Genomic DNA, 53,179 nt, shown 5'->3' with positions numbered 1-53,179 from the left:
TGCTCTTCTTCTATTCAATTATTTTTGCAATAGGAATGTTGAAATCTAAAACTGATATTTCCTACTGATACACTACAAGCAGAATATATATAACCATTTTAAGACAAATGTTTTTTTGAAAAATATAATGCATCTTAGACTTTTGCAAAGTACTGTATTATATTATTTTCTAATTGTCTTGAAATTTTTTTGAAAATTTGACACCATCTGGGCATTTTGTAGATCCATTTGTGATAGATATACTGTAAGTGCCGGGTTTCTAAAGCCTAGAGGTTTGTTGCGAAACACCCATGCATTTAAGGGTTAACGTACCTTGGGGGATTTTTATCTCCTTTTTTCTTGCACAATGAAAAATGAATATTTTTGTTCTAATTGTTCTGTTTTTTGTCCAGTTTTAAATACTTTTGTGGAGGACTCACCAACACACTCCATCACTACATTTACTCAAGACACTACAGAGAAGCCAAGTGGAATAAGCCTAGGAAATAATGAGTATATCAAAGTGTCCATCCAAACTCAAAAACCAACAGTTGTGCCCATCAAACTTATAACTTTTTCCAATGTCAAAGAGACTTTTATACAGTATACACACCCACATATCCAACCAACAGTCCAGTCTACTAAACCTCCAGCAATTAATCCAAACACAAACAAATAATCACTAGCTGACTCCTATTCCTATACCCAGCTAAAAAAACATTCAGAGCTTTTCCCAGAAAAGCACTCAGTCTTTTTGTGCGCAAACTCAGACTTCGGGCTTTACTTTATTGGAAGTGGAAAATTTCACCACCTCAACCCCTGTGGAAAAAACAGAAAATCCCAAAAACAGTACAGAGCAGTTGGCGCAGCTGTAAATACTTACTCAGTAAAAACTGAGATCTAGGAATCCCAAAAAGTTGAACCAAATTTTGAAAGGATCTCAACACTCTGTTCTCATATAGGTCACAGAGTGTAGTAACCCCCCTCCCAATCCACTCTGACCAGAAAAAGGGGACTTGTTAATGCATAATTTTGGGTTCAGCCATATGCTCAAGGCAACATTTAAAAAAATGTCCGAATTAAACAGTCTGGACACTTTTGTCCAAACCGAGTGCAAATGCGAGATAATGGAAAGTAACTTAACCTCTCCGATTAATTTGATAGAAAGGCTCTGCAATGGCGAAATAGGGGCAAGAACTTCCTGTTCTATACAGAACCAGGGAGGGGCTCTATCAGGTGGAAGCGACCAATGAGCCAAATGTCTGAAAATGAATGCATAATAATAAAATAAAATCTTGGGTAGGCCTAGCCCACCTTTGTCAATCGGCCTATGTAACTTATTGAAATGTAATTTGGGACACTTACCATTCCAAATGAAGGACTTCGCTATGCTATCAAATTGCTTAAAATAAGAGAGGGGGACATCTACAGGGAGAGACTGCAGCTTAGAAATTTTGGAATACAATTCATTTTAATAACATTAACTTTCCCAATCAGAGATAAATGTAATGAAGCCCACCTATCCACATCACTTGAAAACCATTTTATTAAGGAGTCAAAATTAACTCTAACTAAATCACACAATTTTGCTGGAAATAAAATGCCCAAATACTTAATGCCCAGTTTGGGCCACTGGAAAGCACCCGGCTGGAAAGCCGTTACTGGGCAGTACGCTGTCAGAGCCAAAGCTTCGGATTTAGACCAATTGACTCTATATCCTGAAACTTAGAAAAGGAATTAATAATTCTGTGGAGGCAAGGTATAGATCTAGTGGGGTCAAAGGTGAATAATAAAATATCAGCGTGAAGCAAAAGCTTATGCGCCACGCCTCCCGCCACCGCCCCTGGAAAATCCTCCTCCTTTCTTATTGTGGCTGCTAATGGTTCCAGGGCAAGACAGAACAATAATGAGGAAAGAGGGCAATCCTGCTCTATTCAAAGTAAAATAATCTGAAATTAGTCCATTTGTTTGTACCGCCGCTACCAGTTGTCTATAAAGTAACTTAATCCAACCAATAAATGTACTCCCGAACCCGTATATTTTTTGAATTTATTATTTAAGAAATAGTTCAACACAAAATAAAAATTCTGTCATAATTTACTCCTCCTCATGTCGTTGGTAACATGTATGACTTTATTTCTTATTGTGCAATTCAAAGTGCAAAATGCAAAATGTGTGAATTCAAACTTCCCGAGTTATGGCATCGCTGCAAGCCACAGCAGGAACTTCACACAATGCAGTCTTCAAATTCCTTCTTAATATACTGCAATGGCTTGTTGAGAATGTGGTGATGGTTGTATAAAGTATTCCATTACTCTCTTTTCTTTAGGAAAAAGAAGAAATCTCAGACTTGGTTACCTATGACTGAAAAACATGACATTCCCATTGTGGTTGGAGTAGGTGTTTCCATGGCATTTATTTTCATTGTGATGGCCTTTTACACTTTGGTTCAGAAAAATGATCCTGTAGCTGTACCCACAGGGAGAACAGATGAGTCTTTGATACTTATTATACAGTACCTACATAAACCTGTGAGGTCTGTTAATGAGTTCTTGCAGAAGAGGGTTAGATTTGTTCAAATGAACCAATTTTCATATAGATGTCACGACACAACACAGACACAGATGATTGGTTGAACCTAGTAGTGGGAGCTTTATTGAAGAAGAAGACTTTTCAGGTAAATCAACAGTAATAGGAGGGATTGGTAACTTAGGTTACAATGACTGAGTTCGTGTTTCCAGGGAGATTGCGGAAGGAGCGCCACTCCAGGAAGTCAAAGGAAGAAGATGAGCCCTTGGGATATTTTAGACGAGGAATTGAAGCAGGCTGAATCATAGGAGGTGGAGTTTCTGGGGTTGAGGGCAGAGTTGTGGAAGGCTCAGAGGCCAGAGACGAGGGAGGTTTCATGAAGGCAGGTGGAGCAACAGGATTAGGGATGAGAGGTTTTGGAGGTGGAGACCGTGGTGGAGCAGGCTGAGCAGGAGTCCTTTTCCTTCTCCTCCTGTTCCGGACAGCTGGGAGCAATGTTGCAGGGATGGTCGAGGCTACAGGCGTTGGCTCTGGGACAGTCGAGGCTACAGGCATTGGCTCTGGCTCGTTAACCGTGGCAGGCATGGGTGCTGGCTCATTAACTATGGCAAGCATGGGCATTGTAGTGGCACAGGTTTCCCGCCATAATCCATAATGTAAGCGGAGAATGTGACCTCCGTGGTCGTTGCCGCTGACTGCGGCGGGGAATCAACCACCGGAATTTTTTTTTAGGAGGAATGTTGGGAGAGGAGTCACCTTATGGGTCGCGGTGATGGGAATGACCTCCTCTGTCCAGCGTGTTGGTAATGGTGAGAGGTGATGAGCCCGATAATGACTAACACCTGTTTCTAATCGCAGTAAGCATTGGGGAGAGCAATAAAGAGTGACCACGCCAGAGACCAAGAGGGAGAGCTGCCTGTCTGAAAGAGACTGTGTAGTGTGATCCTGAGTATTGTGCTGAAAAGCCTTTTTATTATTAAAAACCATACCTTTGAGTTGAAGAACCCAGTTCCTGTGTCCTCCTTTCCCACCCTATGTCAGTTGAGGGTGAATGCACGATGACAGAATTTTCATTTTGAACTTTTCAAAAGTCAAAAGTCGACATTAGGATTTTAATATAAAGGAAGAAGAAATAATTACCTTTGTGTTTTCTTTGCAACACTATTCTGTTTTTCTTCCTTCAATTATTTGGAGAATTGCATGGAGGACTGGAGGAGCAGTGAGTTTGAACCATCTCAGAACGTTCCCTCACCCCCTCCACCGAATCCAGGGCCTGCCCACGATGAGGACTTACAGTCCTCTATGACCCTCCAGACCAACGAACCCTGCTCCCCTCCAGTGCACCACAGAATTAATATCTCCCACAATTTCTCCTCCCTCCTGCTGTACCACTGCGTGTCCCTGGGCATGACCTCTGTAGCAGTGGATGTTCACTTCTACCCTTCTGCCGCCTCAGCGGCCAGCCATCCTCCATGCTCTGCCTTTGGACCTCCAGGTCAACAGGTCAACATCAGACTGGAGCATGAATTAACTGCACCCTCTTCTAGCATCAGTATATCATATGATGTCTGACAAAGGTTAAAGCCACGAGAATGCAGCTCACTTCATAGGGCTACCGTAAGTTAGTTTAAAGAAACAGTACACCCAAAAGTGCATACTTTGCTATTTACTATTTAATTTTGGCTTTTTCTATGCAATTACAGTGAATTAGGAATGGAGTGTTCAAGCTTATAAAGTATCTCTAAAAATATAATAAAAGTAGTTCATATGATTTATGTCCAATAATTCCAAGCCATTTGAAAGTTTTGTTGTTTGAGAAACAGACTGAAGTCTGACATCAGTCAAGTTGTCATTCACATTCAGCTAGGGTGGATGTCAAGATTTGGGTTAATTATTTTTTATACTTTTATGGTGTGTTTGCATCCTTTTTGAAACTTGAAAGCTCCAGTCCCTATTCTTTGTAATTGCATGGAAAAGAGCGATCAGTACATTCTTCAAAATTGCTCCTTTAGAGTTCCACAGAAGAAACAAAGTTTTGGGTTTGGAACAACATGACGCCAGGTTCACATGTCCTCCGTGAGCGGCGCGTTTTTGTTTCGCCGCCCATATTAACAGATTACACCATTCCCACTGCAAGTGTGAGTTGCGAGGTGACGAGTCCCAGAAGCATACCAGATGCAGCAGTGAGTGGATAGTTTCGCCATTGAGCCTATTTTTGCCATGCGGCTCACGCTGAGCTCAGCAGCTCTGGGTGCAGTACAACAATAAAATAATCAGGAGATTATAGAAAAGACACAAAAGCAGATCAAAATTATTCAAACTGAACCAATAGTACACTCCAATTTATATGTCTGCATGCAAGTAAACTCAATAAAATAACTTAATAAAGAAAATAATTAATAAACTTCTGGACTTTTTTTATTCTGTGTATATAGGTGTACAGTATAGACACAACACTAACCAATCACAACCAAGTGTGCTGATAAAGATGAAGTGCACGTGACTGCCCGCTGTTGTCCCTGAAGCAGCTATAACCTCAGTTTATTATGACCTTATTAAAGAAAAAGTCTGGCGTAGGAAAAGGTTATTAACTATTGCTTTAAAGAAGATGCTTGTGCTTTATCTTTTTCAATGGTTTTAATTTCTCTCGATACTGGTTTAATGAAAGGTCAGTGATGCATTGTAGTGTCAAATGGACAAAAGGGTGGGTGAGAATAATTGGCCACATCCATCAGGTTCATAGTCACTGATTTTCTTTTAAATACTAAGTCACTCTCTTTCTACTAATGCCAAGGAATTTATAATACTTTAAATACTTTAACAGTAGTTATGTATTTAAGAATTTAATTTAAGATTAGATTAAATTAGTATTATTAATTTTGTTTTCTTCAAAATTAGTATTTTTTTTAAGTTTTCTTTTTTTAAACAGTTAAAATAGTGAGAGCAGAATTGAAAAGGCTGATCTAATTCTAGGTAATGGCTGTTTCAAAACTAGCCAAGTAATTGTGTAAAATATCATTGGAAAAGACCTCCAGAGTAATGGAGAGTAATTGCAATTAGATCATGGAACCTACAGCTGAAAAATGGTTCTATTGTGCACAACTTGAATGTTACTTCTGCATGTGCCAAAGGTTAAGCTACCTTACCACTAGTCATTTCTGTGACCTATGTTAATGCTAAACATTATTCAGAAGATACTGGAAGTCATGCAGTATACTTTGTGGGAAGCCAACTGTTCCGAATAAAAAGTAAACAGTTAAGACAACTGTCTCTTGTTGGCTTTTTCTCTTACACACACACACACACACACACACACACACACACACACACACACACACACACACACACACACACACACACAGAGAGAGAGTAAATTATAGGAACCCAAGTACATATTATTTATGACACATTTTATACCATTTATATCCTTTTAAAACCCTAAACAATGCTGACACCTGTGCTATTACAGTATAACAGTGTATTGACACTTTATCTAGAGAACCCTATATATGTGTTTGAATTCAAATTGTATTGTTTTAGGGTTGATAATGATTGTTTAATTACCATCAGTTTTATTTCCATAAAAAACTCCATTACCATTATATTCCATATGTCCACATTTACTGTAAACCCTCCCTATTTTTCTATTTTATTTATTTATTTATTTTGTATTTCAGTAAACCTCTTGTAACAATGATCAGACACACTAGTAAATTTATGCCTTTAACAAACCTATTTATTATGCAAAAAATCTCATAGAAATGGTGCCACAATTGGTGCTAATATCATCCTTCACTCAGAAGGACATCACATAGGTTACATTCATTTATTCAAGGAACACAAATGTATACAAAAGTGACTAAAACAACAAAAACCTTAAGAAAAACTGGCCAATCATATATCAAAGGTTTCAACACAATGACTGCAATGATTTACTGTATTTCAAGAACAATGCATTCAATGCATTCAAAACTTGTTCATTCAAAGGCAATAAAACAGTAACTAAGCAATGAGGCAGCAAATACCAATACAAAACCGCAACCCATGAGTTAATGTTTTCACTATCATGAAATGGACAGAATAATTTTTGGGAGAACTATGAGTTAAAGCTAAATATATTTATTTGGCAACATGGGTTACTGTAAACAAAGTGTCCAAAAAGAGCCCAATGTAATTTGTTAATGTTTTGTTGTTAGCAAAATCAATATAGATCGCCAAATTTCCAAACTGAAGTCAATTTATCTTTTAACAAGTCCAATTAGAAATATACTGATTATATTAAAATATGTTCTGTGTTGATCTCTGATTAGGATCAAAAGTACATGACATTCATTCACAAAGCATCATTGTTGTTACTATTCATTATATTCGTATTATATTCATATATATTTTCATTCTTCAAACACCTTGTTACAAATAACTAATCATATTGCTAATTAATTTCTGATTCATAAGATATTTCATTCTATTCAATTATTGGAATAAAATTAAAGGGATTGTTCATCCAAAAATTGTAATTCTGCTGTCATTTAATCACCCTAATTTTGTTCCAAACCCCTATGACTTTCTTTTTTAAAGGAGAGCCATGGCAGATGTCAAGATTTTCACTGTAAATTGCTTATAGTTCAGTTTGTTTCTCACCAAAACCTATTATCTACCTTCAGAAGACTTGGCACATGATGCACAATCTGCATGGACAACTTTATGACACTTTTGGGTCCTTTTCTAAGCTTTAAAGGGGTCTTGACATGCCTTTTTTAATTTAATATGTTCCTTGAGGTTCACTTATAATATCAGTTAAGTTTTTTGCACAAAAAACAGTCAAATGTATGTAAACATGATCATATTCCACAATCATTCTCACCCTTGTCATGTGGGGACTTATGCGTCTTCGCCAAGGGACTCGTCCCCTTGAGGACTATGTTATGGACTTTAGTGAGCTATGTCATTTGGTGGACTTTGAGGAGGCCTCAATCAATTGACTTTTTTCATAGTGGTTTGAATGAGCCACTATATTCTTTGTTGCCTGGAGGCGTAATTAATTTAACTCTGATTCAGTACATTGATTTTGCTCTGTGACTGAGCGAATCACCATTTACTGTGGGAGAGGCTGATGAGGAACTCAGCACTCCTACAGTGACCGCCACATCAGAGTCCTCAGCCCCGGCCGCCTTGACCTCACTGCCTGAGTCCCCGGCCGCCTTGACCTTGCTGCCTGAATCCCTGGCCAGCTTGACCTCGCTGCCTGAATCCCCGGCCACCTTGACTTTGCTGCCTGAGTCCCAGGCCGCCTTGACTTCACTGCCTGAGTCCCTGGCCGCCTTGACCTACGAGCCCTCTGAGTCCCAGGCCGCCTTGACCTCTGAGCCCTCTGAGTCTCCACCTGCCTTGGCCTCTGAGCCCTCTGTGTCCCCGCCCGTCTTGACTTCTGAGCCCTCTGCGTACCCGGCAGCCTTGGCCGCTCTCTGTTCTTGACTGACCTGCTCTCTCCTTGCCATCTCATTGCTCACTGCTACTGGGCGGGGCTACAGAAGTGATAAGGTATTTTGTTATATTGTTGTGGAGGCGGTCAGATACAAATTTCTACCACAGTGTGACATCACAATGTGGAGGAAGTAGAGAACGAGTTGTTTTGGCAGCTTGGTTTCAACAAATGCTCTTTTTGCAGTGATCAAGTTTTGAGTTATGAAACTTACAGTATGCTTTTATAGACCAATAACCTCTTATATGTTAAAAGATCAAGAACATTTTTATTGCTTATGACATGACCTTTCAAGGAATCACTATCAACTGCCATTGTATGGAAATTAGGGATTGCAACCTTCTTTAAAATACCTCCTTTTGTGTTCTACTGTGGAAAAAAGAAAGTAGTACAGGTTTGGAATGACTTGAGGGAAGGAACATGATGACAGAATTTTCATTTTTGGGTGAACTATCCCTTCAAAGCATCTGTAATTGAAAGTCAAATTTGAAGACAGCGTATTAAAACAATAGTTCTTGACCTAGTTCTGATAAACAGTTGCTTTGCTAAAAGTGAATTCTGCTAGAGTTCACCATGAGATGTTCTCTGTTTTTTGTAATCTGATGGAGGAGTATGGAAAGATACATATGGACACCACTTTGTATTGAGGCAAACCAGTTTCTTTAAAGTGGCAGAATTAACTATATCAAAACCTGTCTGACCACCAAATGTACTGGGCTTCCAGTAATCTGGGGAGCAAATGGGATTTCCCAGAAGGCCTTTTAGGGAAAATGGGGCTCCCATTTCCACCATGCTTTCACCAAATATCGCATCAGGTCGTGTCTTCTCCAGCATCAGAGCTGGGTAGAACTCCATGGCATCAATGTCACCATAAAGTTCCTCCAGTTCTTTTGCCATCTCCTCCTCTCCTGTAGAAATACAACATCAGCCATTATCAACCAGCAAGGCACAGCCAACCCGGAAGAGTGCATAATAAACATTCATTGAAAATACATTATGGAGAAGGGGCCTGGAGGGTAGTGCACATGCTCTGACATGTTGTGTGGTGGGGCTTATGCGGGTGACACAAGTTCAAATCCAGGTAGTGTAATTTCCTGATATTCTATAATCAGGGTCCAAAATTAACACTCACCAAGCCCCAAATGTCAGTAAAAATCGGCGTTGGCAAGTATATGAAACGGTGTTACCTGTCAGTTGGCCGGTACATTTTTTATGAATTTTAAAAATGCATGGTTGTGAGAACAATAGTCAGTTTTTAGAGTTAGTCAGACCTTCGCTGTTTCTATTTATCTGACGTAAGAAAATCAAATGATTATATACAAGTCGTCTACTGAAGAAGAGATCAGTGATTGGTTTGCTGTTCTATCGTAAGCGATGGGAGTGAATCAGATACAAGCGATCAGTGCAGTGATTGGATAGATGTTCTTAATCACGGTTCTAATAACATTTACCTGTTTGCTTGGAAGTCAAAACTTTTCCCTTCTTTTATTATACATAACCCCAGAATGTAGCGACACATACCTGGTGTTACGCCGCCAAAACGCAAACATGATGCGCAAACATCACAAAATCACAAAAGTTCTCTGTGTTTTTGCAAGAGGAGGCGTTTCACTGATGATGGATCACAGAGAGACTGGCTTGTATTTGATACTGCGACTGACACAATGGCCTGCTCTGTATGCTATACATTTGTTTTAGGGTAAAAAAAAAAAGAAACTCGAAAGCGTTAAAGAACACGAAATGGGGCCTCATTTATAAACTGTACGTACGATCAAATTTGATCCTAAATTCCATGGATTTGTACCTACGTCAAAATTGTGGAACAAATCTGGATTTATAAAGGCAGAAACCGATGTGAAAATGTACTTGTGTATATGTTACTGACAAGGATGCATACAAAACATTTTTTTTTGCTTATGCTCCAGTGTGCCAGTGTGCACTGACTTGATTTTCTAATTTTTACTGATGCAAATCTGAATCAGTGACTGACTGAATTTATTAATAAATGAGTGAGCACGTTTACATGTACAAGAATATTCCGAAATGACTCAGAATGTGGTGTAATAGATTATGCGTAACAGAAATATTTTATTTTGGAAATCTGCTGTAACAGATTATTTATTTAGCCCAATCTGCACGTTTCCATAATAAATTAATTTTGAGACCTATGAGATAACAGACAGGTGTTGTATATGGTATGTAATATGTTCAGCACATTTTTGGAGTGAGGAGGAGAGATAGTTTAACATAGATAAATCAGTTTACAGATTTAAAAAGCATGGCAACATTCTACTTTTTTTTTCAATTAATCCTTCAGCCTCGTCTGCTGTTGTTGAGCAGTATATGTTGACATGTATAAAAACTACTTATTTGACTAAAATGCAGCATAATCAATTGCAAGAGCGAACAGAAGAGAACAGTGGGAAATAATGCATATGTAGTTTATAAAGAACACAGTTGTAATGTAGCTAGTCTATGCATATTTCATTATATGTAAATGAGCATGTAAACATCTTTTTGGAATAAATGTTTAGCAAGAACATGGACATTGGTTGAAGAATGGTGTGGATGTATTTATTATTGATAATGAACATGAAGAACTGATGATGAGTTGTTGAATATGCTGCATTATATGGGCAGAAACCGGTAGCTGCACTCACATTTTAAAAAAAACCTTGGTCAACCGCACAAGAACATTCCATATAAATGAATGAATGAACGAATGAATTACTTACGTATGCGCTTTTATTGTATTCTGTCTCACCATATTAGGATATTTGTGGGCGTTCTGTAGGTCGAGTCCATGTGCTCATTCACATTTGCATGTTTTTAAGTTGAATTGGGATTTAACGAACGTTTTATAAATCGTTCGTAGGAACATTTAGGAAATTGTCTTATGTTCACATTTAAGATCATTTTATGAACTTCTTTATGAATGAGGCCCCTGGAGCCACAAAAATTGTGTTGCACAGGCCATGTCTTTACCTGTGTTGTCAACCCCTATTTTCTCTTGAAAGTTAAGCCAGAACAAGTTAAAAAACATAATAAATATGTTTAGTAGAAGTAGTAATTGTCACAGTCTGTCTCCCTCATTTTCTTCAAGGACTCTTATTTTGAAGTTTTCCACTGGACTGCATTTCCCATGGTTCACTGCCCTAGTCACTTCCATCTGTTCCTTATTATCCTCCTCACCTGTATTCCATTCCTTCATTTAGTGTATAAATACCCTCTAGTTTTCTTCTTCATTTGTCAGTCCTTGAAGTGTTATGTTGAGTTATTGAAGTGTTGCGTTGAGTTAATGAAGTGTATTGCTAAAGTGTTTCATTGTTTTGGTATCTTGTGAAGTTAGCTCCATCGTCTGTTCCACTCCAGCGATTGTCATTAAAGGAATTAAAGAGTCTACTCCTGCGTCTCCTCTCTTCCTCTTCCACTCCTTGGACACCACGTTACAGTAATAGTAGCCTGTTTTTTTTAATGAAATAATGCAAATACAGTTTCATGGCCGGTAAAAAATATTTATGGCCGGTACATTTTCTCAAGTCACCGGCCATTGGTAAGTGTGGCAAAAAGTTGGTTTTGGACCCTGTCTATAATACCCAGAGAAAGCTATCCATTCTTATTGCCATTCATCTCAATGGCTGGGGCATGCATTCATGACAACACTGATTGGCTAATGGCACCACAAGAATCTGCAGAGTCCCAAACACTTCATTAGCCACTATCCTGAGCTGTGATGTGAATGTTAGCAGAGAGGGAAATATATACAATTAGTCCATTTAATGCTTTTTATAGAAATTAAATGCTTTTATAGAAATGCATAAAAGATTTGTCTATTAGTCTCTTATCAAAACATTATTTTTCAGGTCATTTGCAGACCAAATGCTAGCAACATCTGTAATATCTACTAAATAACACATGAGAGGGAGTGCTGTATCATGGTAATTGGAATGGAATGGATTGGAATGGATGTACTGCATGACTGCAGTGTTGCCTGTGCCAATAATAACCATGGTTACTACTTTGCTTATTAGCATTGCTTTCATCTCTCTGTTGTCTGAAACATTCTCCTGTTATAGTGGTGGCACTACACCTACAATAGCGGTGGGGCAAAATGCGTCAAAGGTATTAATGTTATTACGGTAATAGCTGGTATAATGAAAAATATTTACAATATTTTTCATGGATTTCAGATCAATTTATGGGATTTGATTTGTTTGTGATTCTTCCCTTGCACTTTTAATTTAATAAAGCTTTAAAAGAATTGATAACAGTTGTACAATCAGACCTGCAAATTCTGAGAATGATGTGTAGGGCTTCAGATTGAATCTCTTGCGGTACTCATTGAAGGGCTGAAGTCGAAGCTCTCTTGATTCTATGATGACTCCCTCAGCTACTCTGGACACCACTGCGTTAATATTATGACCACCTCCGATCTGTTCAAACACAAATAAATTCATGATCAAACGATACAAAACAAAACAAAACCATCTTTAATCTTGATGTGTTGAGAGCATCCAAAAGAGCAGCTGCTGTAGATGTAGATGAAATGTTGTAGCATATTTTATTAAAACGTTTTAATCAACTAAACAGTTTAAATGTCTGCATGGTACAAATAATTAAGTCAGCCAGACCTCTTATACATAAAGTCTTTACAGTGGAGTAAACTACATATCTGATGTGAGTTTAATACATAACATAAGCACTGAAACTGAATCACTTTCTTCATATTTTCTATGTTGTTTATGGGGAAAAAATGGTGGAACTCAGCACTGCCCATTTTGAGAATACCAGTTGTATTAATTCTTTTGTTCTACTTCTTAGAGCTTCAGTTGTTCGAAATCTTACAGCTTTTGTTGGAATTCTACAGGCACAGATTCCATGTGAGCAAGGTCATAGCAACAAATATTGGGCCCTGGGTAGAAAACATTTTAGGGCCCTAAATTGGGGGAGGGTATAAATGTCTTTTAGATGGAATATAACAGTGCTATATTATGTGTAAATAATTCATGACTTTTTATTTTCAAACACAAATATACTTTGTGTTTGAATCAAGCAATAAATAAAAAACACTTCCTACTCACAACATAAATTTACATGTAAAAGTTTTCTTGTTGGCAAAGTTACCACAAGATCTCTGAAATGAGTGCCAGGTTGTTCTGAGGCATTACTGCTCTCGGGTAGTTTTAACAAATCTTAACTTGCTACCTGATATTTACACAGGGTCCAAAATTTACTTAAAACTTTATTAAATTAATTCTAATATTTATTATAATTTACTGATTATTCAAAAAAATATTACTAGCCTTGAAACTATATTTAGCATTATTTTAATTAAAATGTATTTTTGTTTCTACGACAGCAACAACACAGGTTATTCATTGTGTCTGTTAAGTTAAAACTGCACCTCTCAGAAAAATAAAATACATTGTCATGTATCTCATTATGTTCTGGATGTGAGCCTATACATAAGCTTGATTATAATGTAAAAGCTGACTGCAATCACACTGTCATATCAGTTTCCCAGAAACATATCTATAAAGGTACAGCTCATTAATTATAAACTAAACTAAACCTAAACTTACTCTGTTAAACTACCTAAGATACTGATATTTCTTTCATGTCTCCCCTGTAATAAAACACTCACTGTTTCAATAGATGAGAGAGTGGTAAACTCATTGGAATGACTGAAACAGACCAAACCCTAAGGACCTTCTAACATCCTGAAGTAAATATAGCCCAGACCCAGCCAAAGGCCCTTGCACCTTATCGTGAAACAGATGTTTCTAGATTTCTCTTTTGGAACCAATATTAAGTCATTAAAGACCACATGAAATCAAAATTGGAGTTTTATAGCTTTTTTAACCCATATAAATTTGCTTTGAAGCCATCTACATGCTAGCGTACTCCTAAAAGATGACACAATGTGTGAGTGTAAATATGGCAGTTACACTGTACACATTTAAAACTTACAGTAGACCCTATTTCTTTTCTGAGAAAACAGACAAAAATACGAATGACTCATCCTGTACTAATGGGCAAATCAAACTGCTGTCCAATAACATGCCCTCTAGGAAGAGATTATTCCTCCCCCAATCCCACCCACCTCTGACTAGCAATAGCAAATAGCAAATCATGATTAACAGCTGTGATGTAAACTAAAGGCTACTGGGTAATTAATAAAAGGGATGAACCTTTCGATATGTTCTTTACCAACTTCCTCTTTCAATAGGAAGTACGTATGTCAACACTGAAAAAAGCAAGCCATTTGTTAAGAGTTCCATATTCCACCATAAAGGGGCTATTACCTGTCCTGCGGGTTGGGTTGAGAACGCCTCAACCAATTTCTCCACCCCATAGTGAGTGAGGATAGACGTGTTGAACAGGAACTGAGGGTACTGAATCTCTTCTCCCTCAATGTGAAAGCTGTCAGGCATGAGTGGGTGCCAGTGGTAAAGTTGATTGAACTCCACAGCGATGCGGTTCTGATACTGGAACTGTGAGGTGAACAGCAGCGTGGGATCGAACTTGAGCTTCAGGCGGTAACCGCTCAGATGCTGGACATAGTCCTCAATCACAATACGAATGGTCTCACCTGAAGTTAATTGAGTCAAAATTTTGTAATTACATTTTAATTATTTCATCAAATCAAGTAATTACATAAATTGCTATAAGTTACATCCAGTAAAACTTTAGTAAATTAGGTATCATGAACATTAGGCATCATTAGCATTAGCTATCATGAACTAACAACAAGCAATATTTTTATAGCATTAATTCATCTTGTTTAATGCTCATTAATGAAAATGTATAAATATATGTTGTATTATATATTATATATTAATATTAACCAAAATTATTAAATGTTGTAAAAGTATAGTTCATTGTTAGTTCATGTTAAAGGAATGTTCCGGGTTTAATACAAGTTAAGCTCAATCGACAGCATTTGTGGCATAATGTTGATTTCCACAAAAATTAATAAAAAAAAAAGAAGCAAAAATCTGGTTTACACCGATGCACTTACAATGGAAGTGAATGGGGGCCAATTTTTTTTACGTTAAATACTCACTGTTTCAAAAGTAAAGGCACAACACATAAATGATATGTGTGTAAACATGATTTTAGTGTGATTAAATCACTTACTAACCTTTTCTGTGTAAAGTTATAGCCAATTTTACAACTTTGTTACTATGACGATATAATGTCAACAAACCCTAAAACCCTAAAACGACTGTAAAAATTACAATTTAAACAACTTTACAACTCAAATAATACAAACGTTTTAACAGAAGAATTCATGCAAATGCGTTTATAAAATTATAAGCTTTGCATTTCTGTTTAAACCCTCCAAAAATTGGCCAGATTCACTTTCATTGTTCCCATTCACTTCTATTGTAAATGCCTCAGTGTAATACAGATTTTGCTTTTTTTTTAAAGGAGGGACGAGTCGAAATTTACTTTTGTGGTAATCAATATTATGCCACAAATGCTGTCAACTGAGCCTAACTTGTATTGAACCAGGAACATTCCTTTAAATAAAGTAGTTAATTATGAGATAATCTGCAGTCAGCTGCTCATTATCACCCCAAAAACAAAAACAAAAAACAACGGTGGTCAGGACCCCATCGTGGAGCAGATTTTCATTGAAATTATGCTATTATGTGAGAAGACAGAGACCACTGAGTCTCCAAAAACAAAGGAATTCAACCTCTGGTTTGCGTCAGATTTCTGATGGTGCTTATATTGCAAAAATTACAGTCTGACTGGTCATTATTATACGAATACTTGCAAAATAAATAAATGAAAATTAAATAATGATTTAAGTTGAAATGATTTTATCAGCTTAATTGTAGAGATCGCAAAATAATGTGCGGTCATTATTCAGAAAAATCAGACATCTAGATGACATGATTGACAAAATCAGAATCCAGAGTTTTCCAGAGAGCCGTGTATTCTCTAATGTTAAACAATATACAGTACTTTAAGTGTACTGCAACTATACTGTAACTTCAAGTGTTACTCATTCATTCTTGTAATTGGCAATTATTATGGGAAACTAATGGCTCTCAAACAAAACTTAGGCCACTGGAGCTGATATAATGTTTACCTATAATAATGAGCCTGGTTGTCTGAAACAGCTGCTCATCTCCCCAGGTTGGATGTTCTTTTTTCAGGATATCACATACACGATTGTGCTCACGCAGCCACAAGGTGGCGTACATACTGAGACCAGGCAGCAGTCCAAACACTTCTTGCCCGATAGCCAACTGCTGCTCCGGACGGACAGATGGTGGGTAGCTCATTTTGACTTGCGCGTCTTTTACTGTTGGGGGGTATATCTCGCCATTTATCACCTACAAAAGAGCCAAACAGAAAAATCATGGTTAAACACAGATAAGACAGCACTACACTATGCACAAGGCTTTAGATAAAAAGGTAAGATTTAAGATTGTAAGAAACATAAACTCAATCAAATGTCACTGTCAACATAGTCAACAATTGTTAACAAAAAGCCCACACTAAATTTGAGGTCAGGCTGCCAGACTAAACAATGTGCAACATCTTGAAGTATGACATTAATAAAGCTTAATATAAACCACATGTCTAAACTGCAATCACACCCACCATCAGGTGGTCATGATATGAGGTTATGTAGAGGATTCCATACTTAGAATGACTTGCAGATAGCTGTGAAATGAATCAAGTGTAAATGTACATTACACTACATAAACTGGATTTTTTTACATACTTAGGGCCTTATTCATGAAACAAGAGCAGAACAAATTTGTGTAAATAATTTGTAAAACCATTCTTACGTAATGCAACACTTTTCGTAAGATTAGTAAAAGTGAAGCCCTTTAAGAGTTGCAAGAAATGTGATTCTGAGATAACCCCTAAAATGCCAGTGAACTGAATGACAGTTCACATTAACTTGGAAGCACGCTCATCCTAGCATGACTGATGATTCCACATGCCTGACATTTAACTGGTGAACAGTACCTGGTACTTCAGTTTCCCATCTTTGTGAAGTCTGAGATCTAGCTGACGATCTAGAGTATCTCCATAAATGTGTCCAGCATCCACCTAGTTTTCAAATACACAGAATATTTAGTATTCATTGAGTGGTGGAATTTCCAACAGCATTTTAGAGTTATCAAAAAAAAAAAAAAAAAGAAAAAGAAAAGAAAAGAAAATGATAACATTCTGAAAATGTTTTCAGAATAATCACATAATTGGCTTTTTACGATAATAAAGTATATCAAGCGTAAAATCACCATTATTCTTTTTGTAGTATGACTTTAATCTTGTAATTCTACAATTTTAATCTCATAATGGAATGACTTGATTCTCGTAAATTTGACCCTATTCTCTAAATATTACTACTTTAAACTCAGAATGCTGATTCAAGAATATTCTAAAAACGTTGTCTTTATTCCTGTAAAAGGCCTACTGTGAAATTATTCTCAAAACATTTTGACATCATTCTCGAAATGTCACAACTTTATTGTGTAACGTGACACTAAAACGCTGTCGTGGAAATCCAAACAATTAAATCCAAACAAATTTTCTCTTTCCCTTAAAACAAACACCTACTGGCAAATGTATCAAGACTTACAGCCCATGCTACAATTAACAGATATTAATTTACAGCACATGTTTTACTAAAGAGACAAAAACAGCAGCTGTGGACAGGGCGGCTATGGTGTTCAGTGTTCTGTTGCTCATGCGTAACTTTAACTTGCTACTTCTTGACATTTGTGTAACCATCTATTATGGGTGAATCGCTATCTTGCCATAGTCAACACAACATGACAGATTAGGTTAGTAAATGTACTGTTTTATCATATGTGGCAGTGTAATTATTTCTGTAGCAGATTCTACCATTAGTCTTTAAAAGAGTCTGTACAGCTGTTTTTTTTTTTTTGTTGTTTTTTTTAACTCTGGCTTATTTTATTGATTTTCCCATTAGTACAAAGGTAACGTTGATGTTAATGATACAAGAGATGATGGGAAGCGAGCACAGTAAATATCCATCCTCCTCAAAACTCATATGTTCAATGTATTACCTATAGTTGGTTAGAAAAGACTTAAAAGCAATAAAATGAATAATGTTAATAATAATATCTAGTTTTTTTCAGATTTATTGAAATCGAAGAGTAAAAACTCTTATTCTGACATTAGGTTATTGTATTTTTATAGGTTTTAAACAAATGTTATTTTTCCATACTTGAATGAATGATTGCTTATTGATTTTTGTGTTTCTTGGCTACAGTGGTTGCTTAGTTGACTTCCTGTCTTTGTAGTTGTCATGTCCGCACCTGTTATTTAAAGTCCCAAATATTTTCTTGACCCCACTCCACTCCTTTCAATGTTATGTAACAATGAACAGTTGTGTTCCATATCTTACTGTGAAAAAAAAAAAGCATTAAGTTATTTCTCCTCCCCAGCAGGTCTTTAATGGACTTGGAAGGACCCTCAACAGAGACAACTTGAAGGACACTCAACTTGGAAGGACACACAACAGAGACTGCCCTCTTGTCAGTAGCTGAAACCCTGCGACTGATGAGAGCTAACTCTCGACTGGCATTACAGTTCCTGGGCATCACAGGAACTGCGCTTGGATGGTTTGAGTCATATCTCACTGGCAGATTGTTCAAGGTCTCCTGGAGAGGAGAGATGTCCAAGACACACCAGCTGACCACTGGGGTTCCTCAAGGATCAGTGCTTGGACCCCTCCTCTTCTCAACGTACACAACATCACTCTGACTGGTCATTGAGGCACATGGCTTTTCCTACCACTGCTATGCAAATGATACGCAACTCTACCTGTCGTTCCAGCTTGATGACCCTACTGTCTCAGCTCGTATCTCTGCCTGCCTCTTGGACATTTCGGCCTGTATGAAGGAATGACACCTTCCGCTCAACCTTGCCAAGACAGAACTCCTTGTAATCCCAGTCAACCCATCTGTTGACCACAACCTCACTACTCATCTAGGTTCAACTACACTAACACCAACCAGAACAGCCCAGAACCTGGGAGTGGTGGTAGATGACCAGCTTAATTTCACTGCACACATCCCATCAGGCAGGTTTGCACTTTACAACATCAGGAAAATCAGACCTTTTCTTTCTGAATATGCTACACAGCTCCTGGTCCAAGCTCTGGTCATTTCAAGACTGGACTGTTGCAATGCTCTGTTGGCTGGCCTTTCAGCTAACACAATTAAGCCACTGCAGATGGTCCAGAATGCAGCAGCATGTCTGGTCTTCAATCAGCCAAAAAGGGCTCATGTCACCCCACACTTGATTTCACTCCACTGGCTACCTGTAGCTGCCCGCATCAAATTCAAGGCTTTGACTCTGGCTTTCAGGACAGCCAATGGAACCGCACCCTCTTACTTCAATTCACAACTTCAGGTCTATGCTCCAACTCACCCTCTGCGGTCTATGAACGAGCGACACCGGGTGGTCCCATCACAAAGAGGCTCAAAGTCTATTATACGATCATTCACTTTCTCTGCTCCTCTGTGGTGGAATGAACTTCCAACCTCCACACGATCTGCTGTTACCTTCTCAACATTCAAGAACCAGCTGAAAACACATCTGTTCCACGAGCACTTAACCAACGCACTACCAAAATGTACTAGCATCTTTATTACTTTCTAGCCACTGTGAGAACTTGGCAGTCCTATACTGCAGATGTTGTTAAACTTTGTATGACAAATTGCTTGCTATGTGTCTAATTTGTAAGTCGCTTTGGATAAAAGCATCTGCTAAATGACTAAATGTAAAATGCAACGTAAATGGATTTGGTATCTAAGACAAATATCTTAACATCTCTCTGGAAGCACATAAATTAGACAAACCCAATTGCCTAGATTTTTCGAAAACCCTTTCCTATATGTAGACCTATTAAACACTTTATTTATACTATAGATAACATGGTTCATGTAAAAAATTAGGACTCACCCCGTGACCCAGACCTTTAGTGAACCCTAGCCCCACACGGTTGTGAGTCTTGAAGAATTGGTGAGTGAAGTGCTGAGCGAAGAAGGCAAACATTAAATTTGTTCCCTGAGGGTCTGGCCTGAAATTCCGTCTCAACATGAACTTTTCTACCAGAAGTTTAGGGTCCGGAAGCTTCATTTTTCCTGAGGAAGAGAAATGGAATGATTTTTCTTACAGAATCAAATGACAAGGTTATTTGCTGCAACTTTAGTACTGAATTGCTTGAAGCATTTTAATATTGGTTCTTATGAGGAAGAATATATTATCAAAGAACATGTGTCCTTCAGAAGGAAGGGGTCACCTATTTACACTTACTTTATATGGACTACATATATGAATAATGTGAAGGAAGAAACATTCCTAGTTTGGCACAAATAGTCACAAATAGTCACAAATAGTCTCTTACCTTTGGTCCCCATGGGTGTGGGGCAGTCCTGTGGAACTGGTGGAAGGATTCTTGTGTAGTAGGTGATGTTGGAATATGCCTCCCAGCTCAAATACTCATATCTGGAATTGTATGTTGGGGGACTTGGGATTAAGTTGGATCTTACTGTGATGGGAGAGAATATGAAAAATTGCATTAGACAAATAATCTAGAAAAACAGAATTATTATGGTTCTACATGTTTTTAGCTTTTATTTTAATTTTCATTAAACAAAAATGGGGGGGGGGGGGGGTTGCAAAGCAAGCTTTTTTTTTATTTTTAATACATACATACATACATACATATATATGTCCTAAAAGCTACTAGTAACACTCAATTATGGCTCAATTAGACAGTTACAGAGGGCCCCCTTGTGCCCTGAGAGGGAATGGAGAATGCAAGGAGAGAGTTGTAGCTAGATGTGACAGGCACGCGCACACTTAAAATGTTTTTCGTCATCATGAAGTGCACCTACAAGTCAGGAGCAGAAAAAAAAAAAAAAAAAAAACGAAAAAGGAAGAGGAGGCAAAACGCAGCCAGACCACTGGTAAGAAATGAATGTAAGCCAGCTACCTGGCTAGATGGTGTTTGTTCATTGTCCTGCATTAAATTGCAACAATTAGTTAGCTGACATTTTGCAGTTGTGTCCTATTGTATAGACATTGTTATTTATAGTCATTTAGTGTTAATTTGTATAGTTATTTATTGTTAATTTAATTAATTGAATTAATTTGTTTATTAATTTTTTTTCCGAGATTTGTGTAGTTAATATATTCCAATTTTAAATTAATGTATTCAAATTTGTTGAAGACTGTATTGTGTTGTCATTCATTTATTTGGTTAACTGGAATTTTAGTTTTTGCAGTGTACAAAGTATACAACATAAACACATTTAATATTTCTACTTTATTCATGCAATATTATGCCATTGATCTCCTAATTTTACAACTTTATTCTAGTAATAATTAGGGCTGAAACGATTAGTCAACGTTATCAACAACGTCGACAATAAAAATAGTCGAATAGTCATATGATCACGTAAGATCATATGAAACTCTAATGACTGCACACAAGAGCAGCACTGCAGCTCGAGCCAGACTGAGGAGAGGAAGAAAACATCTCACAGTCCAGATGTACTCTAAACTTCCCAAACAGCTTCAGGTGATGTAGATCGCAAAGTATAAGGGAATTATAATGCAAAAATACAAAATAAGTAAATACAGAGGCACCCTTGTTGTGGAATAAGCAGAGCCGGAGCTGTCGCTCAACTTAAGCAAAACTTTCGTGTCGAGCGTCTTTAAAGGAAACACCCCGGCGTTACATCTTTAATGCAGTTCTATTTAATGCGTTATGGCTTTATTAAAGTTAAAATAAGGAAACTGGCATTTCTATGTGCGGTCAGCACCTCTTTTATGAGTTGCGCGAAGTGTCCTGATCTAAGAGGGAGAGATTGAAACTGCACCCGGCTGAGGTACACTCTGTCGCGGGGACGCTTGTCCCTCAAGTGCGCACGCTTAAGGCAGCTAGATTATAACGTGATGGCAACTTATTGAATCATAATATATGTCACTGTGCATTTTTTATCGTGAAGAAAACGGGCAAAACGCAGCTTTATTAATAAGAGAGAGTTTTTTTGTGAGTTAAAGATGGATTGAAGTGAACAGAAAGGTGAGAGAGGGTAGTCTTCACCCCATTATACACTGCAAAAAAATAAATTTTTTATTTGTTTTTGTTTTGGCTTGTTTTCCAATATAAATATCTAAAACTCATTTACATTTACTTTAGCAGCTATACTGCAGAATTATTTTATTTTATTTTTTATCTGAGAATGTTGAATATAATATTAAAAATACAAATATTTTAAAATATCTAAAAATCCTTTAAAAAGATGCATTCACCTCAGAAGCAGCATATAAGATATTTAGACTTGCTTTTAGAGAATAGATCTTGAGTATATGTATATTTTGTCTTTACTCCTCTCGCAGAAGTATAACCAAGTGAAAAAATACACTTATATACAAAATACACTTATATTTAAGACACATTCTCTTAAAGCAAGTCTAAATATCTTATTTGTTGCTTCTTAAGTAAATGTAACTTGTTTTAATGATTTTTAGACAATTTTAAATGGAAAACAAGACAAAACACTTGATAACAATAGGATTTTTTTGTAGTGAATTTTTTTACTGAATTAAACATAATAAAAAGTATTTTTCCCCTTTAATTCAGTGAATGTCATTTAGAGGTATTTTTAAAAGATGATTTTGTCCTCTTTATTGTTAGTAAGCACATTTAATACAATCTTTTAAGTCGGGGCACAAGCTGGATAATCGGTTTAGAGTTAATGATTAATCGTTGCAATAATCGCCTGAATAGTCGAATAATCGTTCTAATATTCGTTAGATTAATCGATTATCAAAATAATCGTTAGTTTCAGCCCTAGTAATAATGATTTTACTCTCAAAAAAATAAAACTTTTAACTCATAATGCTATGACTGTTCTCATAAATCTCACTATATTCTCAAAATATTTCTAATGTTGTTTCGACGATATTCTCGAAAATGAATGACTTTATTCTTGTGAAAGGCCTGTTATGGGATATCATTCTCATAATGTCAAGACTTTATTCTAAAAAAACTTTTCTTTTATGGCACTAATACACCATCGTAGGAACTTAAACAATTAATAACAAACAAATTAAAAAAAGTTTCAAATAAAAAAAACTGTGTATGAAACTGTTTACATTTCATTATCATTTTAGCTGTTGTTTACAATAATAACATTGGAAAAACACAAAACCTTTTCCTACTATTTTCCTCTGGTTTACTTACAATATGGTTGTAAGTCAAAAGCTTTACAACCTAAAAAACAACAACAACTTATTTCCTAACACACTAATGTTTATTTTATCTTGCATATTTCCATACCATCTGTATTGGTCATACAATTTCCAACAATAGTAAATGCAACCTTAAACTGTAACAATGATAAGATATAACTTTTTCATAATATTCCCAGATAAACAGATAAACTTCAGTTGCACTTCCCAGGAGCAGTATCTCAGGATAGTCAGTAACTTGGCTCACACAAGAGAATCTTTTGGCCCGCAGCAGCATGAAGGACATGAGGAATTTGATGCCTATTGCAAAGTACGTGGGCATTGCCATGGCAACAAGCAGCTGGACTTGGAATGAGAGCAGATTTACAATAAGTTTGCAAATTACTTTAGGAGATAGACCTGACCTTTCTTGACCATTGCATATGTTGCCATCAAATTTACATAATAAAAAAAACACAACTGACTTTCATGTCCACTAAGGGAAACATTGTGGAGTGCCAACTGCATAATGGGAGGAAGTGATAAAAAAGAAAAGGGGCCACTCAAAAAACAGAGCAGTGACTGAGTAAATATGGGAAGGATGCTGAGTTATAGGAGACTCCCTTCGCAAGAACAGATAAAAAGCCATAACGAAATCCATTCAAAGACCGTACTGTTTGTTCTGAGAACCTGCAGAACACCATAAAAGCCTATTCAGATACAACACAGCGAACTGAGTTGGCAACTAAAATATATCCAAGCAATTTAAATTATAAACAATCTTGTCGAAGCAAAGAAAACAGCACAGCCATTTACGCTAAAATCTAATCACAGCCAAGACTTTCTGTCCACATGTGCGGTCTACAGTGTCGATAGCAAACAGTAATGTTGACTTAAGAGGATTTACAGACTGCATAACCCCCCCCCCCCCCCCACCCATCCCCCACATCGATTGTCTGTAAGTAGATACTGAGTCAAATTTCTTCAGCATGTCAGTGTGCTAAAATAACATTGATTTGTGCACTGTGCAAGTGAACTTCTGTTGCTATGTGTCATAGCAAAAATCACTTATCACTTATCTCCTGTTCTTATGAAAGGAAGCCAGACTTGAACTATTAAAGGAATAATTCACCCAAAAACAAAAATTCTCTCATCATTTACTCACCCTCATGCCATCCCAGATGTGTATGACTTTCTTTCTTCTGCAGAACACAAACAAAGATTTTTAGAAGAATATTTCAGCTCTGTAGGTCCATACAATGCAAGTCAACAGGGTCCAAAACTTTGAAACTCAAAAAAGCACATAAAGGCAGCATAAAAGTAATCCATAAGACTCCAGTGGTTAAATCAATGTCTTCAGAAGCGATACTATAGGTGTGGGTGAGAAACAGATCAATATTTAAAGCTGAGGTATGTAACTTTTTCTGTGTTAAAATACTTTCTCCTAACCAAGCTAAATATGCAGAGACATCTATAAGCCATTCATAGGTTCACAAGTTCGCATGTCCACCTAGTCCTTGAAGTGGAAATGGTAAACAGGTTGTTAAGGGTAAACTAATTTGGCTTGCTGTCAAATAAAGGAGGGGCTCGAGCATGAGGGTCTTGAGCATGCTGCTCGGCTCGAGCTCTAAGTTCCCCCCCACCAGACTGGTTAACTGGAGTTAGTTAAAATTGATAGTAAATGAGGAGATGGGGTGGTGGAGGGATGGCGGAAGAATTGTCAAGGGTGTGAGGTAAGCAGCTGCTTATATGTGTTGTATTATGATTGACAGGGCTAACTTGACAAGCTCCTCCCGAACCTTTGTACAAAACTCCATATAATTTTCTCGAAAACTGTAAGCACTTTGTCTCTGTGGTGCTATGAAAATTCCTGTTTATTCTGAGTGACCTGTCTATACAAACAAAATAACAGTGATTCAACCAATGGCATGAGTTGGGGTGGGGCTATATCTTTATTTGACCAATGGAAGATGGAGGGCATATTCAGAAAGCTGTTTTGTAAGAAAGTTTATTTTTGCAATTCCGTTTTGTGGCGCTAGTGTCACATAAATTACATTAGCTTTAAGTCCTTTTCTTTCTTTTTTTTTTTTTTTTTTTAACAATGAATTCTCCTCCCTGCCCAGTAGGTGGAGATATGCATGAAGAATGTGAATCTCCAAAAAAAAGAGAAGAACTCTTGGGTGAGAAGAGCTTAGCAAGGTTGTTTGAAAGTGGAGATTTATGTTTAAAAAAATGAACTCAACCACATCTATCATATCGCTTTTGACGGCATGAATTTAACCACTGGAGTCTTATGGATTACTTTTATGCTGCCTTTATGTGCTTTTTGAGCTTCAAATCTTTAGACCCTGTTGACTTGCATTGTATGGACCTACAGAGCTGAGATATTCTTCTAAATATAGTTGTTTGTGTTCTGCGTAATAAAGAAAGTCATAAACATCTGGGAGGGCATGAGGGTGAGTAAATGATAAGAGAATTTTCATTTTCATGTGAACTATTTTTTTAAGCTTGAGCATTAGTTGCACTGGTGTGTAAAATACAAAAATACAAATTTAAATGCATCTTTTAAGATAGTGATGATATTGTGTTGAGCAATTTTGTCCTCTTTTAAGTATATATATATATATATATATATATATATATATATATATATATATATATATATATATATATATATACATACAGGTGCATCTCAATAAATTAGAATGTCGTGGAAAAGTTCATTTATTTCAGTAATTCAACTCAAATTGTGAAACTCGTGTATTAAATAAATTCAGTGCACACAGACTGAAGTAGTTTAAGTCTTTGGTTCTTTTAATTGTGATGATTTTGGCTCACATTTAACAAAAACCCACCAATTCACTATCTCAAAAAATTAGAATACATCAAAAGACCAATAAAAAAAAAACATTTTTAGTGAATTGTTGGCCTTCTGGAAAGTATGTTCATTTACTGTATATGTACTCAATACTTGGTAGGGGCTCCTTTTGCTTTAATTACTGCCTCAATTTGGCGTGGCATGGAGGTGATCGGTTTGTGGCACTGCTGAGGTGGTATGGAAGCCCAGGTTTCTTTGACAGTGGCCTTCAGCTCATCTGCATTTTTTGGTCTCTTGTTTCTCATTTTCCTCTTGACAATACCCCATAGATTCTCTATGGGGTTCAGGTCTGGTGAGTTTGCTGGCCAGTCAAGCACACCAACACCATGGTCATTTAACCAACTTTTGGTGCTTTTGGCAGTGTGGGCAGGTGCCAAATCCTGCTGGAAAATGAAATCAGCATCTTTAAAAAGCTGGTCAGCAGAAGGAAGTATGAAGTGCTCCAAATTTTCTTGGTAAACGGGTGCAGTGACTCTTGGTTTTCAACACAATGGACCAACACCAGCAGATGACATTGCACCCCAAATCATCACAGACTGTGGAAACTTAACACTGGACTTCAAGCAACTTGGGCTATGAGCTTCTCCACCCTTCCTCCAGACTCTAGGACCTTGGTTTCCAAATGAAATACAAAACTTGCTCTCATCTGAAAAGAGGACTTTGGACCACTGGGCAACAGTCCAGTTCTTCTTCTCCTTAGCCCAGGTAAGACGCCTCTGACGTTGTCTGTGGTTCAGGAGTGGCTTAACAAGAGGAATACGACAACTGTAGCCAAATTCCTTGACATGTCTGTGTGTGGTGGCTCTTGATGCCTTGACCCCAGCCTCAGTCCATTCCTTGTGAAGTTCACCCAAATTCTTGAATCGATTTTGCTTGACAATCATAAGGCTGCGGTTCTCTCGGTTGGTTGTGCATCTTTTTCTTCCACACTTTTTCCTTCCACTCAACTTTCTGTTAACATGCTTGGATACAGCACTCTGTGAACAGCCAGCTTCTTTGGCAATGAATGTTTGTGGCTTACCCTCCTTGTGAAGGGTGTCAATGATTGTCTTCTGGACAACTGTCAGATCAGCAGTCTTCCCCATGATTGTGTAGCCTAGTGAACCAAACTGAGAGACCATTTTGAAGGCTCAGGAAACCTTTGCAGGTGTTTTGAGTTGATTAGCTGATTGGCATGTCACCATATTCTAATTTTTTGAGATAGTGAATTGGTGGGTTTTTGTTAAATGTGAGCCAAAATCATCACAATTAAAAGAACCAAAGACTTAAACTACTTCAGTCTGTGTGCACTGAATTTATTTAATACACGAGTTTCACAATTTGAGTTGAATTACTGAAATAAATGAACTTTTCCACGACATTCTAATTTATTGAGATGCACCTGATATATATATATATATATATATATATATATATATATATATATATATATATATATTTTTTTTTTTGCCATTTTCAGTGCTGTTCACTGCTATATTTCTGTGTCATTTAGAAGTGTAAATCCGGTGGGCTACAGCAAGTCTTCAGAGAACCCCCACACAGGGTGTCCCACACACCAGTGATGTCCGAGTATGTGTATCAGAACTAACCTGTTAGAACTTTATGCATCAGCCAATCCCTGAGGGCCGTCTTGTTGATGATGTCCCATAGCCATTGAAAGTGGGTGAGGATGTAGTGGACTGTGTTAGGACTGGGTTTCAAAAGCCGATAGACTCTTGTCCAAAACTCAGCTAAAAGAAAAGAGAGGGTGAAAAGAGTTCTTACATTAGTACAATTAAAGTTCAATACATGGGACATTTGTATGAGATATCATAGAATTCTACTGAAAACTTGGTTAGACATATTGGATTGGCACTACTGTGAAATTGGCTTCCACAAAACAGAGTTCTTTCACAACACAAGTTTTTTTTTTTTTTTTGGCTGATCCAATAACTAACTCTAGCCAGCAAACTTCCAAAAAGTACATGCATATATTACGCTGCATTATTTTGAAGAAGAAGAGCTTTGTGAAAAAAAGAAAGAAAAAATAATACTACCTCTGAGTGCTGTTTAAATCATTCAGCTATTTTAATTACATTTATGTACATTCATTTGATACCTTAAAACTTTGACTTTCATGAAATATGAAAATGAATGAAATGTTGCGTTTTTCAGGCAGGTAAAGGCTGTGACATCATAGCAAAACATTTCAGCTCAGTCCAGCATCTGAGTTTTGGTTGTAAACAGACAACAAAGTACCAATACCAATATATAAACCTGGTCTCATAGAAAAATTTTACAATACCTACATTTTTGCTAAATTATTTTTACATAACTCATTGTACGTACTGTGGAAAAGACTTTTATTCACTTTCACAAATGATGAGTAAAACTGGGGATTATCAGGTCATAAACATACATTTGACATTTGCATTAAAAAAGCAACTACATTTACAAGCTCATTCAAGCATGATCAAGTTGCGCGGTTACTCAACTGATAAAGCATTGCACTTGCAATACGATGGACTGGAGTATGAGTCCTGAAGAACATGCGAGCCGACAGGTGAGCCAAAAGTGTCATAGAAGCACCACAAAATTACGCACTTGCTTCAGCATTTATGACACTGTTGGTTAGGTTTATGTTTAAGGTTTACGTTAGCAAGGTAGGTTTTGTTCATTTAAAACTCAACAGAGCATTAACCTTCAAATCCTCATCTGTTTGGGAGAACTTTTTACTTGCTTTTAGCGCCACAAAGTAGACATTTCACAATTTTCATGACTGTACAGAAAGATCAAGCTGCAATTTACAGACATACGGAATGAGATAAAAGACTAAAGATACATACGTATAGTGCAATTTTCTCCATAGTGTCCGGTTCTGGTGCAGTCACATTCATATCTCTCCAGGCCATATCGAACACACAGCCCCCGGTTTTGACAAGGGTAATAGCAACAAGGATTCACTAGAGAAAACAGTACAGTAACTATACCGTTAAAGCTGTTAGAAAAAGGTTCCATTAGTGTTATGACTAGCATTCCCCAATCATTTTAACAACAGCATTTTAGGCGTCATGTAGATATGAGAAGCTACAGCTGCATTATTACGCAACCGGCATGCCTTGTCTGTGGAATTACATCATGTGTTTTTTGTATGGATCGCTGAGGATTACCGCTAGGTGGAAGTTTAAACAAGTAGATTTTTGTTTGCAATAGTAAGAGTAATTTTTCTTTTCTCATTATTCACATGCTAACAAAGAAAAAAGGGCATATAGCACCACTGCTGAACTATGCTTTTAAGTAGGAATAAGGCACTAATGCTTCCTCTGATAAGGCCTATTCATAAATACAACATGCATCATATCTTTGCCCACAACTGTCAGTGACATGACCCTCTACTTCACTTGACAACAGTATGACAGACGCAATGCGGTAATGAAATGTGGTAACTGTGCACAAATTGTGCAGCAGATAACCAACCTCTCCAACCATACTTTCCATCATTCCATAATGAAACAAAGAAAGTTTTCTAGCTCACACACATGCAAAGTATACCTGCTGGAAATCTGTGTGATAAATGGATTGACACTGGATTATAGCCTACTGTAACAAAGTTTAATGATACTCAAATAACAAACGTAGGCTGCTACTTATATTTAAATTTAGAGAACTTTTGAGAAAATGCCTTAAAATGCACATGTGATGTGATACTTGCATTAAAACTGACTTTAGGTTCATTTTTAATGAGCATTTTTGCATATTCGTTTGAGAATATGCTAAAATAATTAACTGTGGTTAAAATATTGTTCAGTGAAAAATAAGCAAAATTTTGCCTTTTCAAAATATTCCGAAAACACTTATCAGTGGAAAAAAGCAAGGAGCTACAATACAAAACTGAATGAATATCATTCAGTTCAGAAAACGTGAATATGGCACCAAATTAAGTCCATCTAGTGGACTAGGGTGGGGGGACATCTGTAACACTTTGCAATATGGTTCCATTTGTTTACATTAGTTAATGCTTTAAGTATCATGAACTAACAATTAGCAACAGATTTCTTACAGCATTTATAAGTCTTTGTTAATGTTGGTTAATAAAAATACAATTGTGCATTATTAGTTCATGTTACTTCATAGTGCATTAACAATAGTTAATAAATACAACTTTTGATTTTAAAAATGTATTACTACATGATGAAATGGCCATTAACTAAGATTAATAAATGCTTAAGAAGTATTGTTCATTGTTAGTTCATGTTAACTAATTAAAATGGTAACAAATGGAACCTTACTGTAAAGTGTTACCAAAGCAACTAATGTAACTATTAATGATTTTTATTTATTTATGTGGCGTATTTTCAACTTAACAGGACTAATAGTGATACTTACCAATATTTGATAACGTTGAGCTTTCTTCACCAAGACATAAGGAAATACTCAGCAGCAGGATACATGTCGACTTGAGCAAACAGCTAAACACTACAAAGCAAAGTAAAAAAAAGTTTGTCAAAAAAGTGGATATACATCATATACAACTGGACCGTTATTTTATAATAGGGTTAAAATATTGCTCACCTTTCATTGCAGTTTGACATGAAACACAAAAAGGTCACGAAAAAAGAGGAAAGATAATTCACTTTATCAGTAGCGCAAATAATTCAAAAGTGGTGTTATGGAAGAAGGAAGAAAATCCAAAGAATTAATGCCATGTTGTTATTTTTTAAAAATCACGACATAGCTGCGAACAAAAGGAAGATCGCGCACGGTCAGGCTCGCAGACGAGTTTCCACGGACTGATGAGAAAAAAAATGCGCTCGAATGGAATGTGAGTTTTTACTAGAGCGGAAATAACATAAAACTACACGCCTTGATTTTGAATATGCTACTCTAGTTAAAACCGCATAATAACTAAAACAGGTAAGCAGAAACGTCTCTCGCCTTCTATGGTTCAGGTTTGAATGAAGTAAAAACAAAAATTATTTCCTGTGGCGCCACCGTGCGCATCTCTTGACCAGAATAACAGATGCTCACTGCACACGTCTGTTTTGTGCTTTTACTTTTATTAATGGGATTAGCAAAATAACATGTAAAAGCATTCTGACCTGGTCTAATCTAGATTAGGCCAAATCCTATATACTAAAATGCGTTTGTTGAAAAAAGAATTGATACTAGACTCTCGAAATTCATCAAGTTGAACAAGCTCATAACAATTACTTAAAATGAAAACAAAAATTAAGGAATGGGATACGCATTGATATATACTTTTGAACTTGTTAAATTTCATTGCTCTATCCAGACAAAACTAGTTCTTGAGGAAACAAATGAATAAATTAATAAACATTTCAGCTTTAAAAATGCAGATACAATTATTTTGTTTATCCACATAATCAGGGTTGGGGAGTAACGGAATACATGTAACGGGATTAAGTATTTAAAATACAAAATATAAGTAACTGTATTCCACTACAGTTACAATTTAAATCATTGGTAATTAGAATACAGTTACATTCAAAAAGTATTTTGATTACTGAAGACATTACTTTGCATTTTATTGTCATTTGTTTCATTTAATATTTTGTCCTTTCAGATGGAAAACATTAATACATATAAATTATGCGATCCAAAGTGCATTTGAACAGCGGTGAAACACTTTCTTATGATGTGTTTACATTCATACGAGCAGACAGAGAAGTACGTTTGAAGTAAGTTTGGAGCACAAGAAATAGAAATAAATGGTCAGCTTTACGCTAAGCTAAAATGCTATTTCTAGCCATTTTACATGCACGTTACAAAGCATGATCATATTTTTTTATCAAGAAAATTCACTTTGGATCATAATTTATTTTTTTCTATTAAGACCTTTGATATTAGGTCAAAAATCATATTCTTGATAATAATTTTTATATTGTTTTCCTGTAAAAATATCTAATATTTAGTTTTTTCAGAGAATGTATTTTTAACATGTGTATTTTGTCTTACTGTACTGGCAGAGTTTTTATATTCAAAACAAGTGAAAAAATCTACCAGTGCTGAAGAAGTAATCCAAAGTATTTAGAATACGTTATTGACCTTGAGTAATCTAACGGAATACGTTACAAATTACATTTTACAGCAAGTATTCTGTAATCTGTAGTGGAATACATTTCAAAAGTAACCCTCCCAACCCTGCTCATAATTAAGATCATAATAAAGCTCATAATAAATTCTAAACAATTAACCTCTAAACCAATAGTCTTTTTGAAGATTTACTGTACAATAATGATAATGAGAAGATGAATGGAAAAGAAGAGAAGCAGAAATTATTGTTCTTAAAGCACATTTAGCTGTTGATAAAACACTGTGGATGCTGCATTTTATGAACAGTACAGTAAATGTTTTCATAAAATTAATTATTGGAACCATATACTTACAGAGCAAATACATGATCAATCAGAAACTTTACTGGAAAAAGATTGCATTGAAAAACAAGAAAATATACAGTAGTAGCAAAAATTTAAGAAGGTTTGGCATGATGAAATTATACATTGTTGCAAGGCAGTCAGACATTCAATTATCCTTTACTGTAAATTGCTAACTCTTTAATCCCTATTCATACTATTGCAGCAGCCAGGTGATTTTATACAAGTGCTCCACTGAAAACTGTGTAGTGCAGTATTATCACCTTTGATATTGAGAACAATGGAGTATAATTCATCTGTGTAATAACACAATTATTCTTCATCCCATCTGTCAATTGTCCCACGTTTGATTGCACAGATTCCTGAGTCCCATTGTTTTGCTAAATGACCAAGCTGGCTGTATGCCTATAGGAGACTGGGCGTCAGGGAAAAGGGATGGGCACTGTTGACTGCTTTATTTTATTAAAGGAGAAAACATGGAGTTGTATAAAAAGTACTAGTTAAACTTCTGTGCAAAATTTGTGTGAAATTCTGTGTGTAAAATTTGTAAAAATATAAGTGTGCATCTTTAACTGCTGTTGATCGGTTGATCTCACACTTTTCTGTTTGAAACAGATGATGCAAATTAATAGCTGACTATCTAAATAAAATTCCCCACTCCTGCTTAAAAATATAAAAAGCTAGAGTCGCGTGGCACCATGCGAGGGTCGGACGTGTGAACGAAGAGCTCTGCAAACTTTGCTAGTTTTAATTCTTTTTGTGTCTTAAACCAGTGAGATCGATACACTCTGTTTAATAACTGTTCTATGAAGACAATATGTCAAAGAATTCAAAATCCTCCGGCTCTGGAGACATTAAAAGAAACTTACGTGCTCAAGCTGATACCCCTGACAGGGCCGCAGACCGGGGACTCAGTTTGGATGGTGCGGCGGGAGAAATTCAGTGTCAACTATCCAGCATGTCAGTGATGCTGGCGAAGGTCGTAGTGGACTTGGAGGATCTTGCTGTAATATGTCGATCGATTATGGCCATGGAGATGAGTTGGTTACAAGAATTGGGGACATCGAGAAATGGATCGATTATCTGGAGTCATCGGAGAGCTAACCCGCTAGCGACCAAGACAGATTTGCAGCACATCTGGGAAAAACTGGAGGATTTGGACAATCGTAATCGGCGAAACAACGTCCGAATTGTTGGAATTCCTGAGAATTTAGGCCGAGATATGGTGAAAATCTTAGACGAGCTCTTCCCGAGTCTGCTCGACATAACAGGGCATAAGTTGGAAATCAAGTGTCACGAATCCCGCCTCTGTAGTTCCTCCACTCACCACCAGAGGGCGCCATCACCTGAGTATTGACTTTAACTCTCTGAACTCCATTTCCCATAATCCCCGTACCTGGCACTGATTACCTGCTCACCTGTTTCCCATTTACTCAGCTATTTAAGACTCACTCTCACTCTCTGTCTTTGCAAAGTCTTGTTTTGCCCTGGCTGACATTTCTGAGCATTATCTAAGTTTACTGCCTTACCTGTGTATGATCCTGGACTGTTTACCCTGTTTTAACCCATTGCTGCCTGCCTACTGTTACTGCTTTGTTTACCTGGATATAACATGTGATTGTCTGCTGCCTGCCCTGACCTCTTGCCTGTTTATTGACTACCTCTCTGGATTGCCTTGGATATTACTATTGCTGGTGACTGACCCCTGCCTGTCTGTATTACTACATTTATTGTTATTAAAGCTGCACATGGATCTCAACTCCGCTGACTCATCATTACATCAAGCAAGGTTACAGAGTCCCCACTTGGAGATCCGCAGAGGGAGACAAGCCCCGATCAATTCTGGCCAAATTTCTGAGATCATCTGAAAAAGATCTCATGTTAGATAAAAGATAGCTGACTATCTAAATAAAATTCTCCACTCCTGCTTAAAAATATAAATAGCTTCTAGTTTGACAACAGTTAAATGGGACCCTCAAGTAAAACGTTTTCCCACCCCCATTTAATCCCTCAGCCTCCCATCTCTCAATTTTACGATCACTCTCTGCTCCACCCCTCCACTCTCACACCCCTCTGCCCCTCCTGGGTATGTTTCTTATAAAGTACCCTCTCATAATTAGCCCCACACCATCCTCCCTCACAATAGAAGAATACACTACACAACCATGTGCAGTTGGGATTTTGGTCTTTGGTTTTGAGCCCTTTCAACAACTGGTTCAATGTACATTTTCAACAAATCATCTGTTGTTTATGTACTTAAAATGCTGACAATTTATTGCCTTAAAAATCATCATGGACACCTTAATGCAAATCTGCAAATCTGTCCCTAACCACTCTACAGTATGCTTCAAGTCTCCTGAAAACCATTTAGGGGTCAAATCGAGCATGATTTAATTTGACAGCACCTCAACACCCCCAAGAGACTAACAGGATGCACTCAAAAAAAAAACAACAAAAAAAAAATTAAAAAAAGTATAGAAAAAAGAAGTTCACTGAACTTAACTAAATTAAGGAAAATGTTCCCATGCAATTAAATGAAAAATTTCTAACAAAAAAGAATAGGTTTGAACTGACTTGTTCTAGTTGTACAAACTTAAATTCATTTTTGTCAGACCAATTAGATAAAATCTAAATAAAAGTCTTAAGTTGGTCCAGTTAAATTAATTTTGTTAACTATTAGTGTATGCTAGGTGAGTATAACCAAAAGTGAGAGTCCATACTCAACCTAAGAACAAACTCCAATCTTCACCACAATGGTAACTCCAAAAATTCCAGCCTAACAGACAATCCTTTTAAATGCCAATATAACACAACATTAAACATGAACACATTTCTTCCTATTCTTATCTTACTCAAAACATTCATAAAATAACATTTAGTTTCAACATTTGTTCACCCCAAAGTGTCCCTGCAAAGCATGATGGAAAATGGAAATCCCCTGCCCAGTTTCAATGTTACAAAAAGTATTCATGAAGTACTAACTCAAATTGATTAAGTAAACTTACATTTGATAATTTAATTGGACAGAACGTAATGAAATCAAGTTAAGACAAAATGTGCTTTAAATAATTTTAATTAAGTAAACTGAACAACCTGCAAAAATCCTTTTGTGTGTGTGTGTGTGTGTGTGTGTGTGTGTGTGTGTGTGTGTGTGTGTGTGTTTGTGTGAATTCTAGATCTGCGTTTACAATTATCATTCCTGAACTGCTTCACAGCTAAACATATTCAGACCCATCTGTTTGTGGATAACTGACTGATCAACAGGAAACTACATGTAAACACCTCTCTGGCTATCGTTTAGCTGTAGAGTACAGAGGTTTGATTTCTCTCATCAGTAATGTAGTATAATCAATTTTACCCAGTGGCGATTTCTCAGGGCCAGCAAAGCCTTCTCTGCTGGCGTAACATGCCTAATAAATAATATTTATTTTAATATTTTAATATTTACTTTTATTCTCATTGACCTTTTTGCCTATGTATTTTCAATTGCTTTCCACTCCTAATTAATCTACAAACGAATAGCAAAAAACAAAAAAATGTATCCAGTCAGAATTTATTCCTTGATGCTTACAAGCAAAGTGTGACAACTGTTTCACAAATCGCATGCCTGAAGCCTAGCTCCTTAGCTGAAGCAATGCGTGAGTCTGAGCTCCACCCCGTCAGGCCTTCAGAATTTCCACAGAATCCCTCAACAGTGCACTGGCACTTTTCCACTGCACGTTACGGTTCGACTCGACTCTGCTCGCTTTACTTTTCTGAGCTTGCTTTTCCACTGCAGTTTAGTGCCGCCTCAACGTGGGTGGGATTATAGGCTGATTGTCATAGTTGCGCTGCCTCTACTGTCGTGACATTATCTTAAACGCGACACAAACATTACTGACCATAAACAATAACACGACAACCAGCTGTTAGCTACTAGCTCATTGTGCTGCATAAAGCAGTTGTTGCATGGTGATTTTACACAAGTGTAACAGTTAAATTGGCCTGGTTGTTCTTCACTTTATTTTTTTGTAAATAAAGTGAAGCTTTCAAGCAGAATATAGAGTTAACGTAACAAAACGTACCATCCTCCTTCGTGGTTTCCAACAACATCGAGTCCAGGGCACTCTCCCTCCCATTGCTCGCTGGTCTATTGCCATAGATAGCGTCCATTTGGTCAAACCACTTCCACTTTCTTCTGTTTGAACCACTCCGGCTGTTGTGGTCCTTGATGGTTCTGTAGTCACTTTTAAGTTTTTTTAACTTTTCCCTACACTGTTGGTAGGTCCGGTGGTAGCCGTGTGCGGCCAACAGCTGAGACACTTCCTGAAAGACTTTTTCGTTTTGCGTCCTTTCGTTCGTCACTAACGAGAGGAACGTCTGCACCTTGTTTATTGACCACGGCGTGGTTTTGCGCACAGCCATTTCTCTTTACAATTCGAAAGTCACGTGAACAAATGATATTGCTGTCGCTGTTGCTAACTTTAAAACTAGCGGGTTGATGTCCCGTGTTGCAAATCCAGTGATGCTGGTAGCGACGATTCTCTCTGACCAATCAGTGATCTGCAGGGTTTTGACGTCACATTTAGTATCAGCTCGGCTTGCTTGGAACCTCGACCAATGTGATACTAAAAAAAGTATCAGGTACCAGGTACTATCCACAGTGGAAAACCCCCAAAAAGTGAGTAGAGTCGAGTCGAGTCGAGTCGAGATGTACCGTGCAGTGGAAAAGCCCCACACAAAATAGGCATCTAAAGTCAGATTGCCAGATTTACCAGCCAATCAGATTTATTTATTTGTTCTTTAGGATATGTCTTAGTCGAGACCTTCTAGCTGGCCTTGAGTGACGCAATCATGCTTTAAGTGATGTACGTAATTTGAAAACGAAGAGCACGAGATCTTGCTGACAAGTCAGCTGTCATCACTGCCTCATCACCACTGAGAAAGAGATCCTTATGGATTTAAAAACCTGAGATGTTCTGCATGATCATGTGATTGATTAATTAAACAGGAAAGGAGGGCTGATTTTCACTTCAAGCAAATTGGTAAGTGCTTTTTGCATTGTTATAGCAACATCAGGAGTTTTTTAAGTGTAAATTAGGCTGCTGGAGCATTCAGTGTCAGTTCAAGTTTTGAAAAGTAACCGTGTACCCTGATGAAACAATTTATTGCAAGCAAATTTTAAATCGCAAAAGATATTAGAGAGCTTTTTCTTGGTATTAGACCTCCTTGGTTCTGTCTTTCATGCGTGGACGTGTTTTTAAAATGTCAATTGGTATTATTAGTTGACTGCCACATTATGTATGATAGGCATACGGTGTCTTATTCATTGTGAAACTATGTTTTCTTAATGGCATGAATCGCACTGAAGGCCTAGACTTAAAATGCATGGGCCATGGCTCAAAACTAAAATGGTGTCAATCGGATTACAGTGTATGCATAATTTAGTCATGGTCTTGATTTGAGGGGACAATTAGGAAACATTGTCTCAGGCCCTGATTTGAGTTTAGTGGGAGAACAATTTATGAGACCATTGTTGTCAGATTTTATTGCTGATTTGAAATGTTATTTTATTTTAATCTTAACCAAACATTTTGGAGATTTCTCCATTCAAGTAGAAAGGAGCTGTGCTTTTATGCTGCTTGTATACATAGAAATAGGTGCCCGGGAGTGTTCCAAAGTGTGGACTGACTTGCCTTGAAAGGGACTTTGGGTGGTTATGTCCAGGGTGATAATAACTGAAGCCAAAGTTTGACTATTTCACCAGATTGCAAATTTGAACTTAATACAACATTTAGACACTTTACTTAAAGGTGAACCAACCACATATTTAATATTCAGGGACACCAAGTGTTATACCATATTGATCCATCACTAATCTGAATATTTCCAATATTGCTGATTTTATGGTAAGACTGGTTACAGAATTATGCCAAGCTGTTTTAGTAATAGCCAGAATTATACTGAAGTATACTGTATGTTTGTATTATTTTACTGCTTGTTGTGCATGAGAAATGCTTTAGGTTTCCATTTTTTTAAATACATAAATTAATTTACACATTAAGGCTGTTCATCACAATATGCTGTCCTAAATTGCCTATAGATTCTAAGAAGCTGCTTTAACAGAAATTGACAGTTCGTATTGACATTTCCTTCTGTCCTCTTCCATGTGACTTATTGGTCAGCTGTACTGGGGAGGAAAATCTGCACACAGGGCTCTCAACATTACATTTCCATCTATGGAAGAAACATTTCTTCTGTTTATTCAGTTTCAGTAGCTTGAACTGAAGCTTCAGTAGCTTCAGTTTATTTCATGAACGAGAAATGTAAATAATATGTTTGGTTTACAAAGAAGTGCTTGATTGATGAGAAGTGTTATGTGAAAACTGCTTGACATGTGAAACATGTGAAAACTGCTTGTTACCTGTTGCACAAAACAATTAGAAAAAACAAAACATTTGATGTTTGACAGACAAGTTGTTATATAACTTTTAAAATATGCTGAAATGGTTCCACTGTACTTTATATTTATGATCAAAAGTGTTATGGTCTTTCAAATTCCTCACTGTTAGCACCCCATCTAGTGGATTTATCAGGTCAGGCCACTATCACACAAACACACACACACACACACACACACACACACACACACGACAGAGAGAGAGAGAGAGAGAGAGAGAGAGAGAGAGAGAGAGAGAGAGACATAACATACAAATGGTCCCCAAAACATGAGTCCGAATTCCTTAGTGCAATTAGCTCCAAAGAAATTTCCAACCTAATCAATAGATTTAAAATAACACAGTTTATGGCTAACAAGACTGATGTAAATTGCGCAATACAACAAATAAATGATATTTATCAAAGGTGCTCAATCAAAGCAAACCTAATCCGTACAAACAAGAAAACTAAACTTAAAACAGGGGATGAAATTTGGTTTGATAAAGAATGTAAAATTAAAAGAAAACTACTCAGACAACTCTCTAACCAAAAACACAGAGAGACATAAAAAGCTGAAACCAGACAAAATTATTGTGAAGCACTCAGGGATTATAAAAATACAATACGCCACACTCTTAATGAAACTGAAGACTCAATTAATAATAATCAGTTCTGGAAAAAATGGAACAGTCTGAATAAACAACACAGCCAGGATATAGCCATACAAAATGGAGAATTATGGAAAGGCTATTTTAAAAACGTATTCAAAGATATTTCTCCTGAAAATCTCACACCTGTCCAGAAAAGCATGCAAATTAAGCTGTTAATTGGAATCTACAGTAAAAAATAACCAAAACCCTTTAGACTATTTGATTAGCAGAGAAGAATGTAAGAATTTAGCAGATGCACTTAAGAAACTGGAACCCAGAAAGGCATGTGGTTTAGACAACATTAGAACAGAAATGCTGAACCACAGCCCTGCAGTAATGCAGGAGGCCTTGTTAAAACTGTTCAATCTGGTTCCCCTTCTGTCACTCACTCGACGTTGTGTCGATTTAGTGACACTAGGGGTCGCTCTTGAGAGCCCCGAACACCTCAGATCTTTGAGAAAAGGCCAATGAGAATTGGCGAGTGGAATTTGCATGCCACTCCCCGGACATACAGGTATAAAAGGAGCTGGCTCGCAACCACTCATTCAGATTTTTTCTTCGGATCCGAGCGGTTGTACTATCAGCGAGATGAATGCTACTGCTGTTCCATTCACCTCTTAAGAAGCATGTGCTGTTGGATACACAGCTCATTTTCAGCAGCTTTCTCTCCTTCTGCACAATGAGATCCCCTGGGAGCTTCAACAGCGTTAAAAGAGTGTATATTCCTGCTAAAGAGTATATTTTCTCTATTAGAGAACACACACTGACGTTGAATGTCTTTTTAAAGACGCGTCTTTATAAAGATGCCTTTCTGACTTTGTGTGATTCCTGGATGCGGTCGCTATCTCTCCGCTTCCGACGGCCACGAGCGCTGCCTCACGTGTCTGAGCAGCGATCACACTGAGGCAGCGTTCGTGGATGGTTCATGTTCTCATTGCGAAAATATGACCATGGCAACGTTGCGGTCGTGGCTTTCCTTCTTCTGGGGGAAAGCCACTCTAGCCGCCCCCCCATGCCTTGCATTTTACCTCTGGGTACGAGGCCATCCCAGCTGGCGCTGGAGGCGATTTGGGGGCTTCAATGGGCATGGATCTGCCAGGTAAATCCCAGTGGACCTCCCGTTCCCCAGCACGCTCGTTTGCCCCCGGCGACTTCCGAGAGGAGACCAGCTTGCCCCAGGGCCAGCTTAGTGTCCCTTTCGGAGCTCCGGAGCAGGATGAGTGCTCAATCGCTGCATCGGAGAGCGTACTGGCGATGTCAGACGCCGAGGACTCGACTGGGCTGCCACCTTCGGGTTGGCCCACCCAATATGAGGCTGACAGCAAGATGACTGCCATGCTTGCCTGTGCCGCCACGTGTGTCGGGTTGGACTGGAACCTTCCACCTTCCCCTGAGCGGCCTCGCCGCTCACAGCCATGCCTTCCCCCTGGTCCCTTTCTTCCCGGAAGTGCACGACGCGCTGACGAGGTCATGGAGGGCACATTTTTCTGCCCGAAACTGACCTCCTAGCTCGTCCGCTCTCACTACCCTCTATGGCAGGGCGGCCCACTGGTAAACAGAGATTCCCTAGGTGCACCTGTGCCCGTAAAGCGCAGCCACCTGGCAGGATCGCCCGGCACTCCCTTCCAAGGCCTGTAGGACGACGTCGTCTCTGACGGCCAAAGCCTACAGCGCCACTGGTCAGGCCGCCTCTGCCCTGCATGCCATGGCCCTCCCGCAAGTACACCAGGCCAAGGCACTAAAGGAATTGCACGTAGGTAGTCCTGATCCTGATGTCATGAAGGAGCTGTGCTCGGCAATCGACCTCGCCCTCGCCCTCTGGGCGACGAAGGTCACAGCGTGAGCACTCGGGCAGGCGATGTCCACCCTCGTGGTCCAGGAACGCCACCTGTGGCTGAATCTGGTCGAGATGAGGGATGCGGACAAGGTTCACTTTCTCAACACCCCAACTCCCAGATCGGCCTATTCAGCAACACCGTCGAGGACTTCGCCCAGCAGTTCTCAGCTGTGAGGAAGCAGACTGAGGCTATACAACACATCTTGCCCCGGCGCAGCTCAAGATTCCATATCCCATCTGCTCGCCGAGGGTGTCCCCCTGCATTGGTGAAAGCCCAGGCGGCTCCGCCTCAGCCCAAGCCCAGTTCTCAGCCCCAACGTAAAGCCCCCCGCCTCCCGGGCCGGACGGATGACCCGGAAGGCTCCTAAGCACCCATGAGATGGATGACCCAGGGATCGAGATGTCTGCTGCAGACCCAGAGCTGGTATCCAGACCACTCCATCCCCCGGTGGAGGGCCGGGAGGTAAATCCTTGGTTTCCTTTTCTTTTATGTTCGCTGCACCCCAAACGGGCTGCGGTACCCACATTCTCAAAAGAGCAGTTTCCTCACTTCCTGGGTCACATAGCCAGTGTTTATGACCGCCGTAATCACGGCAACCGGGCACTGAGCACCTGCGACTTAGATGCCACGAAAGTGGGCCCCCCAGCCTTCACGTGTCCGGTCGCACCACACTCACACCCATGGCCAGGTGGTTGTGACGGACTATGAGGACGGTCAAAAAGTCCCTCCTCCCCCGTTGCCAATCCCCCGACGCCGGGTACATGGAGCAAGGTAAGTGCTTCGAGGGTCCCCTCAGTGCAGCCACGAGTTCGAGACGAAGCGAGGCTCCTCGACGTGGCATCTCCTGCTCCCTCCTGCCACAAGGCCCCACCCACAGGTACGTTAAACACGATCGTCCCCTTAGTGCCCCTCGCCCGGAGCTTGGACGTGTGGCTAGCACTTTGCAACCCATCGCGGTGGTTGGCCAGGACCATCCGACTCAGCTACGTGATTCAGTTCGCCAGGCACCCGCCCCAGTTCAGTGCCATCCGCTTCACTTCGTTGAGGGGTGAGAACGCCGCCACCTTGCGTGTGGAGATCGCAACCCTTCTGCGCAAGGGCGCGATAGAGCCTGTCCCTCCAGCCGAGATGAAGAAAGGGTTTTACAGCCCTTACTTCATCATACTGAAGAAAGACGGTGGGTTGCGGCCAATAAGTTCTGAACTTGGCCTTGCACAGACTCCCGTTCAAGATGATGACGCCAAAGCACATTTTGGCGTGTCCGGCATCAAGATTGGTTCACGGAGGTAGACCTGAAGGACACGTACTTTCACGTCTCGGTTCTACCTTGACACAGACCCTTCCTACGGTTTGCTTTCGACGGCCGGGCGTATCAGTACAAGGTCCTCCCCTTCGGCCTGTCAAATGCCCTTGCATTTCTACGGGCAGGAGTTCCCCTACAGCAAGTGTCCAGGCGCGTTGTCATTACGACAGATGCCTCCAAGCGAGGCTGGAGTGCCATGTGCAACGGGCACACAGCCACTGGCTCCTGGACAGGACCACGACTGTGTTGGCACATCAACTGCCAACACATTATCCAATTTTAAGTATGGTTTGACATCTTGTTAGGTAAATTATGATAGTCAGGCCTATAGGTTAGTCACTTGACAATCTATGCCAAAGTAAAACCTGTTTTAATTATATTTTAGGTCAGAAAGTGTGCATAGCAGGAAAATGATCAGTGGCATAACATATTTAGCCTGAACATAAAACCAACCCACATTCACACAGTATTGTTGTATCTGTTTGTAGACTGTTACAGTGAAAACTATGAGGGTTGTGTGGTCTGATTTTTTTACATTATAAAGCCTGTTATATAATCTAAATATATGATTTTTAAAGGGCTGATATTTATAGTTGATAGTGGATACTTTGTGTTCATATATGAGACATTTAAAACCACAAACTCTTTAAATTGAATCCTTGTTTAACCTACCATATTTAGGTTTTAACTACTATAATTTGCATTTGTGCACATAAAGCATTTTTGCTTGCTTTGTATTGGTGAAACCCACAGAAGAAACAAAAACTCTGGCTGGCAATGCCACAATAGGCTACTGTGAAAAATCTGCCTATATTGGATTTCCTGTCAATGTCCTTAGATGATGGCCTTTAGATCTCCTATGATTGACAGCTGAAATTTACACTCTGACTCTACAATCCTGAGCATTTCAAATCATCCTAATTATATGGACTTTTCTCTGTTCTTTTATTGTCTGGCAGTGGCACATGGCAAACATCAGGGCTTACAGTTAAGAGTTTGAGCAAATCAATAATTCTGTTATAATTGGACCCGGTTTGATATAAGTGTGGCATAGCCTCCTTACTCTGGACCTGGTTAAATTGGTAGTATTTGTTGACACAGATCTCCAAATCTCAACAACTCGCCACATTGTGCCATTATGCATAGAATGGTAAGTTGGAACAACTATATTGTACTTACAATTTTTATTTATTTTATTTTATATGTTTGTAGCTGAATATCCCTAATCTGCCTATAGGCTAAAAAATTGGCTAAGCATTTTGACCTTCGAAACTTTTCAACAGATAAATAAGATTCAACCTTATTGTGAAATGAATTTTAACATGTATTTTTAAAAATATTTCTCCAAAGTCTCGTACGTGGATTGTCGGAGTTTGAGGGGAAATGGGCCTAAAATGCATAAAATGTGCTCGTTGTGGCCATCAAGTCAGTGCAAATGACTGGGTTCAGAGGGCAGGAAACGGCATCTTGCCTGCTTTGCTTGCTTCTCTTGTAAAAGGCAGCTGTACACAGGGGAAGAGTTTGGCATGGTGGAGAACCAAGTTCATTCACTATGAAATCATGCTGTCAAACCTACAACACATGTCAGAAAATGGTAATTTAGTTTTGTTTCACCACCACATAGTAAAACGTTAATCTTTAATTTTAAATATAATATTTGTTAATTTTATGTTATCGAACTTACTGTATATGTAATAGCTTGTATTTATTTTTGATAATACCAACTGAAAAGAACATTTAAAAAATATTTTACATATTATCCAGGATTATTCATGAATGCACTGGATACCATTTGTGTCATTGTAGAGGATGGAATACATTTGGAGGGAGCTTTACCCACTGAGTGCCTTCCAAAGTTCCCCTTGCCTGCTTAGGAGAACTAAGGATGGGTACAAGGGTGGAAATATTCACAGCCTTTGCCATGACAATCAAAATTGAGCTCAGGTGCATCCTGTTTCCACTGATCATCCTTGAGATGTTTCTACAACTTGACTGGAGTCCACCTGTGGTAAATTCAGTTGACTGGACATGATTTTGAAAGGCACACACCTGTCTATATAAGGTCCCACAGTTAACAGTGCATGTCAGAGTACAAACCAAACCTTGAAGTCCAAGGAATTGTCTGTAGACCTCCGAGACAGGATTGTATCGAGGCACAGATCTGGGGAAGGGTACAGAAAAATTTCTGCAGCATTGAAGGTCCCAATGAGCACAGTGGCCTCCATTATCCTTAAATGGAAGAAGTTTGGAACCACCAGGACTCTTCCAAGAGCTGGCCGCCTGGCCAAACTGAGCGATCGGGGGAGAAGGGCCTTAGTCAGGGAGGTGACCAAGAACCCGATGGTCACTCTGACAGAGCTCCAGCGTTTCTCTGTGGAGAGAGGAGAAACTTCCAGAAGAACAACCATCTCTGCAGCACTCCACCAATCAGGCCTGTATGGTAGAGTGGCCAGACAGAAGCCACACCTCAGTAAAAGGCACATGACAGCCCGCCTGGAGTTTGCCAAAATGCACCAGAAGGACTCTCAGAGAGAAACAAAGATTGAACTCTTTGGCCTGAATGGCAAGCTTCATGTCTGGAGGAAACCAGGCACCACTCATCACCTGGCCAATCCCATCCCTACAGTGAAGCATGGTGGTGGCAGCATCATGCTGTGGGGATGTTTTTCAGCGGCAGGAACTGGGAGACTAGTCAGGATCGAGAGAAAGATGAATGCAGCAATGTATAGAGACATCCTTGATGAAAACCTGCTCCAGAGCGCTCTGGACCTCAGACTGGGGTGAAGGTTCATCTTCCAACAGGACAACGACCCTAAGCACACAGCCAAGATAACAAAGGAGTGGCTCCAGGACAACTCTGTGAATGTCATTGAGTGGCCCAGCCAGAGCCCAGACTTGAACCCGATTGAACATCTCTGGAGAGATCTGAAAATGGCTGTGCACCGACGCTCCCCATGCAACCTGATGGAGCTTGAGAGGTCCTGCAAAGAAGAATGGGAGAAACTGCCCAAAAATAGGTGTGCCAAGATTGTAGCATCATACTCAAAAAGACTTGAGGCTGTAATTGGTGCCAAAGGTGCTTCAACAAAGTATTGAGCAAAGGCTGTGAATACTTATGTACATGTGATTTTTTTTTTCGTTTTTTATTTTTAATAAATTTGCAAAGATTTCAAACAAACTTCTTTCACGTTATCATTATGGGGTATTGTTTGTAGAATTTTGAGGGAAATAATGAATTTAATCCATTTTGGAATAAGGCTGTAACATAACAAAATGTGGAAAAAGTGAAGCGTTGTGAATACTTTCCGGATGCACTGTAATCCAAAACGGAAAATGTCCACCCGGCATGCCAGAGCACAAAAGTCCTCCACATAGTCCTCCAGGGAACGATTCCCCTGACATAGGCGGAGGAGCTGGATTGCTGGGTTCATTGTAGGTCAAGTATTTCTATAACGTTGCTGCTGCTGGTACTGACAAAGACGATGACGATGGAATGAAGAACCCAAGTGCAAATTTATTAATAAACGTGAAAACCAAAAACCCTAACTATAAACGTGAAACATAAACATAAACATGAACTTGACTATAATCTTGACTTGACATAAACTTGACATACCATAAACTTGACATGACATGACATGACCAAACATCTACATAATACTTGACAAAAGACAATGGAAAACATGAGGGCTTAAATACATGGACATGGGAGAACATAACCCATGAACAAACAGAACTCTAAACAAGATAATCAAACAATGAACCAATGAAAACAAGTCACATGAACATGGAAAACAGGACATTACATGACTAGGGACACATGACATGAAACAGGAACTAAACTTTTCAAAATAAAAGACATGAAATACATGAACACACACATTAAACATTACACAAATCAAGAACCCTGATGCACAAACACTGCAAAGGTTGGCAGACATGACTGGACTATGCAGAAGAGTTATACTGGTACAGATCAGCATGTTAATGTTTTATATGATGTCTCTGATTTATAAATTATTTAGATTTATTTAGACTTTTACAACTCCTCTACAATGACTTATCAGGTGTTACATTTGTCATATTCTTTCTGGTGTGTTAATTAAGAGAAAGCCAAAGAATTTCAAATTTAACCACTAGTATTGAATTAATGTATTCCACATTGTATTCAACATTCATACTGTGTTCCTTTATGTTGACATCTATTCTATGCCTTAAAGTAATTAAAGCGAGGAGTGTTTTATTTATCTATTTATTTACTGTAGACATAATTCCCTTACCGTTGGAGTGGTGGTCTTGTGACCAGTGTGAGTGTGCCGACATACTGTGTTTTTGAGTACGGCCAGGTCATGTTGCCATCCCAGTCCCCTCTCTCTCAACCCTTGAAATAATGTCTCTGTCTGACTGCATCTGTAAAAAAAAAAAAAAAAGATGATTCCCTTGCCACATTTAAACAGTTATAAACTCCAATTAAACTTTGATTAATAATACACAAGAAGCATCAGTTTCTGTTAATTTCATTAGCTGTACTTTGTGCTTATTACCAGTTTAGAGGTGTACATTTACAACTGTCTAAACTTTTATAAAAATTTTAGGTGAAATGTTACCTGTCTACACAGATGTGACTTAAAAACAAAATATGAGAAAAGAGTGTCTATTTAAAAATGCATGACAAATCTGTAATAATATATTCAACATATTCAACATTCACTGCAGTAAATCCTTTCTGTCTGGTTTGCCTCTTTTCCCCCCATTTAGCTAAAAAAAATTAGAAAGTTAGATTATAATAAACTGTGAAATGTTTTTCAACTCATATTTGGTTGGGTTTAAGCTTTGCCAGTGGTCAAAAGTTGCCGTGTAGTAATTTCCAATGTATATCTTGGGTATTTCATAGGTTGTGATCACTAGAGAGAGAGAGAGAGAGAGAGAGAGAGAGAGAGAGACACCAGAAATGTAAGGTTAACATCCTTCACTGGTCCCTATTTGCCTTCTGACAATTACGTCCATCCTGAAAGCCGTAGCCCAAGCAATATTTTTGTTGCAGTCTAGCAATAAATGTGAATTATCCTGTCACAGTTCAATATTTTCAATATCCAATATCAATATCCAATATTTTATAGTCACCTTTATTCATTGATGTTCATTGGTATGTAATAATAATTGTGGCAAGGTTTGAAGGTCTCCAATTTTGCCTGTGTGTGTTTAATGGCAACCACAATTTATCAAATGTCCAATCAAATAATGACCATTATACTATTCATCCAGTGAGCTATTTACTGGTGACAATAACAGGCAATGAATACAGCATGATGCACTGATCCATTGCTCTGTCCATTCATGTCACCATTTCTTGAAATATTCTCAAAGTGTTCTGTTGATTTGGACACACTTAAACTTGCTGTAACAATGTAGCTTTACAATAAGTCACAATGGCAAAAACAGACATAAAATAGCTTGTCCATCCTAGTCATTTATCGGTAATTCATCTCCTGCACCTATACTGTTTATCTTAGTCTATACAGGCCAAGTGATTAATTCTCAAAGCCTGTTTTTCTCCCAGCCAAAACTCTCACCAAATCTCTCAGCTGAGGGTCACATTATCAGGCATGCCCTGCTGCCATGACTAGCTCTCCTTTTACTGTAAGGACTTGCATGCTCCACATCATAAGAAAAATACAGACTTTCTTCAACTACTTTACTCTTCCTCTAAGCGCTAGTTTGAATTAATCGAGTTATGTTTCCTGCATGCCTTGCAAAAATCCTCACACATCCCATGGTGTTTGAGGCCAAAGTATAGTGTATTCTCAGCCAACACCACTGTATATGGGTTTTTCTTCAACTTCTGGGAATTTCATTTCCCAGGGGTAATTGTTATTAAAAGTTATTAATGTTTGTTATCTGAAGGTCACATTACAACTGACTTCGAAACTTTTTACCATGCCTTCATCATTTATTTTTGGTACTTTTCAAGTGTATTGTGGTCTATATTTTATTGTTTTAGCCTTGTCCCAGACCCATTATAAAAATACAAATTAATACATGTTAAAAACTATGATAATCTAAACAAAGAAGAGTGAAATAAAAATAAACCATTTCAATATTCATTGTGTGAAAATAATTTCTATTAATTTTTTATTGTAAATTTATGAATGTACTATTGTGGCGTCATTTGCACCACACCAAACAATTTAGCCTTAAATAACTTTTTTCAAAAGTTAGTATAGCCTACTTGTTAAGTCAACAAAAGTGTCAGTAAAGACCATGCTTAAGATAATATTAAACAAATGATATTTGATTAAAACAAAGACAAATCAAGGTAAATGTCAATTGTGAGCCAAATATTTTTATTGTGTGTCATTTCCAATCAAGCTGTAGTTTTTTCAGTTATGCAACAAATGTGAGAATATTATTTTATTGTGTTTCTTTAGGATACATAAAATGTTAGCTATGAAATTAGTCTTAGCAACACAAAGGAGTTGACCATATTATCTCAGAAATGTTACAAATGGATGGAAATTGTAATTTCCATCACTGTCATTACCGCCACAGAATTCTGTATATAATGGAAATGACACTGTGGTGGGAATTTTCATTTTTACTTTCAGGAAAAATGACATGAATCCTCTGTGATGCATGTACATTCCCAGTTGGACATCCTTAGTAGACAAAACTATGACTTTCTAGAGGTCCACAGTGCAAAAATTGCCCAAAGATGAAGAAATACTCATATAAGTTTGCCAGCAATAGTCAGATTATAGTCACCCTCAATTGCTCATCGGGGTTAAATAATTTTAAGTTTCAGCTTGAATATACTCCGTGGCTGATTTAGCTTTTAAAATCGGTGGTGAGGTAGAAATAAGAAATCAGCAATGTAATTTCAGTTGGACCCACATGATAGCGCTGACTCTATTTAACAGTGTTTGTTGGGTTCTATAATTTATATCGGTGTGTTTGCCTATATGATATAATGATATGCATATCTGCCATGCAATATACCAATATTTGAAATGTTGCAACTTTTTTTTTTTTTCTCTCTCGACTGAATGGCATTTCTGCTTCCACATTTAATGTTCAGATAAATGTTCATAGAGTATCTTCTGGGAATAAGTAAAAATAAAAAGGCTAAAACTATATTCTTCATAGTACACAAGTGACATCCCTTACAACAAAAGCACCATGTATAACTTATAAGATGATGACACCATGGAACTTTGATAAACACTATGGTACTGAATTATTACCATATGCATCCAAAGTATTTATCTAAAGTACTTAAACATCTTCCACTGCATTACCATAGTACATGTCCAAAAAAAATAAAAAAAAAATAACATGCTGGTGTCATGGCATTGCACTATGCCCATAAGCCATGGTACTCTGTGGTATTTTTTTTATATATATATATGTATATACTATAAACTACAAGCATCATGAAATGTCCTTATTCACGCTAGCACCATCTTTGATTTTTAATGGGAATGACAATGAGGCTGTGAGGGACAGACTATACAGTCTCTTCAATGGCACGAACGGTATAAAACTGTATAAAGCCCCTAGATCACATCTGATTTTCCACAACTCATGTTGTCTGGAGTTCTTTGTATACTGAATGTTCTTGGACAGATATTTTATCAATGTTTTGTCTGCGAAGTGATCCAAAAACACTTTAAACTGCAGTACAGCCCATTGAAGAGACTGTAAATCAATCCCTCACAGCCTCGTTTTCATTCCCATTAAAAATCAAATATGGCACTAGTGTGAATAAGGTCTATTAGCTCTGCAAGAGCAATTCACACCAGCATTGAATCAGTGAATATGCCTAAAGTGAGTAATCCTAATTGTGGACTTATATAATGTGATATATATAATATACCACAAACAATAGATTCAGAATTCAGGATCACATACAATGAGAACAAGAATTAACCACGCTGTAAGGCAGTGGCGGGCCGTGCATTTAAATTCTAGGCCTTCAGTGTGATTCATGCCATTAAGAAAACACAGTTTTACAATAAATAAGACACCCTATGCCTTTGGGCATCATACATTATGTCACAGCTAACTAGTTACACCAATTGACATATTAAAAACACATCCACGCACGAAAGCCAGAACTTGAAATGACACTTAATGCTCAAGCAAGCCTAATTTTAACTGCAGCATGACTGTTTTGTGAAATGAATGTCTCAAGAACAGGCATTCAAAAATCATAATTTTTTCATATGAATCTAATAAGGAGGTCTATAATTCCTGGAAAAATCGATCTAATAATATTTGCGATTTAAATGTTGCTTGCAATAAATTTTGTTTCGTCAGGGTGCACGGTTATGCTGCATTCCATTCAAGTTGGATGAGGGATATTCCTACTTGATTTCTCCAACCATTAATGTATTCCATTCCTCGATATTCGGAACTGCAAGGCTCCCGTTAGCTTAGCAGGTGTTTGACTCTCATTAGAGATGTTTCCTAGCAACCCAACTGATAAACAATGCTGCAGCGCTAGCATTTGTGCTTCAGGTGTACAATTATCAAAAGAGATGATAAAGTTTTATACACCTGTTTCTGCAGGTGTTTGTTAAACAAGCTTTAATATCATGAAATGTGGAAACGAACTCATTTATCAATATTACTTAAAGTGAATGTTTATCACTTACTTTGTATATCTCCCTGAGTGTTGACATGTTTGTGTGACATCATGCCCCTGCATCTCGGCGAAATCGGAGTTGAGAATTTCTGCACGAGCCTTCAAGTTGTAATTCTGACTTCAAGATGCATTCCATTGCACTTTTCCTAGTAGGAAGTTGCAGCACTACTTTTCAAAACTTGATCCGACACTGAATGCTCAAGCAGCCTAATTTACACTTAGAAAACTCCTGATGTTGCTATAACAATGCAAAAAGCACTTACCAATTTACTTGAAGTGAAAATCAGTTTTTAATAAATTAAGCAATCACACGGTCATGCAGAACATCTCATGTTTTTAAATCCATAAGGATCTCATTCTCAATGGTGATAGCCGCAGTGATGACAGCCGACTTGTCAGACAGCTTGATCTTACGCTTTTCACTCTTGAATTACGGACATCACTTAAAGCGTGATTGCGTCACTCAAGACCAGCTAGAAGGCCTCGACTGGGACATATCCTAAAGACCACACCCACCAAGAACAAATAAATCAATCTAATTGGCTGATGAATCTGACTTTAGTTTCTCATTCATTTGCACTGTTGAGGGATTCTGTGGAAATTCTGAAGGCCTGAGGGGGTGGAGCTCAAACTCACGTGCTGCTTCAGACATGTGATTTGTGAAACAGTTGTCACGTTTCGCTTGTAAGCATAAAGGAATAAATTCTGACTGGATAAAATTTTCATTTTTCTCTATTTGTTTGTAGATTAATTAAGAGTGGAAATCAATTAAAAATGCATAGGCAAAAAGGTGATTGAGAATGAAAGGATGAAAAATATTTATTTATGTGGCATGTTAGGCCAGCAGAGAAGGCTTTGCTGGCCCTGAGAAATCGCCACTGCTGTAAGGTAACTAGTCTGATTAGGTCAACCTCCTCCCCATGCAGGACAATTTCACAGTGGTTTTGCCTTTCTGCTCACTCTCTTTTGCCTCATTGTTTGAGCTTCTTCATGGCTAGTGAGGGCTTCCATGTGAAGCACAGCTCTCACGTTACAGGTCATTGTACCCTCACTGAATGGTGTCAGTATACAGAAATTTACTTCTTTTCGTCTCTCTGAAGCAAATCAGGTTACACAAGATTCAGAAAAAAGTGGGGTTATGGTTACGCTGTTATTACGGTATGTGTCACCATTATAAACTGTATCAGTCTTTTGGCTTAATGTCCTTTAAAAGTACAAAAGGAGATGGTAAACAGAATGTCCGTCTCAGTCCTCATTCATTTAGAATCTTTTTTTCCCTATGACTGTGAAAGGTAACTTAGCCAAACATCTTTTCCACAGAAGAAAAAACAAATGTGTTTGAAACAACATGGTGATGAGTAAATGATGACAGAATTTTCATTTTTAGTTGAACTATCCTTTTAATTTAAGTTTCTGAAAAATAAAAGTATATCATATTGATGAATTCATAATTTTATTCTTCTTTTGTTTTTGTTTGTTTCATTAAGACTATTATATGCTTAAGAAATGCAATGCAATATGTGGATTGTGCCTTGGGAGAATTGCATTGTGTTTTATTGGTTTCGGTCAAGGAACCTGTGGAGTGATGTGATTGGCTGGTCATATATTTCCATAGCTAACTGCTCTTTGAGAACAGTCCCAGCATAAATACTCTGCCACACCTGAACAATTACATACATGCCACTAGTCCTTTACAGGACACAATATTACACAGGCTCTGCACTACATTTCGAGACAATCTGTGTAAGTACTATTTCAAATGCACAATTTCTCTGTTCTTTATTTGCAAACAATTACCTGTTTTTGTTAAATGAATATAGTTAATTTTGTCATGAG

At 38.1% G+C, this 53,179-nt stretch overlaps 1 protein-coding gene across 1 annotated transcript; it reads right to left on the bottom strand.

Moving 5' to 3' along the window:
• Nucleotides 1-6,222: 6,222 nt before the first annotated feature.
• LOC127439436 (prostaglandin G/H synthase 1-like) lies at nt 6,223-31,060 on the bottom strand. Its single transcript, XM_051695640.1, has 11 exons — nt 30,669-31,060; nt 30,483-30,572; nt 28,943-29,059; nt 27,707-27,847; nt 20,403-20,546; nt 19,958-20,139; nt 16,988-17,071; nt 16,095-16,341; nt 14,296-14,582; nt 12,276-12,423; nt 6,223-8,898 (listed from the first exon to the last, which is right to left on the bottom strand). The coding sequence occupies exons 1-11, from the start codon at nt 30,673-30,675 to the stop codon at nt 8,552-8,554; spliced, it is 1,794 nt and encodes a 597-aa protein (XP_051551600.1). The 5' UTR covers nt 30,676-31,060; the 3' UTR covers nt 6,223-8,551.
• Between the last annotated feature and the right edge of the window lie 22,119 nt (nt 31,061-53,179).

This window comes from Myxocyprinus asiaticus, chromosome 4 (assembly GCF_019703515.2).
Source record: "Myxocyprinus asiaticus isolate MX2 ecotype Aquarium Trade chromosome 4, UBuf_Myxa_2, whole genome shotgun sequence".
Taxonomy (NCBI): Eukaryota; Metazoa; Chordata; class Actinopteri; order Cypriniformes; family Catostomidae; genus Myxocyprinus; species Myxocyprinus asiaticus.
The sequence above is the reverse complement of the archived record's forward strand: the minus strand, read 5'-3'. Positions and strand labels throughout refer to the sequence as shown.

Bases quoted from the DNA above. Each gene is read 5' to 3' on its own strand.
- LOC127439436 (XM_051695640.1), bottom strand. The intron at 16,342-16,987 runs GTACTGTTCACC...GCTCTTTTGTAG, and splicing joins ATGGGAAACTGAAGTACCAG to GTGATAAATGGCGAGATATA. The intron at 14,583-16,094 runs GTAAACATTATA...AATTAACTTCAG, and splicing joins AACCAGGCTCATTATTATAG to GTGAGACCATTCGTATTGTG.